The 70,057-nt window shown below is 48.6% G+C and overlaps 2 protein-coding genes across 11 annotated transcripts in view; both read right to left on the bottom strand.

Moving 5' to 3' along the window:
* The window catches only part of Sgk2 (serum/glucocorticoid regulated kinase 2), a 32,678-nt gene extending 20,711 nt beyond the window's left edge, over positions 1-11,967 (bottom strand). For 2 of the 7 annotated variants that reach the window (XM_045156648.1, XM_004669289.2), the window contains exons 1-4: positions 11,186-11,298; positions 3,901-4,138; positions 2,216-2,277; positions 1,463-1,512 (exon numbers count right to left, since the gene is read on the bottom strand). In XM_045156648.1, coding sequence (XP_045012583.1) covers positions 1,463-1,512; positions 2,216-2,251 — 86 coding nt within the window. In that variant the 5' untranslated portion in view covers positions 2,252-2,277; positions 3,901-4,138; positions 11,186-11,298. Of the gene's footprint in view, positions 1-1,462; positions 1,513-2,215; positions 2,278-3,900; positions 4,139-11,185; positions 11,301-11,661; positions 11,799-11,909 lie in introns of those variants that run through there. The other 5 variants (XM_045156651.1, XM_045156654.1, XM_045156653.1 and 2 more) reach the window with 5 other exon arrangements.
* An 11,912-nt stretch (positions 11,968-23,879) lies between these two features.
* L3mbtl1 (L3MBTL histone methyl-lysine binding protein 1) lies at positions 23,880-64,168 on the bottom strand. Of its 4 annotated transcripts, XM_045156941.1 has the most exons (24): positions 64,113-64,142; positions 63,242-63,294; positions 61,549-61,789; positions 60,651-60,796; positions 60,316-60,536; positions 59,794-59,935; positions 59,460-59,598; positions 59,171-59,288; positions 58,232-58,316; positions 43,588-43,676; positions 42,989-43,093; positions 42,075-42,210; positions 41,673-41,764; positions 39,215-39,366; positions 38,565-38,641; positions 37,150-37,235; positions 36,845-36,955; positions 36,325-36,439; positions 35,652-35,751; positions 35,286-35,483; positions 35,124-35,173; positions 31,302-31,459; positions 30,599-30,661; positions 23,880-25,252 (listed from the first exon to the last, which is right to left on the bottom strand). In XM_045156941.1, the coding sequence occupies exons 4-24, from the start codon at positions 60,784-60,786 to the stop codon at positions 25,112-25,114; spliced, it is 2,514 nt and encodes an 837-aa protein (XP_045012876.1). In that variant the 5' UTR covers positions 60,787-60,796; positions 61,549-61,789; positions 63,242-63,294; positions 64,113-64,142; the 3' UTR covers positions 23,880-25,111. The 4 variants fall into 4 exon arrangements, with proteins under 4 accessions (XP_045012876.1, XP_045012879.1, XP_045012877.1 ...); XM_045156942.1 differs by lacking the exon at positions 63,242-63,294 and having other exon boundaries at positions 25,110-26,545; positions 64,113-64,168; XM_045156943.1 differs by lacking the exon at positions 63,242-63,294 and having other exon boundaries at positions 25,110-26,509; positions 64,113-64,168.
* Between the last annotated feature and the right edge of the window lie 5,889 nt (positions 64,169-70,057).

Genomic DNA, 70,057 nt, shown 5'->3' with positions numbered 1-70,057 from the left:
AAAGGGGCTAGGGAAATGGCTTAGCAGTTAAGGTGTTTGCCTACAAAGCCAACAGATCCTGGTTCGATTCTTTTTTTTTTAAATTTTTTTTTAAATTTATTTATTTGAGAGCGACAGACACAGAGAGAAAGACAGATAGAGGGAGAGAGAGAGAATGGGCGAGCCAGGGCTTCCAGCCTCTGCAAACGAACTCCAGACACGTGCGCCCCCTTGTGCATCTGGCTAACGTGGGACCTGGGGAACCGAGCCTCGAACCGGGGTCCTTAGGCTTCACAGGCAAGCGCTTAACTGCTAAGCCATCTCTCCAGCCCTGGTTCGATTCTTTAGGACCCACATAAGCCAGATGCAAAAGGGGGCACTTGCATCTGGAGTTTGTTTGCAGTGGCTGGAAGCCCTGGTGCACCCATTCTCTCTCTCTCTCTTTCTCTCTCTGCCTCTTTCTTTCTCAAATAAATAAGTAAATAAATAAAATATATTTTTAAAAAAGACTAGAGAGATGGCTTAGCAGTTAAGGTGCTTGCCTGTGAAGCCTAGGGACTTATGTTTCACTCTCCACGTCCCCCATAAGCCAGATGCACAAGGTGATGCAAGCGCACAAGGTTGTATATGCGCACAAGGTGGTGCATGCATCTGGAGTTCGACTGCAGTGGCTGGAGGCCCTGGCGCACCAATTGTCTCCCTCCCTCTCTCTCACTTGCTCTTGCTCTCACTCTGTTGCATAAAAAAAAGCTAGTCTGTTGGGCTTACCTCAATAAAATAAAACAAAATTCAAGCCAGGTGTGGTGGCACATGCCTTTAATCCCAGCACTTGGGAGGCAGAGGTAGAAGGATCGCTGTGAGTTCGAGGCCACCCTAAGACTCCCTAGTGAATTTGAGGTCAGCCTGCGCTAGAGTGAGACCCTACCTTGAAAAAACAAAAACAAACAAACAAAAAAAAAAGAAGAAGAAGAAAGAAAGAAAGAAAAGAAACAGCATTTGCAAGAGTAAGCCAGGCCTCTGTTTAACTTTGGAACTGGGAAGTGTAGCCCGCCTTCTAGGGGTTTTGTCTTCTTGCCTCCTCACCCCTCAGGAACATCGTATCTCCCAGCCCAGAGAGGCTTGGAAGTCTCACTCTTCACAATTCACTTAAAACCAGGCGGGAAGGACACACAACCAGGTACACGGTTTAGAAGGCATGATATAGCATGCCACCACCCCCCACCCATGCCATCAGCAAGCCTTAAGAAGCGCCTAAGAGTGGGAAGTTCTGATGGGGCCCATGTTAGGGTGCATTCCAGGCAGAAGGCTCATCATGGGCCAAGGTTGGGGAGTAAATGCGAGAGGAAGCTGAAGGAAGATCATGGCCCAGATCGTGATGGTCTTGAACACAGGACCAGAGACTCTGGGGATTTATTCCCAAGGAGAGATGAGCCAGTCCTGAAGGGATCCAAATAGGAACGTTGCCTTGGAGACCAGAACTCACTTTGGGTTGGCTGATGGCCCCAGATTGATGTTCCCATTGGCTCTGGAAGGCTGAAGACATTTAAAGAAAGAAGCAATTAAGATAAGCAAACCCTTCTCCCTCTTCTTTAGCCCAGGCCAGTCCTGCTAACACCTCTCCCAGCTTGCCTGCCTCCCTCCTTTCCTTCTTCCCTTCGGCCCTCTTACCCACCCGTCCCTTTAACAACCTTCTCTTTCACCTGCTTCTCCCAGCAACCTTGAGAAGCTGTTGGCCTTTGTGCCAATTTTAAGGGCAGAAAAATGAGGTGAGAGGGGAGTAATCCCAGGCCTTAACAGGAAGCCAGGCTTGGACTTGAACCCATGTATCTTCACAACCAATCCCTTAATTTTTCTACTCTCATCGACTTTTTGTCTTTTGGGGGTAGGTTGGATGGGCAGGGTTTCGCTCCAACTCAGACTGACCTGAAACTCGCTATGTAGCCCAGGCAGGCCTCAAACTCATGGTGATCCTCCTACCTCAGCCTCCTAAATGGTGAAATTAAAAAGTGTGTGCCACAACACCCATCCAGCTTCCCATCTACTTTTTGAAGCCTTTACCCAAATGCCTCCTTAATTTTCCCTGCAAATAGCCCATCTCCAAGACCTCACACTGAGCCAGCCAGCTCCAAGTCTCTACTTGTCTAGACCATGCTATGGACCAACCAGTGTCTCTACAGATTTCCTTAGCATTGGGAGTCCCAGGTGCTGCGTGCTAGGTGGGACCAGAGCCACTTACCTGTGGGCTAGGGACCCCCGCCGGGCCAGAGGCCATTCTGTAGCTGTAACTGGGCTTTGGGGCTACGGGGAAGAACAAGTATGAGGGAATCCAGGCCTTGAGGCGTGGCAGCCCTCTCCCCGACCCTGGACCTCTGCCACAACTTGAAGGGTCCCACCCTGGAGGCCAGTGACTCATGAGCTCGGGGGATGAGAAGTGATATCTGCCTCCTTTCTGGTCAGACACCTCAGGAGGGTTGGGGAGGGACATCTAGACTGGCTCTTTGTAAAGGTCAGGGACAGCCGGGGTAGTAAGACCTTTGTGAGCCACAGCGTCTCTAAGCTGGCCAGGCCAGAAAGGTCCCTTCAGACCTAAAGCTGAAAGCTTTCACACATTGTTCACTAAGGCCCCGGAGGCCTGGAAAAGACTTTTTCTTCCTTCCTTCCTTCCTTCCTTCCTTCCTTCCTTCCTTCCTTCCTTCCTTCCTTCCTTCCTTCCTTCCTTCCTTTCTTGACTTCCTTCCTTCTTTTTCTTTTTTCAGACAAGGTTTTGCTATGTAGTCCAAGTTGGCCTTTAATTCAAGATACTCTGCCTTAGCCTCCCAAGTGCTGGGATTGCAGGAATGTGCCACAACACCTGGTTTCAGAAAAGGACTCTTTTGGGATCTTGGGAGATAGCTCAATGGGTAAGGCGCTTGGCAAACATGAGGACTTGAGTTTGGACTCCCAGCACCCACGTGACTGTTAAGTGGATATGGCGACCTGCCTGTAATCCCAGTGTGAGGGGCAGAGACAGGATCCCTGGGGGCAAGCTGGCTAGCAAGTACAGCTGAATCCACAGGCTCTGGGGTCAAACGAGAGACTCATGTCTCAACAACTAAGAGGAAAATGATCGAGGACGACACCCAGTGCCAACCTCCAGCTTCCACATGCGTGTGCACACTTGCACACATACACATGCCCATGACACGTTAACACGCATACACACATGCATGCCACATACAGATGCACATGAGACAAAAAGGAAAGGACATTCTGCAGTGCTTCAGTGTGTGAGGGGTAGGCTGGACTCCCATATAGGCATGTTGACAACCCCAAATCATTGTGGACAGCCTCCAGCTTGGCTCTGTGCTGACTAATAATCTCCTTGCCACAAGGACCACCTCAACTCTCTGAGGGCCTTGGACCAGAGCCGTGGAAGCCCCCAACTAGCCACCATCTATTTGAGGTCAGGTGGTGGAGGGGAGAGAGCAGCTGGTCTCCTGGTCAAGAGCACAGTGGAAGAAGTCAGGATGTCCATCCGGGTTCAGTGGGCTCAGAATCCTACAGCTCCTGTGTCTCCCACCGGGACCACTGGATGCTTCTGCTTTGGCCATCCCTAGGGTCTGAATTTACAGCCTGGCCTCACTGAGCAGAGACCCCCCCCCTTTTTTGTTTTCCTCAGGGAAGGTCCTGGGGCACTACCCTGTGGCCTTCTTTGGCTGGGAAAATAGCTATAAGGGAAGGGAGGGGTCCCCCCAGCGAGGCTGAGCTGAGAGACCCAGCCCCACCGAGACCCAGCGCAGCAGGCTGCAGTGGGAGCGCAGACAGCCCTTGCCACAGCCCTTCGTGCCATGCTCCCACAGCCAGCCGGGAACACCCGCACCCCTCTCTGGGCCATCCCCCACGGGTTGCAGTCCAGGCCCCGACTACCCTGGTCCCTCATACCTGTGCGGGCTTAGCTGAGGCCTCCGGGAGAAGCAGCAGTTGGAGTTGAGCAGAGGCGGTGGACAAGAGAGCCTCTCTCTGTTCTGCCAACAAGGACCAAGTGTCAGTGCCTGGCGCCCCCAGCACAAGCTCCCGGCAGTGGCGGCAGCGATGGGGGCTGGTGATGCCACACAGGATCCAGCGGCGCTTAAGATGGGACGATGTGAGCCTTCTGCTCCCTTGGGGACACCATCTTCCCCTGAGGGGTGGAGGAGGGTAGGCAGCAGCCCTCCAGGAGCCTGCAGACTCCTTGGGGCCACGTAGCATGAGTGTGCTGTGTGCAGGTGTTTTGTGCAGAGATGTAGTCCACATCATGTGTCAGTGTGGCTTTGGAATTCAGGTGTGTGTGTGTGTGTGTGTGTGTGTGTGTGTGTATGCATGTAAGCAACCCCTTTTGAGACCCCTTCCCATTGCAGGGAACTTTTTTTGGGGGGGTGGGGTTGAGGTAGGGTATCACTCTGTGCCAGGCTGGCCTCAAACTCACAGGGGTCCTCCTCCTGCTGCTTCCCAAGTGCTGAGATCAAAGGCATGCCGCACCACACCTGGCCTGCAGGGCAGTTTTTACTTTGCTTTCTCAATAAAACTCTACTTGCTTGCCCTTAAAAAAAAATAATGTGGCCGGGTGTAGTGGCGCACGCCTTTAATCCCAGCACTCGGGAGGTAGAGATAGGAGGATTGCTGTGAGTTTGAGACCATCCTGAGACTACATAGTGAATTCCAGGCCAGCCTGAGCTAGAGTGAGACCCTACCTTGAAAAACCAAATAATAATAATGTGTGTGTATCAGTGTAATAGCATTGGCACATGTGTCTATGCATCCAGGTGATTATGCCAAGATGATGCTTCTCAATGTGTATAGAGGGTGCAAAGTGCTTCAGCGTGTCGCTGTGCAGTAAAATGTGCCAGTGTGTATTTTCATATGTGTTCACATCCTTGGGTCCGTGTTTGTGTGTGATTCCATGTGAGGGCATCTGCATGGTTGTCTGCAGATGAACTTGAGTCAGGTTAGGGTTGGGGTTGGGGTTAGTAGCGTGGGTGTGGCTATGTAAGTGCACATCCTATGTGGGTACATCACGGTGAGTATCTGTCCATATTGGGGCATATCAGTACATTTCTCTCCATGTGTGTATGAGCATGTGCACATGTGTGTAGGGAGTCTGTCTGTGAGAACACATGATCCCCGTGGCTTTTCCAGCCACTATACAGACCACCTCGTCCAGAGAAGAGGCTCTGGGGACCCGGACCATGGCTACGGAGATCATTACACCAAATGCCTGAGAAGTGAAGCCAGCTCTCAGCCCAGCTGGCCTTTCACTGCTAAGCACTTTGGGTTCTTCCCTGTCAGCTCTTCGAGAGCTCTGTCCCTCTGTCCCCAGGGCAGGTCTGGTGGAACCCCAGCTGTCCTGCTATGTAAACAAACAAACAAAAAACCCGAGGGTCCCCGGAGCACCTTGGCTTATGAAGGCCTTGCTGCTTGGCACAACCTTTTTAGTTTCTCACCACGTCCTTTCCTTTATTAGGGGATCATGGGGATCAGTAGGTGTTCTGGGAAAGGAAGGAGTTGATGGGATCAACATAGCCCCCCCTGACTTTCTGTGTGAGTACACAGTCCATGATGGGGGAAGGACTCACGGGGGGTTGAGGCAGAGGCAGTGGGTCAGGGAGGGAAATGAGCCAGTGGCTCCAGCACCTTCTGCAGGCTCTGAGATGCAGGGAGCTGGAGGTGCTGACGCAAGAACGCTGGGGTAAACAGTATCAGAGCCCTTCATCTTCCCACAAAATAGAAATGTTGAGGCAATATACAGGTCTGCGGGATGCCATGTTGACAAAACACACACCCTGAACAAGGACGTTCCTTTTCAATGACAAGACCATGAGGGGGCCTTCATTCGGCAGCACGATGTAGAAAAGCAAGATAACTGATGATAATAACCCAAGTGTCCCCGACCGGGCACGCACTTCAGAACCACGGGCTGTGATGGCTCTCGCTGTGAACCTCGCACCCTGACCACGCCTCTCTCTTTCCTTTTCAGTTAAGTGCCTCGGAAGAGCTCCTTGGAATCATCGCCTCTGCTCTTTTCATAATTTAATTAATAAATTTATTTGAAAGAGAGAGGGGCAGATACAGGGAGAGAGAATGGCCATGCCAGGGCCTCCAGCCATCACAAATGGACTTCAGTCACATGTGCCACCTTGTACATCTGGCTTACGTGAGTCCTGGGGAATCGAACCCTGGTCCCTCAGCTTTGCAGGCAAGCACCTTAACTGCTAAGCCATTTCTCAAGCCCTCACCTCCACCTTTTTTCCTTTTCTCCCCTGAAATCCAAAATTTCATTTTTATTAATCAGTGGACAATGACCTTGTGTGCCAAAGCCAGAGAGGACTCTTACTCAGATGTGGGGTGGCATTGGTACCCTCCCTGGTGCCCTCTCTTTGCCCACTTGGCTTTGGGAGCTTCTGGGTTTTTTCCTGCCTCAGTCACATTACTGATCCTCTGACTCTGCTCATCCTTCAGCTCTGGCCCAGTCTTTGGTCTCTGTCTACATGTAAGCTAGTCCAGCGGCTTAACTAACTATGTTTGGTAATACAAGTTTTCCCCTCTAGTTCTGGTTCTCTCCTGAACTCTGGATCTACATATCTAACTGCTTCTTCGCAACTCACCCGTTAGGTGTCTACAGGTATCTCCAGTCCTAACATCCCAAATGAAGGTCTGAACTTCCATAACTTCCACCTTGTCCTGGTCTTCCCCTCCCTCAGTCTTCTCCCTCAACGATAGCACCATCATCTACTCAAAAGCTCGACGTAACAATTTGGAATTCATTCTAGGACTTAAACCATCACCCCACCTCCACTCTGTCATGAAATTCTATTCAAAAGATCTCCATGGGCTGGAGAGATGGCTTAGTGGTTAAGGCACTTACCTGTAAAGCCAAAAGACCCAGGTTCAATTCCCCAGGACCCATGTAAGCCACATGCACATGGTGGCACATGTGTCTGGAGTTCCTTTGCAGTAGCTGGAGGCCCTAGCAATCCATTTTCTCTCTCTTTTTCTCTCTCTCTTTTTCTGCCTCTTTGTTTCTCTCTCAAATAAATAAAAAAAACTTAAATTTTAAAAAAGATACCCATAAAAGCTGGAGAAATGGCTTAGCAGTTAAGGTGCTTGCCTGTGAAACCTAAGGAACCATGTTTGATCTCTTTCCAGATCCCACTTAACAAGGTGAGGCAAGCGCAAGGTTGCACATGCCCACTAGGTGGCAAAAGCATCTGGAGTTTGATTGCAGTGGCGGAGCATAAAGGTACTGTTGGATAGCAGAAATAAGTCCTGGTGTTCTATTGCACGTAAGGTGATGATGTTTACCAATTTTGCATTATACACTTCCAAATCACTAGAAGAGACAGAATATTCACTAGGAAGAACTGACAAATGCTTAAGATAATAGATATGTAAAATATCCTGCTTCTGGGCTTCTGTGTGAGAATGAAAATACTTAGTAGCAGAGGCCAGTAAGTTGAAAAGGAGACATGAAGGGAAGAGAAAGGAAGGGAGGAGGATACTTAATAGGTTGATATTGTATATATGTAAGTGCAATGATTGTAATGGGGAGGTAATATGATGGAGAATGGAATTTCAAATGGGAAAGTGTGGGGGTGGGGAGGGAGGGAATTACCATGGGATATATTTTGTAATCATGGAAAATGTTAATAAAAATTAAAAAAAAATATCCTGCTTCTATTTGAGGTAAGCCCAACAGAGTGGCCTCATGAAAGAAAGCGAGAGAGAGAGAGAGGGAGAATTGGCATGCCAGGGCACTAGCCACTGTAGTCAGACTCCAGATGCTTGAGCCACCTTGTGCACACGTGTCACCTGTGTGTCCAGGTTACGTGGAATCTGGCGGGTTGAACATGGGTCTTTAGGCTTGGCTTAACCATTAAGCCATCTCCCCAGCCCAAAATATCCTGCTTTGATCATCACACAATAAATTCAAAAAATACATACCACTATCCTCAGTCAAAACAAAGTAAAACAGAGAGCCGGGCATGGTGGCGCACGCCTTTAATCCCAGCACTCAGGAAGCAGAGGTAGGAGGATCACTTAGAGTTCAAGGCCACCCTGAGACTCCATAGTGAATTCCAGGTCAGCCTGGGCTAGAGTGAGACCCTACCTTGAATTAAACATGTATGCAGTCCCTATATCCCATTCTTGCTCACCAGCATTGCTGTGGCCTCCTGCCTGAGCCACTTTGTCCCTTCCGTGTGTCACTGCGGTAGTTTCTCTACTCACTCCCTTAAGCCACTGCAGTCTCTCTCCACGGAAAGCCAGGGCGAGTCTTTCACACGGTACATGGAACATGGACTTTCCTTACTCAGCGCTCCAGTGGTAAGCTGATGTGGTGGCGCACGCCTTTTATCTCAGCACTTGGGAGGCAGAGGTAGGAGGATCGCTGTGAGTTTGAAACCAGCCTGGGCTGCCGAGTAGGTCCCAGGTCAGTCTGGGGCTAGAGTGAGACCCTACCTCAAAACAAACAAACAAACACCAACCCCCCCCCAAAAAAAAATAAACCTGCCACCAGCTTCCTGCCACACCTAGAATTAAAGTCTGAATCGATCACAGTCCACAGATACCATTACTAGCTCCATCTCCACTCTCCCTGACGATCTCCAGGGCATCCACTCCGCTCCGCCAACCCACCCAACCCCTGTGAATTGCTGTTCATCCACTACAGAGTGCTCTCTGCCTGCTGGCCCCTTGTACTCCCTTCCCTTCTGCCAAAAAAGCTCTTCCAAGGCTGGAGAGATGGCTTGGCTGTTAAGCGCTTGCCTGTGAAGCCTAAGGACCCCAGTTTGAGGCTCGATTCCCCAGGACCCACGTTAGCCAGATGCACAAGGGGGCGCACGCATCTGGAGCTCCTTTGCAGTGGCTGGAGGCCCAGGTGTGCCCATTCTCTATCTATCTATCTGCCTCTTTCTCTTTCTGTCTGTCGCTCTCAAATAAATAAATGAAAAACAAAAAGAATTTTTTTTTTAAGTTCTTCTATCCACATGGCTGGTTTCCACTAGCAAGGCAGAAGCCTCTTTCTGTGAGCCCCCCCCCCCCAGAGAGGCCTGTGTTGATTACAGGTGACAGGTTGTCCTTTTTTGTTTTGGACTTAGGGCTGTCAGGAATAAGGTAGGGTGGCTGATCCTTCTATGACAGCTGTCCCCTCAGCCTCCGGTGCCTTTTCTGCTTTGCACTGTGGCACCTCTCACTCGCTGCCACCTTATCATGCCGCTATTCAACTGTTTTCATCTTCTGTCTCAAACTAGAACATCGTTCTGTGAGGGTCAAGATCTTTCTTGGTTACTGCAGAATCCTCAGCCTCTAGAATGGGCCTGGACTATATAGTAGGTGCCCACGACATAGCTGACTCACGAACTCAAAGAATGGATTGATAAATTATGGTACATACACAAAAAAGGAAAATTATACAACCCGAACCTCCTCTACCTCTAGAAGTCTGCATAAATCAAACTAGGGCCGGGCGTGGCGGCGCACACCTTTAGTCCCAGCACTCGGGAGGCAGAGATAGGAGGATCACTGTGAGTTGGAAGCCAGCCTGAGACTATAGAGTGCATTCCAGATAACCTGGGCTAGGGCTAGAGCAAGACCCTACCTCCAAAAACCAAAAGCCAAAAGCAGCAAAAAAAAAAAAAAAAAAATCAAACTAGGAATATAAATCTGATGTACTACCAAGCAAAAAGCAAGTTTTAAAATGGGCCGGGCGTGGTGGCACACGCCTTTAATCCCAGCACTTGGGAGGCAGAGGTAGGAGGATTGCCATGAGTTCGAGTTTGAGGCCACCCTGAGACTCCATAGTGAATTCCAGGTCAGTCTGGGCTAGAGTGAGACCCTACCTCGAAAAACCAAAAAAAAAAAATAATAATAATAATAATAATAATAATAAATAAAAATGGTAGGTGCACCAGGGGCACCACTTTTGTGAAAGTGGAAAAAGAATACAATGTACATTTGAGTGGATAGTCATGGCAAAAGGCAGGAGGCTATGAAAGTAGATTCTTACATTGTTTTGTGTTTTATTTATTTATTTTTACCTATCGTGTAAAGTTTCGCGGTGTTACTGTTTCATTCATGGTTTCATCCCCAAGCACCAGTGAGAACAGTAACGTAATCATTGCCCACTCTCCCCTCGCCTCGCCTGGATGCCCCCCACCACTCTCAGTGCCCCTCCCGTTTTGCTACGATGCGACTTTCCGGCCCTCTTTGACCCATAGCGACCCCCTCACTCCAGCCCGCCCATGAGCCCTCGGCCTGTCCTGGCCCTGGCTTGCTCTCACTCAGACTTGCCTTCCCCTGGCTCCCCACCACGTGGACCTGCAGGCTGGGGTAGTGCAAGGTAGGGGCTTCACAGGGCTCTCTTTCTGGGAATGCACCCTTCCCGGCAACCTGGCCTGCTGGCTTAACCCCTTTTATGCGTTTTCATTTGCCATCGCAGAAGCCACGCTCCCTGCTTTGTACCCGCTTCTGACATTGCACCTGGCTTCACCTCTCTGTAATGTCTCCTTGACCTGCCTGCCCAGCTCAAGCACCGGCTTGCTCTTATTTTGTTCCCACAATGCCATGGGTTAGAAACTGTCATCATCCCCACACACGTGTGTGTGTGTGTGTGTGTGTGTGTCTGTATGGTACTGGAGATTGAACCAGTGCCTCAAGCATGCAAGCTAAACACTTTTCGTGTGAGCTACACCCCCAAGTCCCTTCATTCCTGTTTTTAGTAAGGAGGAAACTGAGGCATGGAGAGGAGAAGATGACTTGAGAAAGATACAGTAAACATCAATAAATGATGTGACAAGGATGTGAACCTAAGCAGGCTGTGAAGAGGTTAGAAAGTTAAAAAAAAAAAAAAAAGGAAGGAAGGAAGGAAGGAAGGAAGGAAGGAAGGAAGGAAGGAAGGGAAGGAGTGAGTTAGACCAGGAAGAAGAAATGTAAGCAGTAAAGAGAAATTAGGTAGCCAAAAAGAAATTAGACACGGGAAGCAAAGAAAGGGAGGAGAGAGAGAGAAAAGGGGAAAACATTAGGGAAGAAGGTGAGGAAGAAAGAGGAAAGATAGGAAGAAAAGGAGGGAGGAGAGAAGTTAGGAAGGAAGGACATGGAAAAGAAAGAAAACGAGTAGTTAGGAAGGAAGTGGCCTAAGTTATGAGCTCCACAGCTTGCCAGCAGGCAGGCACCCCAGTCTCAAGAAGCCCCTCACCTGGAGATCCTGGGTCCCCACGCAGGTGCAGGGCAGCTGTGCCCTCTTCCTCGGAATGCCTCACTGACCTGACACCTAATCCTGACTCAGCCAGCAGGAGCGACCTGTTACCCACTCGCCTAGCTCTTAAACCAGCTCAAGTTCAGCCTCCCAGTTCTGCCAGCTCACAGCCGGCTTCGGTGCTTTCCAGTTACTAATTAACCGCTGGACTAAATCAACATGGTGGCTGTACCCACAAGGCCCCTGGCTAGCCATGCCCCGGGGACCCTCTTGAACTGTTAAAAGCTACTGCTTGACTTAAGTTATACGACCTTAGGCAAGTGACTTCAGGTCCACAAGCCCCATGCGAACTGGCGATGGGAAGTGTCCTGCCTTTATGCAGGTTCCTCTGAAGTCCCTTTCAACGCTGTCACATTTCCATTCCTGAAACTGCTCCTTTCCCAAGGTCTGGCTGAGAAATAGACTCATCCACATACCCTTTCCCGATGCCACCAGCTGAACCTCCTTCCCTTTCCCCGGGCATATCACGGATAATCACGGCAATGGAAAGACTGGTCTCCCTCAGTTTTCTCTTGCTGCTTCCCCGGTAAGAGCTGCCAGCCTCCATCAGCCCTTCCACAGCACTTCCAGAGGTGGGCAGCTCATTCCTCCTGGGTCCCGCGTCATTGCTGGGCACCTCTGGCACTCACGTGTGCTGAGCCAATGCCTGCTCCCCAGAGCTTACCTGCCCTGGCACAGTCCTTGGAGAAGAGTGAGAGCAAGGCGGACGCCTGTGAACACTCTGCCCTTTGGAGACCCAAGGACCAGGATCCAAGGCTCTGCTGACTCCAGCTCACGTGGAGGGAAAGTTTTCTTGTGAATGACCCAGAGCTACCGGACCAAGGGTCCTGACTCAGGCGAGGGTAGGCCTGAGCCACTGGACCATTGCGAGAAGCTGTGTCCAGCGACCTTTCCGCCTAGCCATCCAGAGGTTGACTTGAACTCCGCTTCTACTCTTATTTGTCATGAACATGTCAACAACTTACTCTTCAGGTCTGGTGCCTTAAGAACTGACTGCTCTGATGCTCTGCTCAGCCCCAGAGGGCCTCACTCCCCACCTCCCCCAGCACACACCAGCACGTGTCTGGCCTCAGGCCAGAAAGGGGAGGCAGCTGACCCAAGGGCACAGAGCACATCAGGACAGTGGCCAGGGTCCCGCCCTTCACCACTGCTCTGCCAAGCTCCTCCTCCCCTGGTTAAAGAAGGAAAAAAGAAAGAAAGAAAGACAGGAAGAAAGAAAGAAAGAGAGAGAGAGAGAGAGAGAGAGAGAGAGAGAGAGAGAGAGAGAGAGAAAGAAAGAAAGAAAGAAAGAAAGAAAGAAAGAAAGAAAGAAAGAAAGAAAGAAAGAAAGAAACACATACACTATGGTATCAATTGCACAAAGTACATTGAAGAATTTCAACACAGAAGAATGTCAGATAAAAAGTAAAAGCTTTGGGCTGGAGGGATGGTTTAGCGGTTAAGGCGCTTGCCTGCAAAGCCAAAGGACCCAGGTTCGATTCCTCAGACCCATGTTAGCCAGATGCACAAGGGGGCACACACATCTGGAGCTCGTTTGCAGTGGCTGGAGGCCCTGGTGCGCCCATTCTCTCACTCTCTCTCCCTCTTTCTCTGTCAAATAAATAAATAAATTATATATTTCTTTTAAAAAATGAAAGTTTTGGCCAGGTGTGGTGGTGCACACCTTCAATCCCAGCACTTGGGAGGCAGAGGTAGGAGGATCGCCATGAGTATGAGGCCACCTTGAGACTACATAGTGAATTCCAGGTCAGCCTAGCTAGAGTGAGACCCTACCTTGAAAAAAAAAAAAAGGTGAAAGCTTTGTCACACCCACCTTCAGTTGCAATTTCAGAGGAAAGTGCTACTAACTAAAGGGTTGATAATCACTTCAGACTCCTTCCTTCCTTCCTTCTTGTTTTGGAGCTAAGGTCTCACTCTAGTAGCTCAGGCTGACCTGGAACTCACTCTGTAACCCCAACAGGCCTCAAACTCACAGTGATCCTGCCACCTCTGTCTCCCTAGTGCCCAGGCTCTCAACTTTATTTTTCTTTGTTTTTAATTTAAAAAAAAACAAACATTTTATTTATTTATGAGAGAAAGAATGGGTGATCCAGGGCCTCCAACTACTGCAACCAAACTCTAGACACATGTGCCACCTTGTGCATTTGGCTTACGTGGGTACTAAGAAATTGAACCTGGGTCCTTAGGCTTCACAGGCAAGCGCCTTAACTACTAAGCCATCTCTCCAGCCCTCAATTTTATTTTTCAAACAGGAGCATTACAGTGCATAGTGTGGGGTTAACTGAATGATCCTTATTTCCTGTTCTTTTGCTGCTGGACATTTGGGCTGTTACAGTTCAGGACACTTTGAAGGAAGCTGTAAGAAGCATCCTTACATCTATATCCTGAGGCCTTGTGCTAACATTTCTGTCTGATACAAGCTCCTATAAGTGGGAGTGCTGGGGGATTTCTAACCTTTTTACCAAATTACTGTTAAAAAAAAAAAAAAAAGTACCATGGCTCCCAGCAATGCCGGCCCTTGCCCTTCCTTCTCAGGTAATAGCCAAGGCCTCTCCTGTGATGGCATACCAATCTTCTCTTTCTTCTTTTCCTTTCCATCCTCCCTGCAGGGACTCTGTTATTTAGGTGCAAAGGTCAAAGACATGTTTTCAGGGAAGAGAAGGGAGACACAAGAGACTGAGTCAGCGGGAGCCATCTCCATGAACAGTTCCCCTCTGCCTTACATTCCTCCGCCCACTTTTTTGTCCTTGGTCTGTCACCAGTTCTGCCCTCCTCCCCACTACCTCCACGGGAATAGGACCTTTAAGCCAACAGACATATAGAAAGAAACAATGAGAGACCCTAGTTTTCTTTTTGGGGGAAAAAAAAGAAAATTCACAAAATTAAAAATAAAATAGGAGGCTGGGGAGGTGGCTCAGAAGTTAAAGGTGGTTGCTTGCTTGCAAAGCCTGCTGGCCCAGGGCTCAAAACCCCAGTATCCACATAAAACCAGATGCACAAAGCGCCACATGCACCTGGAGACCTTGGTATACCTTGCTCTCTCTCACTTGCTCTCTTTCCCTCTCCACTCTTCCCTTTCACGTTCTCTCTCTCTCTTAGCAAATAAATTAATTAAGTTAAAAAATCAAATAGGCTGGGCATGGTGGTGCACACCTTTAATCCCAGCACTTGGGAAGCAGAGGTAGGAGAATCACCGTGAGTTCGAGGCTACCCTGAGACTACATAGTGAATTCCAGGTCAGCCTGGGCTAGAGTCAGACCCTACCTTCAAAAACAAAACAAAACAAAAAAAACCAAAACCCCCCAAACCAAAAAACCATACAGGACTAGGTAGACAATGGAAAAGATCAGTTCCTTGTCGTACGCCTCACCTTTTCTTGATACTCCTTTTGGTGTTGAGCTGCTGTGTGTAAAACATGGTGACATTGCTTTTCTCTGATGTCTTTTTTTATTAAATATTTTATTTATTTGAGAGAAAGAGAGACAGAGGAAGAGGCAGAGAGAGAGAATGGGCACACCAGGGCCTCCAGCCACTGCAAACGAATTCCAGACACATACGCCACCTTGTGCATCTGGCTTATGTGGGTACTAGGGAATAGAATCTGGGTCTTTAGGCTTCTCAGGCAAACGCCTTAACCACTAAGCCATCTCTCCAGCCCCCAATGTCTTTTACAGGTTAATACATTGTCCAGGGCCTCCTTCTCACTTTGCAGCATGGATATTTACATTTTGCCTATCCTCATGCACATTCTGTTTTTCCCAAGGTTAATTTATAATTGCCTCATTTGATGGCTTGAAAAACTGCCTATGTCTATAGGATGCACATTCAGTATATTGAGAGTATGCATGTCACATATTGCTTGGGGATGGGGAAATGGTCTGAGAAATGTGTCATTGGGTGATTTCATCCTATGAATGTCATAAAGTGTGGCCACCCAAACTCAGATGGCTGTGATGTCAGTAGGTGATTTCATCTTATGGGACCAATTATCCTCCATGCAGTCCATTCTTGGCCATAAAGTCATTATGTGGCATATGAGTGTATGTTGAAGATTCTTATGGAGAATTATGCATTATTATATATAATTATGATAGAACATAGCATATCCTCTTAATTCATCAGTTTGCACCTTTTTAGTTTTTTTTTTAATCCATCCTTTGTAACCTTCTTTTATTTTCCTGTTCATGCCAAATTAGCTGTCCAGTGTCACCCTAGCTCTTCCTTTCGCATTGCTTTGTAAATCCCCCTTGTGTCTCATGTTGCTGGAAATCCTGCTTTGGGGGTCCTATGCAATCCTCTTTTAAAAAACTATTTTAGCTGGGCACAGTGGCGCACACCTTTAATTCCAGCACTTGGGAGGCAGAGGTAGGAGGATTGCTGTGAGTTTGAGGCCACCCTGAGACTCCCTCCTGAATTCCAGGTCAGCCTGGGCTGGAGTGAGATCCTACCTCGAAAAACCAAAATCATCATCATCATCATCTACTTTAAGGGCTAGGAGATAGCTCAGAGATTAAAGGAACTTGCTGGCAAGCCCACTGGCTTGAGTTAGATCCCTCAGCATCCACATAAAGCCAGACATCTGTAATCCCAACATACCCATGACATTGGGAGGTAGACTCAGGAAAATCCGGAAATTTGTAAGCCAGCTAGATGAAGCAGCCAGGGTGGGTGGGTGGGTGGGTGGGGGAAACACCATCAAAAACAACAAGAACAGGACTGGAGAGATGGCTTAGCAGTTATGGCACATGCCTGCAAAGCCTAAGAACCCAGGTTCAATTCCAGTACCCACATCAGCCAGATTCACAAGGTGGCACATGTGTCTGGGGTTTGTTTGCAGTGGCTAGAGACCCTGGTGTGTCCATCTTCCCTCTCTCTCTCTTTCTCTCTCCCTCTCAAATAAATAAAATATTTTTAAAAAGCAACAACAAAAACAAACAAAAAAAACCCCATGACAACAAGCAGGACCCTGTCTCAAACAAAGTAGAAGGAGAGAATAAACACCACAAGGCTTTCCTTTGACCTCCACATGCGCACCATGGCAAGGGCATGCACACACATGCACATGCACACACACACACACACCATATACACATTCATACATACACATAATAAAAAACAAAATAAATATTTTAGGGTCTGAGAAGAAGGCTCAGTGGATACGGTGCTTATTGTTTAAGCAAGAAGACCTTAGTTCAGATCCCAAACATAAAAAACGTTGTGGTGGGGGCTGGAGAGATGGTTTAGCAGTTAAGGCATTTGCCTGTGAAGCTTAAGGACCTATGTTAGACTTTCAGATCCCACGTAAACCACAAGGTTGTACATGTCCACTAGATGGCACAAGCATCTGGAGTTTGATTACAGTGGCTGAGGCCCCTGGTGCACCAACTCTCTCTCAATCTCTCTCAAATTAAAAATAAATAAATAAATAAAGTTGTGGTGGGTCTCTTTAACCCCAGCATATCTATGATAAGATTGGCAGAGACAAGAGAATTCCTCTGAAGCTCATAGACCAGCTATCCTGGCAAACGGAATGATGGACAAGTGATCCTGCTTCAAAACAAGGTAGAAGGTAAAAGCTCCTCTGATCTTCACACATATAAGTGTGCACACACATATCATACACCTCAAAGAAACAAAAGAAAATTGTAAAAAAAATACATACTTTAATCCTCTGTGTGTGTGTGTATATATATATATATATATTATTTACTACTTGAGCCATTTCACACTTGATCTTAGCCAAAAGTCTAAGAAGCATTCATTTTAACCATTTTTAAAGATTTTTTTTTTTTTTTTTTCGAGATAGGGTCTCACTCTAGCCCAAGCTGACCTGGAATTCACTATGTAGTCTCAGAATGGCCTTGAACTCACTGTAATTTTCCTATCTCTGTCTCCCAAGTGCTGGAATTAAAGGTGTGTGCCACCACACCCGGCTTCCACTTTTAAAGATTTAAAAAAATTATTTATTTCAGAGAGAGAGAAAGAGGGAGAGAGAGCAAGAGTGAAAGCCAGGGCCTCCAGCTGCTGCAAACAAACTCCAGATGCATATTCCACTTTGTGCATCTGTCTTTACATGGGCACTGGGGAAACAAAACCAGGTCATTAGGCTTTGTAGGCAAGTGCCTTAACTGCTGAGCTATCTCTCCAGCTTCCCCTTTTAAAATGATTTTTAAGATATTTTATTTATTTGCTTGAGAGAGAAAGAAACAGATAGAGCATTTTAACTATTTTTTAACATGCAGCTTAGTGGCATTAAGTTCATTCATGACATTGGACAGCAACCACTGCTAACTTTATAAAGAAACTCTTTGGGGCTGGAGAGACGGCTAAGCAGTTAAGGCACTTGCCTGTGAAGCCTAAGGACACATGTTTGACCCTCCAGGTTCCACGTAAACCAGATGCACAGTGATGCAAGCGCACAATGTCGCACATGCACACAAGGGGGTGCACGTGTCTAGAGCTCAATTGCAGTAACGGGAGGCCCTGGCATGCCAATTCTCCCCCCCTTTCCCCTCCTCCCCCATGTCTCTCAAATGAATAAATTAAATTTTTTAAAAAGCAAAAAAAGAAGAGGAGGAGGAGGAAGAAGAAGAAGTAGAAGGAGAAGAAGAAAGAAATGTCTTTGAGCTGGAGAGATGGCTCAGCAGTTTAGGTGCTTGCCTTCAAAGCTTAACAACCTGGGTTTGATTCCCAAGTACCCATGTAAAGCCAGATGCACAGTGGCGAATGTGTCTGGAGTTCACTTGCAGCAGCTGGAGGCCCTGGTGTGCCAATTCTCTTTCTCTCTCTTCTGTCTCTCTCTGCTTGCAAATAAATAAATATATTAAAAAAGAAGTATCTTCCTTGCACTTTATTATGGCATCATTACTACAGTAACAGAAAGCTCACACAAGGGGCTGGAGAGATGGCTTAACTGTTAAGGCAGTTGTCTGCAAAACCAAAGGACCTTGGTTCCATTCCCCAGGTCCCATGTAAGCCAGATGCACAACGTGGTGCATTCGTCTGGAGTTCGTTTGTAGTAGCTGGAGGCCCTGGTATTCTCTCTCTCTCTCTCTCTCTCTGCCTCCTCCTGTGTCTTTCTTTCTCAAATAAATAAATAAAAATATATTTTTTTTAAAAAAAAGAAAGCTCACACAAGGGCTGAAGAGATGGTTTAGAGGTTAAGACATTTGCCTGCAAAGCCAAAGGACCCAGTTTTGATTCCCCAGGACTCATATAATCCAGTTGCATAATATGGTGTATATGTCTGGAGTTCATTTGCAATGGCTGAAGGACCTGACACGCTCATTTTCTCCCTCTTTCTTTCTTTCTCTCTCTCTCTCTCTGCCCATTTCTTTCTCCCTCTCTCTCAAATAAAAATAACTACATATATATATATAAAAGAAAGCTGACACAATTTCCTTTCTGACACAATTTCCTTTCTGAACTGGTCATTGCTGGTGTATAAAAACACAACTGACTTTTCATGTTGACTTTCAACTTAACTGACCAGCTTAATAGTCTTCAGAGTTTATTGGTTCTTGTTGATTCTTTGAGATTTCTCTAGAGATATGATACTATCTCTCAACATAGTCTTACTTCTTCCCTTCCAATTTAGATGTCTTTTATTTATTTTTCTTACCTAAGCTGGGCATGATGGTGCACTGCCTTTAATCCCAGCACTTGGAAGACAGAGGTAGGAGGATCGCTGTGAGTTCAAGGCTAACCTGAGACTGCCTCGTGAATTCCAGGTTAGCGTGGGCTAGAGTGAGACCCCCCACCTCAAAAAATCCAGAAGAAAAAAGAATAAAAATGTATATTTTCTTATCTAGTTGTTGTAGCTGGAACACCCAGTGCAAGATCTCACCAGTGGTGAACATGAGCACCCAGTGTCTTGCTCCTGAATTCTGGGAGAAATGTTCAGCTGTTCACCTTTAAGGATGATATTGACCATGGGTCTTTTTTGTTCGTTTTAGGATTTTGCTTTGTGTGTGAGTGCAAGAGCGCACAGGGCAGAGTGGGCATGTAGAGGTCAGAGGACATCACCTTCTCACTTCGTTTGAGGCGTGGTTTGTTTCCCTCTCTGGAATCTTTTTTTTGGGGGGGTGGGAGAGGGGGAGGGTTCAAGGCAGGGTTTTGCTCTAGCCCAGGCTAACCTGGAATTAGTCTCAGGGTGGCTTCAAACTTATGGCAATCCTCCTACCTCTGCCTCTCAAGTGCTGAGATTAAAGGTGTGTGCCACTACACCTGTCTCCTGGAATCAGTTTTTTAAAAAATATTTTATTTATTTATTTTAGAGAGCGAGAGAGAGAGAGAGAAAATGGATATGCCAGAGTCTCCATCCACTGCATATGAGCTCCAGATGCATGCACCACTTTGTTCATCTGGCTTACATGGGAACTAGAGAATCAAGTCTGGGTCCTTAGGCTTCACAGGCAACTGCCTTAACCACTAAGCAATCTCTACAGCGCTGGAATCCTTTTGTTTTTTAAACTTTTTTATTGACAACTCTCATAATTTTAGACAATAAACCATGACAATTCCTTCCCCTTCCCCACTTTCTCCTTCACAAATCTACTCTCCATCATGCTTACAAGGCAATCATTCAGACACAAATTGGCCTCAGTATCCATGACCTCTCAGTGCCTAGCACTACCTTCACAAGACCCTCATAGTAGGAAGAAAAGATGATGATATCAAAATTAAAAAGGGGGCTGGAGAGATGGCTTAGCGGTTAAAGTGCTTGGTTGTGAAGCCTAAGGACTTACGTTCAATTCCCCAGTACCCACTTAAGCCAGTTGTACAAGGGGGCGCATGCCTCTGGCGTTCATTTGCAATGGTTGAAGGACCTGTCTTGCCTATTCTCTCTCTCTCTCTGCCTCTGTTTCTCATTTTCCCAAATAAACAAATAAAATATAAAAAAATCATGTGTATTTAAATTTGAGATGATTGGGATGTGGTGGTGTTCTCTCCTTCTTAAAAAAATGTGGCTCAAGCCGGGCATGGTGGTGCATGCCTTTAACCCCAGCACTCAGGAGGCAGAGGTAGGAGGATTGCCATAAATTTGAGGCCACCCTGGGACTAATTCCAGGTCAGCATGGGCTAGAGCAAAACCCTACTTTGAACCCTGCCCCCTGCAAAAATAAAAAAAACAAAAGAGGGCTGGAGAGATGGCTTAGCGGTTAAGCGCTTGCCTGTGAAGCCTAAGGACCCTGGATCAAGGCTCGGTTTCCCAGGTCCCACGTTAGCCAGATGCACAAGGAGGCGCACGCGTCTGGAGTTCGTTTGCAGAGGCTGGAAGCCCTGGCGCGCCCATTCTCTCTCTCTCCCTCTACCTGTCTTTCTCTCTGTGTCTGTCGCTCTCAAATAAAATAAATAAATAAATAAATAAATAAAGAGATTCCAGACAGGGAATCACCATGAGTTTGAGGCCACCCTGAGACTACATAGTGAATTCCAGATCAGCCTGAGCCAGAGTGAGACCCTACCTCGAAAAAAACCACCAAAAGAAAAGTCTTCCTTGGGCTTGTTCATGAAGGACGCTGACAGATCCGGTGGGTCAGTCACTCCTGCCTCTTTCTCTTTACTCATCAGAGGCTGGGCAGTCCTGGTTTTTGGTGTTTTCTGCAGGTAGAGTTTCAGTTTCCTGGTTAATCCCTGTGGCCTCTCCTCATCGCCTCTGTCTGTTTTGCACTTTTTGTCAGAAGGTGTACCCTTTCCTGCCTCCACTCTGCTCGCTCCACTTTTGCAGGAGCCCGTTTGGCCGACAGCCTGGCCTGGTAGGTGCTTCTCTGCGCTGACCTTCCCTCGGGCATCTTGGATCGGTTGAAGGTGCATGGGGACGCTGTGGCCCTTCGGCGGCTGTCTGACCACCACCTTGAACTGTTGGGACCTGAGGTGGGGGCGGGATGGAAGAACCGGTGGTCCTCTTTTTATGCAGGGTCTAGGGATAAAACTAGGGTGCTGCAAGCTTTTTGTCTGCTGAGCCATCTTTCCAGCACCCTTAGGATCTGCTCTAGGTTCTCACTACTCTGACATTTTACAGTTGTGTAGCTCAGTACCACTTCTCTAATACCCTTTGTCCTGAATATGCAGGGTGACCTCTCAATCTGAAGGCCAGTACGTTTCAGGTCTATGAAAGTTCTTTTCTCTTAGTTCACTGTTGGTGGATATAATTTGTTTTCTCTAGTATCTCTTACCGGAAGGCTTTATTAGCTGAGTATTTGAGCTCTGGCCAGCTTTCTGATTTTAAATGCTTTTCCTGTTTTTCATTTCTTTGTCTTTTGTTTTCAGACAAGGTCTCACTATGTAGTCTAGGCTGGCCTCAACTCACAATCCTCCTGCCTCAGCCCCTAGAGTACCGGGGTTATAACATATATCTCCATGCTCAGCTCTTTTTATTTTTATTTTTATTTTTTTAGAGTTTTAAGGCAGGGCCTTGCTATATAGCCCTGGCTGGCATTGAACTTGCTGTAATCGTGCCCCTGCTTCTTGAGTGATGGGATCACTGGAGTTTGTCACCACACTTGGCTTGTTATTTCTACTTTCTGGGAAGTGTCCTTCCCTTTACCTTTTGGACCTTGTTCTGACTTTTTATTTCTACAATCACACTTCAAATTTCCAACACTTTTTAAAAATATTTGAGAGAGAGAGAGAGAGAGAAGGGGCAGGCCATGGCCTCTAGCCAATGCAAATGAACTCTAGATGCACGTGCCACCTTGTGCATCTGGTCTTACGTGGGTGCTGAGTAATCAAACTTGGTTCCTTTGGATTTGCAGGCAAGTGCCTTAACCACTAAGCCATCTCTCCAGCCCCTCCACACCCTTTTTGTTTCAATGTTTCTCTTCTTTGTATTTTTTGTTTGTTTGTTTGACTGATTTTAGAAAGGGTGAGAGAAAGAGAGAGATTGGTGGACCAGGGCCTTAGCCACTGCAATCGGACTCCAGATGCTCATGTCACCTTTGTGCATCTGGCTTACATGGGATCTGGAGAGAGATCAAACCTGGGTCCTTAGGCTTTGCAGGCAAGCGCCTCAACTGCTAAGCCATCTCTCCAGCCCTGTTTTTTGGTTTTCAGGGTAATAGGGTCTTGCTGTATGCCAGGCTGACCTCCTGAAAATTACTATGTAGTCCAGATCTAGCCTTGAATTCATGATGACCGCCCAGTGCTGGGATTAAAGGAATGCACCACCATGCCTGGCTTTTTTCTTTTTTTTTTTTCTTTTTCTTTTCAAGGTAGGGTTTCACTCTAGTCTAGGCTGACCTGGAATTCACTCTGTGTTCTCAGGGTGGTCTCAAACTCTTGGCGATCCTACTACCTCTGCCTCCTGAGTTCTGGGATTAAAGGCATTTTCTTTTTATTACAGCTATGACCTGGCAGAGGGTTAGCTTCCAACAGATGGGAGGGCTGGATTCTACCTTGAAAGGAGAGCAAGAAGGAAGGGTAGATGTGGGTGGACGGGGTCATGCGCATGAAGGGGGCAGGGAGGCGGGGATTTCGTTTACTGTGACATAGATGGTATGGTGGCCTGAATCAGCTGTTCTCCATAAACTCACGTGTTTTGAATTGCTTGATTCCCCCAGCTGGTGGCAATTTGGGAGGCGGAGCCTTGCTGGAGGAGATGCATACCTGTACCTGTGGGTGGGCTGTGGGACGTTATAGCCAGCTCCCTTTTGTCAAGAGTTTGGATCACTCTCTTTCTCTCTCTCTCTCTCTCTTTTGGTGTTTTTCAGGGTGGGGCTTCACTCTAGTCCAGGCTGACCTGGAGGTCATTATGTAGTCTCAGGGTGGCCTTGAACTCATGGTGATCCTCCCTCCTATCTCTGCCTCCTGAGTGCTGAGATTAAATCATGTGCCACTACACCTCGCCCTCTCCTTTTAAGTATTTTATCTACTTATTTAAGAGTGAGAGAGAAAAAGAGGCAGAGAGATAGAGAGAGACAGAGAGAGAATGGGTGCATCAGGGCTGCCAGCCACTGTAAACCAACTCCAGATACGTGATCTGCTTTATGCATCTGGCTTTACGTGGATCCTGGGGAATCGAACCCCAGCAGGCAAGCTTTTCAAGTAAGAGCTTTAACCACTGAGCAATCTTTGTAGGGCCTGTTTCTTATCTTTTTTTTTTTTTTTTTTTTTAGTTTTTAGAGGTAGGGTCTCACTAATTCACTATGTAGTCTCAGGGTGGCCTTGAATTCACGGTGACCCTCCTACCTCTGCCTCCCACCCAAGTGCTGGGATTAAAGGCCTGTGCCACCACGCCCAGCCCGTTTCTTATATTTTAAAGCTCTGTAAAAACCAGTCTCTAGAACCTCTACCAAACTGCAGGGAGAATGCATTGGTCTCCTCAGAAATGGCAACGCTGGTGTTTCTGTGGGTTCTGGGCACAGCACCATAAAAAGAGAAACAGACTGGATGCATAATATCCAACTGTTTAACTTTATTTATGTTGTTTTAATACACCAATGAACCACACTGTGTTTTGTTTGTAATGTTTCCTCCCTCATGAGTCACTTCAGTTTGAACCAGAAGATTCTCAATTAAAGAACACAGGAGTGTATGTACATGCATATGTACACACACACACACACACACACACACACACACACACACACACGTACACACGTACAAAATGCAATTTCACCAAAGTGCGTATGAATGAAAGTGCAAACAGGCTTCGTTTATTTTCAAGCTGTGGGATCATCCTCTCTGCCTTAGAAGTTAAACAGAAAGGTCATCCCTGTCCTTGGCCAAAGCTGGGCAGGGGCTGGGCAGCCGCTGGGGACAAAGTGTAAGTGGTGCCTGTTGCTAGACAACAAGGCCAGGGTGCCAGGGATAGCTGCCCACTCCCTCCCTCCTGTGCCCCCAGGTCAAGGTGCGGTGATCTCGCTTGGGGACACAGTGGGGTGAAGAGGCGGCGGGATGGTCAGAAGGTAGGTTTCTTTTTGACTTTTTTTTTAAGAGGTAGCGTCTCACTCTGGTCCAGGCTGACCTGGAATTCACTATGTAGTCTCAAGGTGGCCTCGAACTCTCAGCGATCCTCCTACCTCTGCCTCCCAAGTGCTGGGATTAAAGGCGTGCGCCACCACGCCCGGCTTCTTTTGACTTCTTGATGATTTTGTTTCTTTCTGAAAAGTCTCATGTTCTTGGACCAAGTGCTGAGGCTTCCAAGGCCTTTGGCCTCCCTGGCAGTTCCGGCAGGCTTGCAAGCATCACTGGCTGACCTTCGCAAAAGGCCGCCCCAGCCTTCTTGGGCTTCCCTGCCCCTCTCCCTGGAGCTGTGTGGCCCCAGACAGTCAGCTGTGAGCACTTGCTGCCTTCTCAGAATAATCAGTGAGCTCCAGGGCGCACTGCAGCCAAGCAGCCAATGGGCTCCACCGCCACTCAGATGGCCAAGATGGAAGAATGTAGACAGGGTCCCCTTTACTCCTAGCCAAGGAGCGGTGATGTCACCTCTCAGTCCAGTCCCCCTGCCCCTCCCAGCTTTGTCCCATGTCCTCTCAGGAAGGCTTTGCCGAGTCACCTCTGAGGCGGAGGGGAAAGGGAACCTGAGGCTGGCAGTGTAAGACTGATGGAGGCTGAATGGCTGTCCCCCAAAAGCTGTCTGGTCTAGGGAAGGGGCGTGGCCCCAGTAGGACTGTGGTAGGAAATCTACAGAGCTTTGGGTTCCCACTTCAGAGGGGGGAAAAAAAATAGTAAAGCTTTGTATTTTAACAATAGCCCTTACATATTCACAACACTACACATCACATCTACACCCCGACGCTGCTGAGGGACACACACACACACACACACACACACACACACACACACACACACCACGTGACTGATGGGGAGTCTGAGGAGGGACCCCAGCTCCACGTCCCGCAGACCCACTTCAGCACTGGGAGCTCAGCACTCCTGGGGCAGCTCCCGCTGGGCTCTGGTGCTCCCCACACAGGCTGGGAGGCAGGGTTGGCAGTGACAGGAGTGCAGGCTGAACCCCAGTGTGTGTAGAGAAGTCCAAGTTCCAAAAAGGCAACAGGAACCCAGCTGGCAATGCAAGCAGATAAGAGAGAGGCAAGAAGTGTGTACAAGATCAGAGAAGTCAAGGGCAGAAGAGTGAGTCTGCTCAACGCCCACCCGTAAGTGGACTTTGTAAGGCTCCTCAAGGGCCAATGGCAAGTGTTTAAGGGACAACGTGGATGTGGTATCATGGGTGTGGGCTAGACAGTGCTCCATTCTCCTGGACAGGAGACCTGGCTGGCAGGGGGCCGTCACCCACGGGCAGTGACCTTGGCTGAAATCCACAGCTACAGAGAGAGGCTGTCTCAGCGCTTGCTGCTACCATACCTGCTGGAGCGGAGCCCCCAGAGCATCCAACACACGCCTAGATTGTCTTGACATTCTGGCCTGGGCTACCTACCAGACCACACTTCCTCCTCCCCAGACCTAACACAGGGAATCTCAGTGAACCTCGGCGTCCACCAGTTGTAAACCAGGCTCCCTCTGCTGGAGCTGGGCCCCAGCGTGGGCTGCGTCGTTGGCAAGCGGTCCCAAGCTGGACACGTTCAAGCTGGGCTCTGAATAGCCTTGGGCAAACGGGAGAAAGGCAGCCGGAAGCTCCCAAGTTTCTGAGACTCACACATGTAAGAGGAAAGAGCCATGACGTCTGGCTGGACCACAGCTGAGGCTGCCAGGAACCAGACTGCGGAGCTGGGGGAGGGGGAGCGGGGAGGTGGACACAATCAGAAGTAGAAAGGGAGGAGGTGTTTTAAGGGCAAATGTGTGTGGCAGGGCCACAGTTACTTCTGGGTAGGAGGACAGGGTCTCAGGAGAGATAAGGACATGAGATGTCAAGAAGGACAGGGGTCTCACAGTGCAGGGTATGAGACTCCTCCTCACTACTAAGACAAAAACCCTTTGCTGATGAGCAAGTGAGCTGGAGCTGCGGGACTGCCCTGCCCGGCACCTGCCCCGTCACAATTCCACTGGGGCACCCGAAGGCAAATGAACTCCAGCACTGGGGGCCAGGAGCTCCCCCCCTTTTCCAGGCCCCTCTGCTCCCGTGCACCTTCTGGGACAGACCAGCCCTAATCAGGTAACGAGGGTGAGGGTACGGGTGGGGATATGAGGAACTCAAGTTGGAAAGGACATGGCATCTGGAGAGAGCAGCCCAGCAGGGGCTGGAGGAGAGCCCGCACAGACCAGTCACTTTAAGGTGTCATCGGCAGTTCTGAACATGAGAATAGCGTTATAGATCTTCAAGGCTGGGCCCAGCTTGACGCTCATGATCTTCACAATGTCCGCCTGTGTCAGCAAAAGGAAGGCCTCGCCGTCAATCATCTGAGGGGTCAGGAGAGGGAGGTGGACAGCGGAGAAGGAGGAAAGGGTCATGGGGAGGAGGATGGATGGTGTGGGTATGCACGGGGTGTGGGAAGGGGAGAGAGGACATGTCATATGTGGGGAGGAAAGAAGGAGGGAGGAGGAAGAGGACAGACAAGGAGAAGGGAGGAAAAAAGGAGAAAAGGAAGACAGCAATGGGGATGGAGAAGGAAAGAGAGACAGCCACTGGTTCCCCATGTCATATACAGGCACTTTCTCTTTCTACTGAATAGTCTCAGTTTCAGCACCTGTATTTTGCACAATGTCCTTGAAGTTTTGGTAGACAAAAAAAAACCTCCCCAGAAACTAGCACTTGCTATTTAACTATGGGGCGAAGTACAAAATGAGAATGCGCGGGATGGAGAGATGGCTTAGTGGTTAAGGCATTTGCCTGCAAAGCTAGGGACCCCGATTTGATTTCCCAGGCTCCACATAAGCCAGATGCACAAGGTAGCGCATGCATCTGGAGCTCATTTACAGTGGCTGGGTCCTGGTGTGCCCATTCTCTCTCTCTCAAGTAGATGAAAATAAAGCTAAAAAAAATTTCAAGATGGGAGTGCAGAGTACCTTGTTGGAAAGTCATTAAGAATTTCAAAATAGTGACAGCTGAGTGTTAAGCCAGGTTCAGAGTGCTTCTGAGCACAGGGCACTGGGGAGGCTGTCCTGGGTCACATGCCAGGAAGCAAGTCTGGCCCACATCCTAAGCAGTTTTATTCATTGGTTATCTACTTTATAAAGGTTTTCTGGACTCATTATGCAATCTGTTTAACAACCTTCAAATCAACGAGTGGGCTTTAACATTTTTAAAATGCCAGAAGTAAAAACAAAGCAAGCAAAAGACATTTTGAAAATGCTGCTGTTCCCTGTGAATGCATTGGGCATCCTTAGTGTTGTTAATGGCAGGACTGAGTGGCTCTGTGTACATCCTGAGGGATACTGTGTAAGGCACAACATATTACTTCTGACCTATTCCTGCCAAAAAACCCAGAGGAGAGAGAGAAGTAAGAGGGAGAGACCTGAATCTAACCAAGCCTTTGGATCTGATTTCCAGCTTACAGGGTCCACAGGAATTGTAAAGGATTAGAGAATAAATCACATGACACACAAGAAAGCAAGACAAATCCAGAAGTCTGGTAAAGACTTAAAATGTCATGAGAACCAGGCATGGTGGTGCACGCCTTGAATCCCAGCACTCACGAGACAGAGGTAGGAGGATCACCACGAGTTCGAGGCTGCCCTGAATACACATAGTGAATTCCAGGTCAGCCTGAGCTAGAGTGAGACCCTACCTCGAAACCCCCCCCCAAAAAAAAAATTAATGAGAAAAGAATAAAAATAAAGTGGTGAGGGAATGGTCCTAAAGTACAAGACAAACATATAACAACCAAAATCAATTTTGTGGACCTTATTTGGCTGAAAAAACTACCAAACTTTAAAAAGAAAAGTTCTGAGAGAACTGGAGGAATTTGAATACAGGCTGGGTATGGGATGATCCCAACTTGATAATATGATAACAATACTGGAGTTACATAGAAAACAAGTCCCCAGCTCAGGTCTCGGGAGCGAAACCTCATGATGTGTAAGGAACTGCGCCTTCTATGGCATGTAGAGGGCACTTGGGGAAGAAAGAAGCCAGCGGTGGCAGAAGGAGAGAGGTGAAAGGAGCAAGACACAGGCTGTGTGGGCTAGGGCGCCAGGAAGTTTGGAAAAGTTCCCAAATGTCCATTACAAGGGAACCGTGGGATGTTCATAAAAGGGATCCAAACTGAAAGTGGCAAGAGCAATATATTTAAAAAAAAAAAAACTCAAAAAACATTTCATTGAGCAAAAAAAAAGGGACCCAAAGGGTACCTGCTGTCAGTATATTTTGAGTGAAGCGCTGGTACATTTTATAAAATTTGGGGCACTGCCAGGTGTGGTGGCGCACGCCTTTAATCCCAGCACTCAGGAGATAGAGGTAGGAGGATCCCTGTGAGTTCAAGGCCAGCCTGAGACTACAGAGTGAGCTCCAGGTCAGATTGCGCTGACTGAGACCCTACCTTGAAAAAGTAAAGTAAAATAAAGTAACAGTTTGTGGCCCTGGATGCTGGAGATGAGTGTTCTCCACTCCATGTATATTTCACCTCCATTAAAGACCATCCAGGGGGTGTGGGTCACAGCTCAGTGGGAGTAGCATGTTCAAGACTCTGGGTTCAATCCTCAGCACCAAAAATAAACCAAAACAAACAAAACCCAAAACAACAGACTATCTTGGAGTAGCCGCAGCTCCGGGCCCTTCAGGTCGGTCAGAGGACTCTGAGGATGAGATCAGCCACATGGGAGGCAAGAGGAGCCCCCAAATGGGGAGGAGTTAAGGAGCTCCACCGCACAGGATCAGGTGTTCTGGGCCTACACAAAGACATTGTTCCTCCTTACAGAGCGGGCAGGACTGGTGACCTGGAGTGGGCAGCTCTGTCCGCTGAGACCACACTGTCCTGAGTGGAGGGGGACACTCAGTAGGGATGCATATATTCTTTGGAAGGAGACCTTAAATAAGGATCCCTTTAAGTTTTAAGCTCTACAAATTAGGAAAGTCATGAATAAAGGTTTTGTTTATTGTTTTTCGAGGTAGGGTCTCTCTCTGGTCCAGGCTGACCTGGAACTAACTATGTAGTTTCAGGGTATCCTCGAACTCATGGAGATCCTCCTACCTCTGCCTCCCGAGTGCTGGGATTAAAGGTGTGTGCCACCATGCCTGGCAAATAAAGGTTTTTATTTAAGGGTAATTGTACATAAAGTCAGAGCTACCATTTACGGTGCTCCCACTGTAAATAACTCTATAATATTGCTACACATATGTGTGTACATATGTGATATGATACTAGACATTCTGGTAGAATGACTCACTCCTTATTTCTAGTGATCACAAGGACCGTGCAAGGAGGTAGTCCTCATAACACACGTGCTCTGTCTCCATTTTAAAGACGGTGACATGCAAACTCAGAGACAAACAGCTCAGTAGGGAAGACCTAGGATGCCACTCCAGACTATCTCCAAGGCTGCCATTCCTTTTCTTAAATTTATTTATTTTTTTGTTTATTTTTATTTATTTATTTGAGAGCAACAGACAGAGAGAGAAAGAGGCAGATATATATATAGAGAGAATGGGCGCGCCAGGGCCTCCAACCACTGCAAACGAACTCCAGACGCATGCGGCCCCTTGTGCATCTGGCTAATGTTGGTCCTGGGGAACCAAGCCTCAAACCAGGGTCCTTAGGCTTCACAGGCAAGCGCTTAACCGCTAAGCCATCTCTCCAGCCCCTTAAATTTATTTTTATTTATTTATTTATTCGAGACTGAGAGAGAGAGGGGGGGGGCACCAGAGCTTCTAGCCAGTGCAAACAAACTCCAGACACATGTGCCACCATGTGCATGTGGCTTAGCTGGGACCTGGAGAAATCGAACCTGGGTCCTTAGGCTTTGCAGACATGCGCCTTAACCACTAAGCCATCTCTCCAGCCCTAAAGCTGCCATTCTTTTTACTCACTGCTTCTAAGCTCTCGGGTCTTGGTTTCAGTGTTAGCATCCCTTGTAGTGCATCCACTTTAAAGGATGCTTCGGGCCAGGGATGAAGCTTAGTGGTGGAGCACCAGCTTAGCCTGTGTGAAGCCCCGAGTTTCCTTTCTGGTCCTCTCCCCAGGCCCCGGAGCCCAAAAGCGCTTCAGCTCACTGACCATCATCGGCCAAGCTACATTTTACAAACAAGACTGGGCAGCAAGCAGAGGGCCGAACGGAATCTTTTCTCCAGGATGCGCTTTCCTTCCTGAGGACAATCAGAGCAGCGTCCCCGTGCTGGGCCGCAGTCTGCACTGGAATCCTCCCAGTCCCCACATGGCGCCGCTGCTATGGCTGGTTTTGCCCAGAGGACAACAGACTCTTCTCTGTCTGCACGAGTGCTATTGAGGCACCTGCTTCCTGCCACCCCAGTGACATGGTGACCTTGCCTCTGTCCCTCGCTCTGCACTCGCACCTTACCTCATCTCTGAAGAGGCGGGCTTGGTCCTCACAGCCTGTCAGGGTCTGCACGAAGCCGAAGACCTTGAAAAGCAAAGGAGGTAGCTGACCGGGGGATGGGCTTAGGAGAACAGGGGAGGGGCTGGCCCGTGTGGCCTTGCTGCTTTCTGGGCAGTGCCAACACTGACTTTTCTCACTAGCCTCAGAGGATTCTTCTCATGTTTTTTTGTTTTTTTTTTTTTTTTTTTTTTTTTTTTTTTTTTTTGAGGAAGGGTTTCACTCTGGCCCAGGCTGACCTGGAATTAACTATGTAGTCTCAGGGTGCCCTCGAACTCACGGTGATCCTCCTACCTCTGCCTCCTGAGTGCTGGGATTAAAGGTGTGCGCCACCACGCCTGGCCTTCTCATGACTTTTGTATGGTGGCTGTGTGAGCGGTAGCCCTTTTGCTCCAGAGGCCCAGGCCTCAAACCCATCTTTCCTGGTGCATTCCCAGCTAGGCTGAGGGCTCAGCCCCCTCGATCTGCCATGAGAGCCTTACATGACAGTGTCTTGGTTAGCCCTACTGGGCGCTTGAGGGGCCTATGGGCAGGAGGTCTGAGCATGGAGTGCCGTCAGGAGTTATACCGGCCTGGCCAGGGCTTTGTTTGAGTCCTCTCGTAGGGTGTGGTGAGGAGACACAAGGCACGAGGATGAGCAAAAGGAGACTGAAGAGACCTTACTTACCTCCTCGATAGTCCACTTGGACACTGTGGAGGCCGAGATGCCCGCCACTCCTGGCAGGAGCTTGCAGTGTTGTTCCCAGCACATGGACAGTGAGCGGTCAGGGTGGGTGGTCAAGGCGGACATGAAGAGGGACTGGTGCACGACGTGAGGCGGGAGGCCTGCAAGGCGCAGGGAGAGGCTGGTGGGCCAGCACGGGGGGGCGGCTCACACCAGTGCCACACGGGATGCTGGCTGGCGAAGGCGGACAGGACCGGGGCCCCTTCCAAGAGCCTGCAGAGCCACGCCAGGCACCCGTGTTTCCTGAGTCCACGCCTAGGGGGTCAAGCGGGCTGCTTGCTCTCAGGCCCGCTGTTGGGAATGACCCCAGCCCACCTCTCGGAGGCTCTGCAGCACCCCGGGGCCCTGCAAGGATGCTCTCTTGATGCTGCTGAGTCCGGCATCAAAGTCAAGCGCTCCTCTACATCCAAACAAGCTTATCCCTGACATCACAGGTGAGTTGTGTGTGCCCTTTGTTCCTAAGTCCTTGTGGACCCTGACCAACTCTCTCAGAGCCAGAGTGATTCTGGTCCTACAGGATGAGCCACGACAGGCTCCCCAAACCTAGGCTGTCTGTCACTTGCTTCTTGATTCGCTTAGAAATCACTGGCTCCATGGGTCAGGTGACTGGTGCCACTCTGTTTGGCTTCCTCTTTGGCAGGCCTGGCACTTGGCCCTTGGACTCCACCCATTTCAGCAACTTCAAGCAGCTTGTCTTGCTCTGCCTAGGCCCGTGGTTTAGGGAGCTGCTCTGGCTGCCTTGCTTGGTGCTAATTCTGCATGTTGACCGCAGCTGCACCTCTGGCATACCCTTCCCGTAGCACCCCACGGAGCACCCGGCCATCTCTCCCTCCTGAGCCTCAGTGTCTTGGCTTCTTTACATACTCCCAGGCCTTGGGGATTCTGTCACTAGTCCCTCTGACCACTCTATAGACCCCTCAGTCCACACAAATGGCCCCTAGGCATCACTGAGAGACCCCTTGTTCCCCATGACCACTGACCAGCTCCTCCTGTGGCTCAATGGCTGTGCCTGGTTCTCCCCTCAATCCACTGGCATTTCCCCCACCCGGCCACACTTGGGCCTCTTGTCCATCCAAGCTCTCCCTTCTTGAAACCATGGATTTGGTTCCCTTTATGTCCAGGGGCAGGCTTGGGGGACAACACTAAGATGTTGGGAGTGTCCCTCTTGTCTTTCTCCCCAGAGCAAAGCCAGGTTCTCACAGGTGTTACCTAACTGTCTGGCCACAGATAAGAAATGGCCGATGGCTCTTTCAAAGAGCAAAACTCCTGGGAATGAGACAGTAAACACAAATCCTAACCGCCCAAAGGTCCCTTCTCCATGGACTGGTCACTCGCATGCCCTCAGCCTATATGGACAAGGCCTCTGCAGTGGATTCAAGGAGTCTCCTTCAGAACGGTTAGCAGTGACCACTGTCCTTTCTTCTTTTTTGGTGTTTTGAGGCAGGGTCTCACTCTAGCTCAGGCTGACCTGGAATTCACTATGTACTCTGGCCTCAAACTCACGGCAATTCTCCTACCTCTGCCTCCCCAGTGCTGGGATTAAAGACATGTGCCACCACGCCAGGGGTCCTAGTGTTGGGCTAGGTGAGATCCCAGTCCATACAACAGGGAAGCTCTGGCCCTGCTCTTTCCCTGAAGTGCCTGGGGGTGTGACTTCCTAAGAATTCTTCACAGTCCGTGCAGCGTCGCCCTCTGGTGGTCAAATGTGGTTCTGCACTAGGAGCTGACATGGTACACTATGGTGGGCAGAAAAGGAGCCCACTATAGTCTTGATTCTAGGATGCCTTCCTAGAAAGGCTTAGAAGCCAGCCAAGGCCCTGGTCACACAAGCCTGAGACTAAAGGAGGCATCTTGTGTTTTCACCAAGGGGCAATGGTATGAAGCAGCCGTGAGATAAAGCCCTTTAGGCATGAGATTCAGGCTAACACCACCTGTGGTGGTTAACCGTGGGGAGTACTGTACGTGGCTTGCCTCAGCCTCCCACCACAGCATGAGGTGAGCACTGTCATGTGCCTCTGACTAATGATGACTCCGGGCTCAGGAGTATGGACACACAGTGAGACCATGGCTCACACACAAGACAGACCAAGTGCGATGACCAGCAAGGAGGCAGCTAGCTGTCTACAAGCCAGGGAGAGACCTGAGGAGACAGGAGTTTTCCTGTCACCTCTGGGGTGGCTTGAATGACATGTCCCTCATCCACTCATGTGTTTTACAAGGGAACCTTTAACCACTGAGCCACCTTCTCCTGTGTTTTGAGTACTTGGTCTCCAGCTGGTAGCAATTTGGAAGGTGGAGGCTTGCTGAAGAAGGTGTGTCACTGGGGGTGGACCTTGAGGTTTATTAGTCCAACTGGCCAGTGTTAGACAGCTCAGCTCACAGACACCACTTCCTGCCAGAGAGGTGAGCTGAACTCACTCCTTTTTCAAAAAAACAAAAAAAATCTGTTTACTTATTTATTTACTAGAGAGAAAGAATATGAATGAATGGGTGTACCAGGGCAACAAGAGAACTCTTTGTGCACTTGGCTTTATGTGAGTACTGGCAAACTGACCCTGGATCAACATGCTCTGCAAGCAAACACCTTTAACCACTGGGCAATCGCTCCAGCCCTGAATTCGCTCTTGTGGGTGTTTTCTGCCAGCTTCTGTGGCCAGACTTGCTGCCCGGCCTCTGCTCTACCATCCTTTCCTCGCTGTAATGACGCTTTAACTGTAAGCCTGAAATAAACCCTCTCCTCCCATGCGATTTTTTTTTTCCATGAGATTTATTAACTTTTTCACGTTTCATTAAGCTCAGAACAAGTTACAGTAAATTTTAATTAAGTCTTATAAAATCACTTCAGCACTGTATTGTTGCCGTTGTGAGGGGCTGTCCTTAAGACTCACAAAACGGCATCACTATTATTAGCTGTTTCTAACTCTCTGCAGATAAGCGGACTGGCTGGCTGGTTTCATTGGCTACTTTTAGCCAGGTGTATTGTCCCAACAGTGCAAAGCCTCCATCTTCAGAACCATGGGAAGTGAATGCCTGTTGTTTAGGGGACCCCCACCTATGGTATTTTCTTATGGAATCCCGTGCAAATGGGGGAGGGGAGGCTGGGAAGTGAAGTGACATTTGGGCTCAGTGCTTTACATGCGGCAGAAGGTCAAGTTCACATTTGAATCCCCAGGTCGGTCCCCACACACGGTTGATGATTTTGGAACCTGACGGGTTTTCTCTCTTGGACACACCATGGGAGGGTGTGGGTTAGGGTGGGCACATGTAAAGCTCCCATCTCCACCCGCCTCAGTCAACGGCACTAGTGACCATGGTTGCCACAGCCATCGGCTCTTGGGAGGCAGGATTTTTATCCGTGTCCTTAAGGGAGGAAACTGAAGCTCACTCAGTAATATTAAGTGACTTGCAGAAGTTGACACTCATCTAGAAGTTGACAGCCAGAGTCTCCCCAGGAAGCCTAAAATCACACACCAGCAGAACCAGCCTCACAGTGGAGAATCAGAGGACCCCCCCCCCCCAAGGGGCTCTCTGCCTTTTCCAAAGACTCCCAGCAAAGTCATGTGGCTGGAAGCCATGGTCTCTCAAGGCCCCATTCTGCTCTCTTGCTACTGCTCTGTGCCTTGAAAGATTCGCCAACCAAGAGGCACCCTCCCTTCCAGCTTCCCCCACTCCAGCCCCCTGGTGTCTCGTCCCTCCAGCCACAGAGCACTGCCTGGCTAACTCCACTTGGCAGAGGGCACGGAACAGAGGACCCGGCACACTCACTCTGGTAATCTCCCGGTGGACTCTTGCGGTACTTTGGAGGGCGTCCGATCCTGGAGAGAGAGGGGCCGGGGCCGCAGCAGGGGCATCAGTGGTCAACCCAAGAGGACCACGAGGAGGCCCCGCACCCGGGGAGCCCAGGCCCTGACTCCCTGGCCACCGCACCGGCCGTGATGGCGAGGCTTCTTCCTTGGGGACAAGTTTGAGAGGCTCTTTTTCCGAGCTGATGCCTCGGAGTCAGACAGCTCTGCTTTCAGCCGGCTCTGGTTTCTCTCAGCCAGCGGGCAGCCGGAGAGGCAGTGGTGAGCTGTGAACTTGCCTGTGACGTGGCCAGAGCCATCACAGCCAGGAGTGGGGCACTTCCTGGAGGGAAGAAGGATGCATTTGGATGGCTCTTACTTGTCCTCACGAAGCCTCCCCCAACCTTAGTTCTAGTCAGGTCTTGGGTAACTCTGAACCCTGTGCAGGTACTCAGACCTTCCCTGAATAGACAAAAACCCAGGGGTCTCTGGGCAGGAAGCCTTCACTCACCGGTGGTGAGAGCTGTATTTGGAGGTCCTTGTGTGAGACAGGCTCCTGTAGCCAAGAGGGGGACAGCTCCCGGGTGAGACAGAACTAGGTTCTCTGGGTCCTGGGGGGGAAGGATGACAAGTTACCATCATGCCCTGGGGTTGGGAGGTAGAGGGCGGGGAACGGACAGTTTCCATGTAGGAGGTTTGCACTAGGATCTAGCTCTATGGAGACAGGGCCGCTAGCCAAGTGATGCTACCCTTCTAGCTTGTCACCGAGGAAGGAATACTTAGTTCTTTTTAAATTTTTTTTAAAAGTTATTTTATTTATTTATTTGCAAGCAGAAAGAGACAGACAGAGAAACAGAGACAGGATGGGCCCACCAGGGCCTGTAGCTGCCTGCAAACTGACTCTAGGTGCATGCGCCACTTTGGGCACCTGGCTTTACGTGGGCCCTGAGGAACTGAACTTAGATGCTTGGGATGCTGAGCCATATCTCTATCTGGGAAGACTTGGTGCTTTTTTTTTTGGACCTTCAGCCATGTCCTGACTCTAAGGCAGAAACACAGCAGGCTGTCCTGAGCGAGAAGGATGGGGGTCCTGAGCTCACACGAGGCATAGGCACCCTGTGAGGGTTGTAAGGTTGTCAGACATACAGGGAGGGACAGGGCAGGGAAGTCCTGGGGGCACGCACGGAGAGGAGGCTCCAGGGGATGTCCTGTCTTGGAGCACCAGCCTGCGGGATGGATATCTGGGTGGTCAGCATCGATCCAGAAGTCACAGCTATGACTCCAGCCGTCAAAGTGCAGCTGTGGAGGAAAGGTTTCCGGAAGGTCAGGGGGGTCGTTCTTGGAGCCCAGCTCAGCTGAAAGGTCTCTCCCCGTCCCTGGGGCCGGGACAAGATCCTGGACTAGAATTCAGGCGCCACCTCCACAGGAACGGGGCCCAACCTACATTTTCTAGGGGCTCAGTTGTTTCAATCACCACAATCTCCATTCAGTCCTTTGGTCAGAGAGGACCAGGGGTATTAAGCCCATTTTATAAATGACACGATTAAGGTTCTGGGAGGAGGAGCAGTGACTTGTCCACGCCCACAAAAATGAATCACAGCTGAGAGAACGAGGTTCATTTTCAGCTTCCCATCTCATGCCTGTGACCGAGCTCCTGCCCCACTGACCTGTCGACTCCCCCCAGCCCTAGGGTCCCGAAGCCACCTTTAACCGATGGTCCTCCACATCTTCCACGCTGGCCACCCGAATCAGGGCTGGGTTCCTGCGGTCCACAGCCTCCAGCTTCATGTTGATCAGGAAGCTGTGAGGGGGTCGCTGTGGGGTGGGGGGGCAGACAATTGCTTTCATGCCCAGCTCTGCAGAACTGAGGCTTCAAGAAAGGGAGCCCAAGTGCAGTGCCTAGGGAAACTGGGTCCTGCCCATGGGCGGGGCCAAGGCCCCCCTTGTTTCTGGCCGAGCACTCCCCACCCTCCTGAACTCAGTGCTGGGGAGAACAAATGAAAACCCACCACTTTGAAGGCCCATGTGGGCACAGCAGAGGTTCCGGTTTCTTCTAGGTATTTCTCCCAGCAGAAGCTATCAGGGTCTGGGTAGTCTGGAAAAAGAGGGTGAGAATGACATCTGAGCCATCCAGGTGAGTCAGGGAACTAGATGTCCCCAGGCAGGATCAGGGACATGGAAGGGGCAGAGACCCTGGAATAGAACCTTCCTCCCATGAGACCACAGCCAGCCCCAACACCAGCCTCCTGGTCAGCATCAATCATGTAGACCCCCCCCCCCCCGACAGTTCAGAGGGCTCTCTGAACCCCAGCTCCCCTCACCCACCGCCCTACTGCTTCTGCTTAAGTTCAGTGGTCTATCTGAAGAGCATAGTAAGCCCTTGGCCTTACAAGGATCCTGGATCTTCAATATAATCATTTGTGTGTGCGTGTGGCTGGGCAGAGACTGTGGATCTAATCCAATACCTCACACAGGCGAAGCAGGCATTCTACCACTGAGCTATATGCCCAGCCTCTAGTACAGTGGTATTTTTAAATTATATTTTATCTATATATATACCATATTATATTGATTTATTTGAGAGAGAGAAAGTGGGAGAGGGAGAGGGGTAGAAACAGAGAGGGAGAGAGGGAGGGAGAGAATGGGTGTGCCATGGCCTCCAGACACTGCAAACGAACTCCAGATGCATGCACCCTCTTGTGCATCTGGCTTATGTGGGTTCTAGAGAATTGAGCCAGAATCCTTTGGCTTTGCAGGCAAATGCCTTAAATGCTAAGTCATCTCTCCAGACCCATAGTACAGTAGTACTTTAAATGGTGGCTCCCTATTTCTCAGACACTTTGCTTGGCATTATGTGATGTCACCTTACTGCCTCTGCTCTTCCTGGGCACTTCAGAGAGGAAGAAGGCATTTCCCTTGCTTTGGACCTCTGTTTGTTTGCTGATGTGGTCATCTAACTTTCTTTTCCTAAACCTCAGCACAGGTGAGGTTTGGCAGGATACCTCCAAGATCAGAAGGCTCTCAACTCCTTGGCCAATTAGCTGAGGCTAAAATATATTTTAAAAGGGGACAGGGTTCAGGAGAGATAGATGGCTTAGCTGTTAAAGCACTTGCCTGCGTAGCCTGAGGACCCAGATTTGATTCCCCAGTACCCACGTAAGCCAGATACACAAGGCAGCACATGTGTCTGGAGTCCATTTGCAGTGGCTGGAGGTCTTGGTGTACCCAATCCTCTCTTTCTCTCTCCCTGTCTACATACCTCTTTCTGTTTCTCAAATAACTAACTCACTAAATAAATAAATAAAATAAAAAGAATCTGAGGCTCTGGTCCTTATCAGTCCTAAAAGGCATGCTAACGAGGGATCCGGATACAAGGGCACGGAGACTGGACTGGGAAGGACACATGCCCAGGCAGTGCAGTCACCTTGTGGAGGAGTGAGGGGCTTTCCTTGCTTCTGGCACCAGCCCACCGGGTGGATGTAGGGGCTGCTGGGATCACACCTGAAATGCGAGAGTATGTCACTGTTCCAGGGAAATGGAGAATCTGAACCCACTAGGTCCACAGCAGGGCCTTGGGGTCCTCCCTGCCCTCCTTGCTGGTGAGAGAGAGAGACAGATGGCCTACACAGGGTCAGAAAACAGCCACGTTAACTAAAACCTCCAGCACAACATGACATCTAAGAGAGCCGTAAGTCAGGGCACTGCTCATTTGAATAGGGACATTTTTTTTTTTTAAATGAGAGAATGAGAGAGAATTGGCACGCCAGGGCCTCCAGCCACTGCAGTTGGACTCCAGACACATGAGCCACCTCGTGCGTCTGGCTTATGTGGGATCTGGAGAGTCGAACGTGGGTCCTTAGGCTTCACAGGAGAGCGGAATAGGGGCATTTTTAAATGAAGACGTAAAACTGAGCTATGTTTCTAATGACATAGCTCAAATCCACAGAGCAGTCCCCTGTCCCCAGCATCAGGTGTGGACTGGACAGACGCCCATGGTGTCTGAGACCCTAGAGGAGATGCCTCCTGTCCCTGATGCCCCTCCCCCAGCAGGCCAGGCCCGAGGACCCCAAGTACCAGTAGTCGTAAGTGTCATCCCAGTTGTCAAAGTGCACCAGGAAGCGGCCGTCCACCACATCGGTCACGCTGGCCACGCAGACGAGGGATGGGTTCATGCGGTCCACGGCCTCCAGCTTCATGCCCACCTGGAAGCCCAGCGGTGGGGGACTCTGCGGATAAGAAGAAGGCTGCCACCACCAGAGCCAGGGTGGCTGGAGCTAGCCCAGAGCCACCGCCTGTCCCCCCCGCCCCGCCCTTGGCAAATGGAAGAGCAGGTTCGCTAAGAGGTCTGCCTGCAGGGGAAACAAGGGAGAGACAGGCTGGGAACAAGGGTCACTCTCAGGCAGAACCAAAACCCTAAACCCCGGGCCACTTAGGAACTTCTGGCCCCCAGGGGCACTGACCATCACAAGCTGACTCGTGGTAGAAGGTGACTGGCAGCAAGCTATGCATTTACCCCAAAACTCTAGCAGGCTGTCCCCGACTGGGGTAAGCCCGGCTAGACTTGGCCTGAGGCAGCAGGGGCAATAGTGGGGTGATGGGGAAGTGAGGACTAACGTGTCCCTTCCCTGGGGAGGGAACTGGTATTAGCTGGGTAACTGCCACATGCCAGGCAAAAGCGTCAAGAGACATCACCACCTCCCACATCTTCACAGGACTCTCTAAGATTAAACAGGACCACCACCCTTTCAGAAATGACAGAGTTGGACCCACAGCACGATGCTAGTCAACGGCAAGACCAGAATTCAGACAGCTGGGCTTAAAAATACGCATTTCCTGTCTCAACAGCAAGTGAGACTATTGTTCCAGTCACCTGTGAACTTGAATATGGTTTTCCGGGGCTCCAGGGGTGTCCCCAGCCCACAGGGACCCTGGGCCTTCAATATGGCAATTGTGTGTGCGCATTGGTAAGGGCTGCGGAACCTTCACTAACGCCGAGCAGGCTTCTGCCCTGAGCTACACCTCCAGCCCCCAGTATGGCCAAATAGTTTTAATGGGGGTTTTCTGTCTCTCAGGCCCTCTGCTTGGAATTACGGGAGCTACTTTAACTGTTAAATAAAGCTGCCAGCTCCTTTGAACTTATCGAAACTACAAAGTGGGCTGGAGAGATGGCTTAGAGGTTAGGTGCTTGCCTGTGAAGCCTAAGGACCTCAGTTCGAGGCTCGATTCCCCAGGACCCACGTTAGCCAGATGTACAAAGTGGCACATGTATCTGGAGTTCATTAGCAGTGGCTGGAGGCCCTGGCGCACCCATTCTCTATCTACTTGCCTCTTTCTCTCTCTGTCTGTTGCTCTCAAATGACTAAAAATAAACAACGACAAAAAAAGAAGTAAACTGCTGGGAATGACTAGGAGAACCTCAATGTTAATAGAAAAGAAGGGGGAAACTCTTTGAATAGATGTTGACCTCACTTCAAAGAATTACAGAGAAAAACAACAAAAAAATTATCTGAGCAATGACGTGTCAGTGTGTAAGCTGAGGAGGTACTGGGCCAGGGCCTCTGGTATAATAGGGAAGTGCTAAGGTTTAAGTGTGCTCCCCCGGAAGTGTGGTCACTGGTGACCCAGCAAGAGAGAATTAGGTCACTGGGGTCTCTTCTAATCACCATTAGAAGAGATGAACGTAGACTTTGAAGGACCCTAGCTAGTTACTGACACAGTGAACCCTTATTAAAAGAACAGTAAGCCGGGTGTGGTGGTGTATGCTTTTAATCCCAGTACTTGGGAGGCAGAGGTAGGAAGATCGCTGTGAATTTGAGGCCACCCTGAGACTACACAGTGAATTACAGGTCAGCCTGGGCTACAGCAAGACCCTATCTCAAAAAAAAAAAAAAACAAGAAAAAGAGCTGGGGGTGATGGTGCATGCCTTTAATCCCAGCACTTGCCTGCAAAGGCAAAGGACCTAGGTTTGATTCCCTGACACTCATGCAAGCCAGATGTACAAGGTGAGGTATGCTTTTGGAGTTTGTTTGCAGTGGCTGGAGGCTCTGATGCACCCATTCTCTCTCTCTCTCTCTCTTTTTCTTTCTCATAAATAAATAAGTAATTAAAAATAAATTTAGGGGTTGAAGCCGGGCGTGGTGGTACATGCCTTTAATCCCAGCACTCAGGAGGCAGAGGTAGGAGGATCGCCGTGAATTCAAGGCCACCCTGAGACTCCATAGTGAATTCCAGGTCAGCCTGGGCTAGAGTGAGACCTTACCAAAAAAAAAGAAAAAAAAAAAAAAAAAGGACAGAGGGAGGGAAAGGGAACTTGGTGAAATCTATAACCAGTTCCCACTCCCCACCCCACCCCACCCCACCCGGTCTTTGGGTGTGGGCCCTGCTCAGGCATGCTCCTTGCACCGGACAGGAGGGCAGCAGGACAAAGCTGAGAGCGACTGCGGATGAGCTCCGCCCCGACGAATCAGATTCCGCGGCCCACTGCAGACTCTGGCCCGAGGCGTGATGTCCACTCTCACTGGGGGCACTCACGTGGCTTTGGCTCACAAACAGGTGCTTGGGGGCTGCCTGGGCTCTTGTGTTGCGTAGGTACTGGCTCCAGCTGAACTCCTCCTCCTTGTAACCTAGGCCCCTCGGGGGGAAGGAACAGAGCACTGTGCAGAGGCTGCAGTGGGGTGAGGGGTTCCCCCACCATGAAGCAGCAGAATCAGACAGATCTGAGGAACCCCCTCCCCCCACTGCCAAAGCAGGATGCGAATGTAGTAAACCCTCCTCCACGGGAACAGTGTGGACCCCGGGGCAGAGTCCCACCAGAATGGAACGGAGAGGCTGGCGAAGGGCCAGAGTTCAGGGCTGGGGAACGTGGGGCCTGCGGCCGGGGCTCGAGAGTCCGAGGACTCGCTGTCTCCCGGGACTGACTTAGAGAGGTCTTACCTTTGGGCAGCTGTAGCTTGTGTCCAGTTTTCTCAAACCAGCCAGTGGGGTGAATGTCTGGGGAGTTGGCATTGACCCAGAAGTCATGGCACTCGGAATACCCATCCAGGTGGAGACGCAGGCGGTAGCCACACACCTGGCCAAGATGAGAACCGCAGGGATGCCAGTGTCAGCAGAGGCCACGCTCTGCATGCCTCACCTCTCCTGGCCTAGGCTGTGGTCTCCGGGTGCCGGTGCCAGATGGGCAGACGCGAATGGCATCCCAATATGGTCCCAACTCAGCTAAGAGCAAACCTTTGTTTTGTTTTTTTTTGTTGTTGTTTTTTTCGAGGTAGGGTTTCACTCTAGTCCAGGCTGACCTGGAATTCACTCTGGAGCCTCAGGGTGGCCTCAAACTCTTGGTGATCCTCCTACCTCTGCCTTCAGAGTGCTGGGATTAAAGGCGTACGCCACCACGACCCGGCTTCAAGAGCAAGTCTTTGAACATGGCGGCGGGTTCCATGCCCCGGAGCCACTGGCTTTGCTGCGTCCCCTTGGACGTTCCCATTCAATCACAGCTCCTCTCAGCACCCAGCAAGCAGGCCTTGTTGTAGGCTTCGCCTGCCCCCTCAGGCACACCATCGCACTCATTCTATGGCACAGCTAGGAGGCTCTACAGCACAGGAGCCCTGTCTGATTCCAGCCAGCCAGCATCCTCACTTTGTGATCACCCAAGGTCCCCCAGCACAGACAGCACACGCTATGCAGTAATATTGCCATCACACTGTCCCTCCTCTGCTTTCCATTCTTTGGTTGAGCTTTCTATATCCCAAGAGAACCCTGGGCTTTCTAAGGCAGTGCCTTCCTCCCGCCACCCGCCACCCTGGGGCTCTACACTGGGAGACATCAGGAGTATATTCCCAGCCCCGGCTCACCTCAGCCACGGTGAGGATGAAGTACATGGATGGGTGTTGCGGGTCAATGCCTTCCAGCTTCATGCCCAGTTTGAAGCCATTCTTGTTATGAGCGACTGCCTGGGACTGTCAACACACAGAGTGGAGAGGACCTAGCTTCCATCCAGCCTTATCCTTGCCTAGTGGGCTTGGGGTGAAGGAGCTGCCTTTAGGCCTCACCCGCCTGCTGTTCTCAAAGGGGCAACGAGTTGAGGATCTGTCCTGCAGGGGCCCTGAGAGGGTCAGAGAGCTTAGGAGCTATTCTGAGGGGCTGAGTCAGGGTTGAACGTAAGGGCTCTCTTTCTGGCTCAAATCATGGCAAGGTTGGTGCCAAACTGGGCAAAAGACACCAGCATCCACAACTCTGCAAGTGGTGGGTGAGTCTAGGGGCCACTTTCCAATTTCTTTCCACCCTGGAAGTCCCTTAGGGTGGGCCCTTTCCTACACTGGCCCTTTTCCTTCTGTCAGTCCACTGAGGATCAGAACAACAATCATGAGAAAACACTAGAAGGTCTTAGTTTGGTGGTGAGTCACTGGACTGAGAAGACGAACTCTTCCAAGGTTGAAATTGTCCAACTCACGTCCTGGAAGAGGCTGGTCGGGGCAGTGATGGCCTTCTGCTCCTCCAGGTAGGACTCCCAGGTCCAGCCCTCTTTCCTTTCACTGGACACTGTGGAGAAAAGACAGGCAGGCTGGCTCCCGGGCTGCTCCCAACACATGCCCAGCTTTCCTCAGTTTCCCTAACTGAGACCTATCTTCATCTCTGCAGCAAACCTATCTGTAGCCATATGTACACTCAACTACGTGATGTCAGGCCATGGGGCTTAGACTTAAGGGGAGGCTACAGGGTCTTTTTAAATTTAAATTTATTTGAGAGAGAGCAGGAGAGAGAGAGAGAGAGAGAGTGGGCACACCAGGGTCTTCAGCCACTGCAAATGAACTCCAGAAGCATGTGCTCCCTTGTGCACATGTGTGACTTTGTGCGCTTGCATCACTGTGTGCCTGGTTTACATGGGACCTGGCGATTCGAACATGGGCCTTTAGGCTTCACAAGGAAGAGCCTTCACTGCTAAGTCATCTCTCCAGCCCAAGGCTACAGGATTTTGTCTGTCTCTCCCCTAGCCCCAGACCACTGTCAGCAGAAGCCCTTGGATTACACAGTAACTAAGGCCACAAAGTGACAGCCACAGAGGCACCATAACTAGCCCTGAGCCAGAGGATATAACCATAGTACTACCTAAGCTCAAAAGGAAAGAAGAGGGAAATGGCGAAGACACACAGAAATAAGAAACCTTTATAAACATGACTCTTCCTAAACTCTGCAGAAGAGGGGGGCAGGAAGAGGGGGAGGAGAACTTTGGGATACTATCCTCTGGACATGAAGGAGCTGGCACATGCATGACCTCATGGTGGAGGTCATTGCCTCCATAAGATCTGCACAATACTGAGGCCGTCAACCTTAAAAAAGGCGAGACATTGAAATAGAAGAGGGTCTAGTTGCTGGGCGTGGTGGCCCCCGCCTTGAATCCCAGCACTCAGGAGACAGAAGTAGGAGGATCGCTGTGAGTCTGAGGTCACTCCGAGACTACATGGTGAATTCCAGGTCAACTTGGGCTAGAGTGAGACTTAAAAGATGGCTTAGTGATTAAGTGCCTGCCTGTGAAGCCTAAGGATTCTGTTTCAAGGCTTGATTCCCCAAGACCCAGGTAAGCCAGATGCACAAGGTAGCACATGCAACTGGAGTTTGTTTGCAGTGGCTGGAGGCCTTGGTGCACCCATTTTCTATCTATCTGCCTCTTTCTCTCTCTGACTGTTGCTCTCAAATAAATAAAAAAAATAAAATGAACATACTTTTTTTTTTTTTTTAAAAAAAAGAGGGTCTCATGGAAAAAGGAGGAGGTTCAGTGTGACTGGGGTGGGAAAGGGGGTGATCAAGATTATCTTCATGTTTTAAAATTCTCTCTCTTAAGCTGGGTGTGGTGGCACATGCCTTTAATCCTAGCACTTGGGAGGCAGAGGTGGAAGGGTCACCATGAGTTCAAGGCCACCCTGAGACTATGTAGTAAGTTCCAGGTTAGCTTGGGCTAGAGTGAGACCCTACCTTGAAAAAACAAAAACCAAACCAAACCAAAACAAAACCAACAAAACAAAAACACCTCTCTCTCTATTTTTTTTTTTTTTTTTAATAAGTTAGGGTCTCACTCTAAGCCAAGCTGACCTGGCACTCACACAGTACTCCAAGGCTGGCCTCAAACTCACAACCCCTGTTTCCCAAGTACAGGTATTAAAGGTGTGCACCACCACACCTGGCCCTTAAAATTCCATATATATATATATATATGTTTATTTATTTATTTAACAGAGAAATAGGGAGAGAGAGAGACAGAGAGCGAGCACGCACCAGGGCCTCCAGCCACTGCAAATGAACTCCAGACGTGTGCGCCCCCTTGTGCATCTGGCTAACGTGGGTCCTGGGGAATCGAACCTGGCTCCTTTAGCTTTGCAGGCAATCGCCTTAACTGGTAAGCCATCCCTCCAGCCCCTTAACATTCTTTTGAAAAATATTTTATTTATTTATTTATCTGCAAGGAGAGAGAGAGAACGAATGAAACTGAACTTGCCAGGGCCTAGTACCACTGCCAGTGAACTTCAGATGCATGTGTCACTTTGTGCATCTGACTTTACATGGGCATCGGGGACTCAATCTCAGGCCAACAGGCTTTGCAGCAGGCTTTGACCACTAAGCCATGTACTAGTCCCTTAAATTTTTTAATAAAAAGGAGAGGGGAAAAAATCAATATAAATTTAAACAGAAAACAACAATTATCCTTTATCCAATTACTTACAGGCCTATAGGGATGCACAAATATATGTGTGAGCTTAGTGTGCCCCAGACAGACACAACCCTCCCAGACATACACCTGTTGAATGTGAGTGCACATGAATATTTACTCTTGTTTTCTTTTCCTTTTGGTTTTTCGAGGTAGGGTCCAGGCTGACCTGGACTTCACTATGCAGTCTCAGGCTGGCCTTGAACTCACAGCGATCCTCCTACATCTGCTTCCTGAGTGCTGGGATTAAAGGTGTGCTTCACCACACCCAGCTTCCTCTCATTTTCTGCCTCTGTCTTTCTCACACTCAGGCACATACACACATATGTGCAGACATGCATGTATGGTCATAATCTACAGCTCAGGTCCTGTTTACACCATGGAATCTCAGGGTCCTGGAGAGGAGGGGTGAGCTCCCCTGCAGGGGAAGTCCTGGCCGCAGCACACTAGACAAATGCTGTTTAGAGGCTACAAAAAGCCACTTCCCTGGAAGGCAGGCTGACTGGTTCAGCTGAGCTGCCTTTCACTAAAGACCAGAGACAATCTAAGAAGGAACAACTTTCAAGAATCTCTTTAGGGAAATAGCTTCAGTTCCTTCTGGAAACTTCTGTGCCTCAATTTTACCATCTATCAAGTGCAGATAACTGCATCTACCATTTAGAATGTTGGGTGTCCTTTTCTGTTCCTTGTGGTCTGGGATTTTAGACATGTGTGGCTACCCCCCCCCCCACCTTTTATTAAAAGTTTTTTTGGGCTGAAGAGATGGCTTAGCAGTTAAACACTTGTCTGTGAAGCCTAAGGACCCTGGTTCAAGGCTCCATTCCCCAGGACCCATGTAAGCCAGATGCACAAAGTGGTGGTACTTGAGACTCTGGCATGTCCATTCTTTATCTATTTGCTTCTTTCTCACTCTGTCTGCTGCTCTCAAATAAATAAATAAACAAAAAAAAAAGATTTAAAAAGTTTTTATTATTTGTGAACACAGAGAGAGAATATGAATATGAACAAGTACCACAGGGCCTCTTGCCTCCGCAAATGAACTCCAGACACATGTGCCACCTTGTGCATCTGGCTTTCCCAGCCCTATGTCACCTTTTTTGTTTGTTTGTTTGTTTTTGTTTTTTTTGAGGTAGGGTTTCACTCTAGCCCAGGCTGACCTGGAATTCACGACGTAATCCCAGGGTGGCCTCGAACTCATGGTGATCCTCCTACCTCTGCCTCCCGAATGTGGGATTAAAAGGTATGCGCCACCATGCCAGGCTTTTTTTTTTTTTTTTATTATTTTTACAATATCACACTTTATTCAGACATCACAAGGAAAAGGGCTGAAGATGGGAGGGACAGATGAGATGAAGGAAGATCATGGAGCCCAGAGGCCCCTGCATGCCATGTGGAGCCCAGGAGCTCATGTATGAACAAGGATCTTAGGGAAAAACAAAAACAAAAACAAAAAAACATGCAAAGGGGTTTTTTAAATGTGTGCGTCCAAAAAGATTAAAAGTGAAGACAGTAATAAAAAGTTCTCTTCCCATGCTGGCATGGCTGGGAGAAAGAGAGAGAGGACTTACTAGTGAGAGGGCCCAACAACTCTGCTGCTTGAGTCCCGGAGACACCGTGAATGCGAGCCTGTCTCGGAGTGTAAGGACCCAAGAACCATGGTTACCATTTTTTTTTTTTTCCAAGGTAGGGTTTCACTCTAGCTCAGGCTGACCTGGAATTCACTATGTAGTCTCAGGGTGGCCTCGAACTCACGGCAATCCTCCTACCTCTGCCTCCCAAGTGCTGGGATTAAAGGTGTGTGCCACCACGCCCTGCTTTATGTGGGTTCTGGGAAGTCCGACTTGCCAGTCCCTGGCCTGAGACACCCTCGAACTTCAGCAGCAAGAGCTCCTTTTTTTGTCTTTGGTTTTTCGAGGTAGGGTCTCACTTTGGCCCAGACTGACCTGGAATTCACTATAGAGTCTCAAGGTGGCCTTGAACTCATGGCGATCCTCCTACCTCTGCCTCCTGAGTGCTGGGATGAAAGGCGTGCGTCACCATGCCTGGCTCTGGCAAGACCTCGTAACCTCAGTCATTGCTCCCACCCCTGTCTTTCCTCTTTAACTCACCCTCCAGCAGAGCCAAGCTCTGAGCCCCAATGCCACAGCAGGCACTTCTCGCCAGCACTCTCTCTACCTGCCAGCTCTTATACCACCACCCCTCTCTCTTGGCACTCGTCTCCCTCATTACTGTGACCCTGATGCTCTCATTACACACATAACAAGCCTCAGTCTTCGCTGTCTGCTATCACATGCCACTCTGTTTTCCTTTACCATGCAGTGAAGCCACCAGTGTTCTGTGTGACATGGGCTGTAAAAGATCCTTACGAAATACTAAGTGCGGGACTCTTGTCACTAGTCCTTCCTGGTTGGTCTTAAGTCTGTCAGACCTGGATCTTAGCTCTGCTGTAGAAACTGGGAGAAGTGCCTCAGAATTTCGCATGCGTTCTCTCCATTAGGCCTGCCAATGGCTTGAGGTGACAGACAGGAAGGGCTGTCTTCCTCAGATGACCAAAGAGGTGACATGTATTCCACTGCAATATGTAGGATTTTCCCTAGATAAACCCTGACTTCCTCCAGTTTCTTACACCCTTCTCCCCTGATGAGGAATGGGCTGAACCTTTGGTCTCTGTCCCAAGCTCAAAGGAGTCCCAAAGCTTCTGTGTGCTATAGGGCAACATGCACACTGTACGCCCATGCCCAGCACAGGGGTGAATGGGGCTGTCCATCCTGTGCGTCCAGCCTGTGCTCCTTGCCAAGCCGTGTGGCTATGTGTACAGCAGCAAACGGGGCCATTTCCAATTGGTCTGCTCCAAAAAAAGGTGTATAGAGCAGCTATGAGACAGATCCTCTGAGCTAGAAATGTTCCTTTGCTTATTCCTGCTTCCTTAGACCCAATGCCCTTGGCAAGCCAGTCCTGGCAAGGTCATCCTATAGCTACTCTGTCAAAGCCTGTGGCACTTTTGCTATTGCTCCTCCTGTCTTAGTCAATGGCACCACCTGCCATTTATCCAGGCAGGAATTTGGAAGTGATTTTTTTTTCTTTCTAGGATCGTTCAGGCTTGCTGGTTCTGACGCCTGGGGCTCTCTTGACTCTGTCTCTACCTCTCCATATTTACTGTCCTTGTTCTTTCCTAGTCTAAGATAATTTCCCAGTGAATTCCTCTGTTTTGAACCTAATATACCACCAGGATATTTCACAATGGAAGACTTGTTCACTTTCTTTGAGTTTCACAATATCTTCTCATTTCCAAGTAACCTCTCCCCCCCAAATCACACATCTTTCCACAGCCCACAAGGCCCTGACGGACGATCTAGTCCCTACTTCCCCATTTTTTTTTTTTTTAAGTTTTTCAAGGTAGGGTTTCACTCCAGCCCCAGGCTGACCTGGAATTCACTGTGTAGTCTCAGGGTGGCCTTGAACTCATGGCGATCCTTTCTAAGTCTGTCTCCCAAACCTACTGCTCCAATTTTATTACAGGTCTCCATACCCTTGTGTTCCTGTGCCCTTTCACAGGCTGATTCTTCTGGTTCAAAGATCCTCTTCCCACCTTGTCCCATCACCCCACGTTTTACTCACCCTCCCACACCCAGACACAGCTGCAGTACCTAGAAAGGGCTTCGCAAAGCATAGATGCTCGCTCAACAAATGTCTCTTAAGCGACCTAGATGGTTAAGTGGGTGGGTGGATGGATGGGTAGACAGATGAGTTAAGTCAAGGAACTGAGTGTGGCTCTATGAGGCAATTTGTTCGGTGAAAATTGTTTATATTTTACATACATTATTTTAAAAGTGCTTTCATTGATTTACTTGTGGGCAGAAAAAGAGAAATAAATGGGCACAGCAGGGCCTCATACTGCTGCAGAGGAACTCTAGATGCATGCAGTACTTTGTGCATCTGGCTTTACATGGCTCCTAGGGAATTGAAACGGAGCCAACCCAAACTGGCAGGTTTTGCAAACAAGAACCTATAACTGCTGTTCCATTGCCCAGCCTTATATTTACAGACTTTAAACACATTGAACATTCCATTATATAGCTATCTGCATATACACCTCCGCAACTACACCATGAGTCTTTTAAGTGATAGCATGGTGTCTTGCCCACTCTGAACTCTCAGCCTCTAATCAGTGCCTAATGCATGGCAGTAATGTTGAGAGGAGGAGGCAGGAAATGTAGAGAACAGGATGCCAAAGTTCAAAAGCTATAAGCAGCCGTCAGAGTACCTGTCATAGTGTTACATCTACTACAGACACATCTTTCTGTTTACATACCTTTTATAGAAGACAGTGGACCAGGGCTGGAGAGATGGCTCTGCTATTAAGGCGCTTGCCTGCAATGCCTAATGACCCAGGTTTGATTTCCTAGTACCCACATAAGCCAGGTGCACAAGCTGGCGCATATGTCTGGAGTTTGTTTGCAGTGGATAGAGGCCCTGGCATGCCCATTCTCTCTCTCTTTTTCTCTTTATCTACCTCTTTCTCTAACTCTTAAATAAATAAATAGTCCATACACACAAACACACACATATCTATAAAGAAAACAGTTCAGCCAGGCATGGTGGCACACGCCTTTAATCCCAGCTCTCAGGAGGCAGAGGTAGGAGGATCTCCATGAGCTCAAGGCCACCCTGAGACTACATAGTGAATTCCAGGTCAGGCTGGACCAGAGTGAGACCCTACTTCAAAAACAAAACAAAGAAAACAGTTCATTCATAATCAATTCATTTAAAGACACTGAATGTAGGCTAAGGGTGTGGCTCAGTGGTATACACATACTTAGCATATGTATGTGAGAACCTGGGTTCAAACCCCAGAACTAAAGAAGAAATGGACAATGCCTCATCAAGAGGCTAGTATTAGTGCCCAATATATGCTCCTTAGGGTCTTGCCTAGGAACACCAAGCTGAAGAGACAGGGCTTCATTATGTTAAGGTTTATGGTTTGCCCAGATACAGCCATGAAAGTTGCCTTCTGCTTCTAAGAGACATAAGTAGACCCTGCTATGGTTTCACTGTTTCCACCAACATGCACAGTGAAACGTAATTGCATAGTGATAGTCTTCGGAAGAGGAACTCTATGAAGTGAGGCAGGACCCTCATGAACGGATGCGTACCGTCATCACAGGTATGCGTTAGTCATCGTGGGAATGGGCTTCTATCAAAGGGATGAAACTGGCCTCGATATCTGTTTCACATGCGCTCACCTGTCCTTTGAACATGGGATGAAATGCACAATCATGCTTTTGAACCTCTTGGATTTCCAGCCTTCAGAACCATGAGTCAAATAAACTTTTACTGCTTAGGAATTACTCAGTCTGTGGTATTCTGTAGTATTAGAGAATAGAACAAGACAAGCATTTTGTGGCACAACAGTAGCATGTCTCACTCCAGAAAATGGACTAAGACAGAACATTGCTGTCAAGAAATGGGGATAGGGGCTGGAGGGTTGGCTTAGCGGTTAAGGCGCATGCCTGCAAAGCCTAAGGACCCAGGTTCGATTCTCTAGGTCCCACATAAGCCAGATGCACATGGTGGCACATGCATCAGGAGTTCATTTGCAGTGGCTAGAGGCCCTGGCATGCCCATTCTCTCTCTCTCTCTTTGTCCCCCTCTGTCTCTAATAAATAAATAAAAATAAATAAATCTTAAGAAAAAAAAAGAAATGGGGTTTGGGCTGGAGAGATGGCTTAGTGGTTAAGGCACTTGTCTGCAAAGCTTAAGGACTCAGGTTAGATTCTCCACTACCCACATAAGCCAGATGCACAAGGTGGCATATGCATCTGGAGTTCCTCTGCAGTGACTAGAAGCCCTGATGTGCCCATTCTCTCTCTCTGTCTGCTTCTTGCTCTTTTTTATTCTCTCTCTCTCTCTCTCAAATAGATAAATAAATGAAATATTTTAAAAGAAATAAAAAAGAAACGAGGTTGTTTCTGTAACACATGCCTGAAAACATGGAAGTGGCTTTGGAGCTGGGAGCTGGGAATCTATAGGAACAGACTAGGAAAATTCTAGCCTACCATGGGCAGAGCGTTAAGTGAAACTTTGGTGAGGATGAGCAGAGCTGTAGGGAAGACCTGAACCTTATCAGCTACTAAGTGGTTGTCACCAGGTTCTTGGTAGAAATATGGACAATAAATGCCATTCTGTGGAGGTCTCAGATGGAGAGTGGGAATATTCTTCTATTGGCACAAACATAATCCTTGTCACGCAGTTGCGAAGAACTTGGTGGAATTGTATTTATGCCCTAAGACTTCATGGGATACAAATTAAAAGATCGAGTGGGAAAAACAGTAGCAAAGCATACACACTGCATCATGACCACTTTAATTGTACACAGTAAGATGTTAGAGCAAAGAAAGGGCTAATTATGGAATTGGAAGCTAAAGGAAATTAGAGTGGGAAGATTCAGAAGATTTGCATTGTAATCATTGAAAGAGAAAAGGTATATGCACCTACAGTTTTTTTGTTTGTTTGTTTTGTTTCTTTGAGGTAGTCTCACTGTAGCCCAGGCTGACTTGGAATTCACTATGTAGTCTCAGGGTGGTCTTGAACTCACGGTGATCCTCCCACCTCTGCCTCCCAAGTGCTGAGATTAAGGGCATGCACCACCACAACTGGCTAAGTTAAAAAAAATTTATTTCTGTGCACACATGTGTGTGTGTACACAAGGGTCTACTGCCACTGCAAACAAACACCAGATGCTTGTGCTACTTCAAGCCTCTGGTTTATGTAGGGACTGGGGGATTAAAGTGCAGCCCAGCAGGCTTTGCAAGCAAGCACCTTTAACCTCTGAGCCATCTCCCCAGCCCTGTATATGTGTTCAGAAGAGCCAAGCAGGGGTGTGGACAAGGGACTGAATGCTGAAAGATTAACAAGGATAGGCGGAATTCAGGCTCTACTCATAAGGACAACCCTAAAGTCATCCCAGAGAATGTGGAGGGCGCCCCTTCCATCCAGCGCTCGAAGACAGAGGTCATTTGGGTCACAGACTTGGGACACCTTCCTCATGCTTACTACCCAGGAATGCCTCAGGTCCCTGCTTCAAACGTTCTCATTCAGTACTGACAACTGCCCCAGCCAGAGTTAAGGGGGCCCAGGCGATGTTCAACGAGCTACTTCTCACAATACAAGCTGAAAGCCTTAGTGGCTCCAGACGGAACGAATGCTGCAGATGTGAATATAAGATCTGTGGGGCATGACTTCTTCCGCCTAGATTTCAAAGGGTATTCCGGGCAGTTTGAGGGTACAGGCAGAGACTTGTCGGAAGGACAAAGTCACTTGCTGCAGAGAGTTCCTAGTAGGTCAATGCCTCGGGGGTGGGGGCGCTGTGACAGTGGGCCACTCAGAAGAGCGCTGAGCTGCAGAGCTACCAGAATGCAACACTAGCTTGGAGGAACTGTAGGCAAAGATTCCAGCCTATAATACCTGCTAACTCTAAGGTGCGTGTCCAAGTGACAGGACACGGAGTGAGAGATCATTCTGGAACTGTAAGGTTTAATGACTTTTATTTATTTGTTTTCATGAGAGAGCAAGAGAAAGAGAGAGGGAGAGGGAGGACTGGCACACCAAGGCCTCCAGCCATGCAACTGAACTCCAGACATGTGTGCCACCTCGTGTGCATGTGCAACCTTGCACACTTGTATCACATTGGGTGTCTGGCTAACATGGGTTCTGGAGAGTCAAACATGGGTCCTTAGGCTTCATAGGCAAGAGCTTTAAACACTAAGCCATCTCTCCAGCCCATGTTTTCTTTCTTTTTATTTTCTTAATATTTTTACTTACTGATTTATTTATTTGCAAGCAGAGAGAGACGAGAGAGGTTACTGCCATCATGAGTAGATAAAGGCTATTATCCAGGGATCATTTTGAAAAGCTAATGAAAGTCAGGGACCACCTTCCTATAAAAATGAACAATCCACAGAATTTTGCATGGAAACTTAGATTAAGGACTTCAGTCAAGAAAATATTTTTAGGGCTGAAGAGATGGCTTAGTAGTTAAGGCACTTGCCTGTGAAACCCAAGGACCAAGGTTTGAGTCCCTAGAACCCATGTAAGCCAGATGCACAAGGTGGTACATGCATCTGGAGTTCGTTTGTAGTGGCTGGAGGCCCTGGCACACCATTCTCTCTATCTGCGACTCTCTCTAATAAATAAGTAAATAAAATATTTTTAAAAAGGAATAGTTCTAGAGCAAAACTGGGCTTGTTGGCCCATGTCTGTAATCCCAGCACTAGTGAGGCAGATGAAGGAGGATCACAAGTTCAAAGTCAGCCTAAAGTACATACTGAATCTAAGCATGGACTACAGAGTGAAATACTGTCTCAAAAAAGAAATAAAGGGGCTAGAAAGATGATTCAGTGGTTAAAGATGCTTGCTTACAAAGCCTGCTGGCCTGGGTTTAATTCCCTAGTATGCACATAAAGCTAAATGTCTGGAGTTCATTTGTAGCAGCAAGAGGTCTTGGCCCACCTAGCTCACTAACTCATTTTTTCCTTCTGCTTGCAAAAAAAAAAAAAAAAAGACAGAAAAAAAAGAGGGGCTGGAGAGATGACACAGCGGTTAAGGCACTTGCCTGTAAAGCCTAGTGACCCAGGTTTGGTTCCTCAGTACCCATATAAAATCATATGCACAAAGTGGCACATACATCTGGAGTTCATTTGTAGTAGCTAGAGGTCCTGGTGTGCCCATTCACTCCACTCTCTCTCCCTCTCCTTGCAAATAAATAAATAAATAGAAACATTTTTTATTTCTTTATTTATTTGAGAGAGGAAGAGACAGAGAGAGACAGAGAGAGAGAGAGGAAGAGGCAAAAAGAAAGAGAATGGGCACACCAGGGCCTCCAGCCACTGCAAACAAACTCCAGATGCACGCGCCCCCTTGTGCATCTGGCTTACGTGGGTCCCGGAGAATTTAACCAGGGTCCTCAGGCTTTGCAGGCAAGTACCTTAACCACTAAGCCATTTCCCCAACCCCAGAAAATAAATAAGTAGAAATGTTAAAAAAAAAAAAAAAAAGAGCTGGGCGTGGTGGTGCATACCACCCAGTACTCGGGAGGCAGAGGTAGGAGGATCACCGTGAATTTGAAGACAACCTGAGACTAGTGAATTCTAGGTCAGCCTGGACTAGAGTAAAACCTTACCAAAAGAGAGGAAGAGAAAGACTTGTCTGCAAAGCCAAAGGACCCAGGTTCGATTCCCCAGGACTCAAGTAAGTCAGATGCACAAAGTGGTATATGGGTCTGGAGTTCGTTTGCAGCAGATGGAGGCCCTGGCATACCCATTCTCTCTTTCTCTCTCTCTCAAATAAATAAAAATAAATAAAATATTTAAAGAGAGAGAGAAAGGAAGAAAATGCTCTTGGTGTGGTAGCTCATGTCTGTAAACTCAGCACTTGCAATGTTAAGACAGGAGGATGGTGAGTTTGAGGCCAGCCTGGGCTACATAGTGAGATACTGTCTAAAAAAAAACAAAACTAATTTTGAAAGAAGAAAGTAAATAGACACACACACACACAGAGAGAAAGAGAGAGAGCACAGAGTCAAAGTTTCTATAAGTAGTATACTGATTGATATCTTGTATGAATCACAAATTCATATTCTCAACTTGCTCCACAACCCCGTATGTCACTCTTGCATTTTAATATAACATGTTACTTATACCAATTTTTAAACAAGCAAGAGTCTAAATAGATACTTCTCCAAAGAAGATATATGAAAAGCCAATAGCACATGAGATGCTCAACGCCTCATTAGTCACCAAAAAAAAAAAAAAAAAAAGCAAAGCACAATCACAATGACGTGCTACTTCACACCCCCTAGGGTGGCCGAGATTTTAAAAACAGACAGTTAATAACAAGTGTTGTTGGGGATGGGAATAAATTGGATTCCTCATATATCACTGATGAGGAAGTAAAATAGTGTGGCCATTTTTCAAACAGCCTGGCAATTTGTCAAAAGGCTAAATAGAGTTACTATATGAAAGAACAATTCCACTCCTACGTAAAATGCCTCTTCACAGAATGAGGAGATGTCCACATAAAAACTTGTACACAAGCTGGGCGTGGTGGTGCACGTCTCTAATCCCAGCACTCAAGAGGCAGAGACAGGAGGATCATCATGAGTTCAAGGCCACCCTAAGAATACATAGTGAATTCCAGATCAGCCTGGACTAGAGTGAGACCCTACCTCGAAAAACCAAAACCAAACAAACAAAAAAACCCTTGTACACAAGTGTTCATTTGAGCAAACATGATTCATAAGAGCCCCAGAGCTGGAGAGACTGCTCAGTAGTTAAGGTACTTGTCTGCAAAGCCTACCATCCAGGTTTAATTTCCCAGTACCCACATGGCCAGATGTACAAAGTGGTGCATGCATCTGGAGTTTGTATGCAGTGGCTGGAGGCCCTGGCATGCCCATTCTCTCTGTCTGTCTGTTTGTGCAAATAAATAAATACAATATTAAAAGAAAATAATTTTAGCCAGGCATGGTGGTGCACGCCTTTAATCCCAGCACTTGGGAGGCAGAGGTAGAAGGATTACGGACAGTTTGAGGCCACCCTGAGACTACATAGTGAATTCTAGGTCAACCTGGGCTATAGTGAGACACTACCTCAGTAAAACACAAAATAAGAAAGAAAATAATTTAAAAGAAAGAAAGAAAAAAAGAAAGGGGCTGGAGTGCTTAAGACCCAGTTTTGATTCCCCAGTACCCATGTAAAGCCAGATGCACCAAGTGGTATATGTATCTGGAGTCTACCTGCAGTGGCTAGAGGCCCTGGCACATCCATTCTTTAAGTCTCCCTCCTTGCAAATAAATAAAATATTTTTTAAAAAAGTGCCCTAGCTGGGCATGGTGGCACACACCTTTAATCCCAGCACTTGGGAGGCAGAGGTAGGAGGATCACCATGAGTTCGAGGCTACCCTGAGACTACATAGGGAATTCCATCCAGGTCAGCCTGAGCTAAAGTGAGAACCTACCTCGAAAAAAACAAAACAAAACAAAACAAAACAAAACAAAACAAAACAAAACAAAACAAAAAAGTGCTCTAAAGGAGAGGCTGATGAATAAACGAAGTGTGGTGTGTTCATCCATTACAATTATTTATTTGAAAGTAAAAGAGGCCAGGTGTAGTGGCACACACCTTTAATCCTAGCACTCAGGAGGCAGAGGTAGGAGGATTGCCGTGAGTTCAAGGACACCCTGAGACTACATAGTGCATTCCAGGTCAGCCTGAGCTAGAGTGAGACCCTACCTCGGGAAGAGGGGAGCGGGGGTGGGGGGGGAAGAAATCAAATAAAAATAAAAGGGTATAGAGTCTTGACACATACTGAAACATGGCTAGACCTTGAGAATACTATGCTAAAATGAATGCAACCAGCTACAAAGAAGCATATATATGATTACATTTGATTGCAATGTATTTTCCCCCTCCCAGGAAAAAATGAGAATACATTTCACTCATAATTTAAAAAATTTCTATGTGTGTGTGTGTGTGTGTGTGTGTGTACATATACAGGCATACACCTGCCATGGTGTGCATGTGGAGATCAGCAGAAAACTTTGGGACCAAGCCTCTCCTTCCATTCAATGAGTTTCTCTTCTTAAAAAAATACTAACAAGCCAGATGTGGTGGCGCACGCCTTTAATCCCAGCACTCGGGAGGCAGAGGTAGGAGGACTGCTGTGAGTTCAAGGCCAGCCTGGGACTACAGTGAATCTCTGGCCAGCCTGGGCTAGAGTGAGACCTTACCTCAAACAAAGGGGAGGGCTGAAGAGATGGCTTAGCAGTTAAGGCGCTTGCCTGCAAAGCCAAAGGACCTCGGTTCGACTCCCCAGGACCCACATAACCAGATGCACAAGGAGGCGCATGCATCTGGAGTTCGTTTGCAGTGGCTGGAGGCCCTGGTGTGCCTATTTTTTCTCTCTGTCTGCCTCTTTCTCGCACTATCTCAAATAAATAAATATATGTTAAAAAAAAAAAAAACAGAGGAAGATTGGAGGCTATAGCTATGAATGACTTCTTAGTATCTAAAGGCCAGTACAGAGGCCCAAACAGGACGGTTAGACTAGTGACCAGTCTGGGTCTGCTCACACAGCCAAAGGGAAGCAATGCCATTGGATGCTCCAGTCTTCAGATACTGAGCCAGGGAGTGGGGCCTCCTCAGAACTGAATAACATGTACATGGGGCAAACAAACAAATGTGCCATAGCGCCTAAGAACACACACTATACCCATGGAAAACCTAGAGATGGTCTCTCACTGTTTCTTCCATACGCTAATCTGCGCTCGTATGTACAACACACTACCTCAGCCATGACCCGCATGCCCAGCCTCGGGGGTCCGAACGTCGCTCATACCAGGCTGGCTGCTGCTCCACTCCTCACTCTCTGGGGTTCCTGCAGTGGATTGTCCCTCGGGATCTTTTCCTTCTTCTTGCTTCTCCTGTAGAAAGAAAGCCCGATCCCTGCTTCCCTGTCCTCATGGGTTCAGATACAGGCCTCTTGCAGGCTCTATGTTCTGACCATACAGCCAAAAATTTCCTTTAGGACACCAGCAAGAACATAGCTCTAACAGAAATCTGCTATCACTTGAGGGTACAGCCTCAAGTGAGTATAAACACACCCCAATAACACAGTCTGAGTACAATCTTCATTTTGGGTGGTTAGGAGGGCAGTGGGTGGCAGTTACATAGCCTGACCACAATTCTCATTCTCTGTGGGAGGGAGGTATGGAAACTGGGAACACAAACCCATTCTGTGCTGATTTTATCTGCCCAGGACACTCTCCACGCTCCACTGCTGCTCATGCGCAGCTAGAGACCCGTATTTTCTGCCCCCTAAATCAGGTTACCTGACCCTGGTGAAGGTTCCCTCCTCCCACACATCCACCTTGGGTGCCAGTTAACATGTGTGTGCTTTTACCCTGATACTAGACTGCGATGGAAACTCTAGAAAATCCAGAGACAGATTTGATAGGCCAGGTGTGATGGCGCATCTCTGGGATGGAGAGGCAGAAAGATTATATCAGGACCTAGTACAAGGCCAGTCTTGGTTACAATAGCAAGTTTGAGACCAATCTTGGCTACATAGTGAGACCCTGTCTTAAAAAAAGACAAAACCAAGTGATTTCTTTATTTCCCACCATCCAGGCACAAGATGGCCTCCAAAAACAGGACGAGTCGGTCACAATGGGTGTCTTCTCCACCCAGCCCCACGTCTTGGATTGACAAGAAGACAATGGAACTGAGGCCTGGGTTCTAACTCCCCGCTCCCCCCTCCAGGGCACCCTCTTCCTACCATGGCCTCTGGCTCGGATTCCTCCGATGGGGTGTGGAATTCTCTGTGCTTTCTCTTTTTCATGGGTTTGAGGAGATCAGACGGGCTGGCACAGCCTGAGTTCTCCACTATGACTGACCTAGGGAAGAGTAACGTTAGAGACAGCACCTCGCATCCTGTGCCACCCAGCCCCCCCTCCTAAGCAGGAACAGGGAAAGGTCTTTGAGGGCTGGAAACAGAGCCAATTATTTTTTATTTATTTATTATTATTATTTTTTTAATTTTAAAGCTGTGTTCCCCTGGCTCTTACCGCTCCTGGAACAGCTGAGGACAGCCGTCACTGGAGGAACCAATTTCTTGCTTAGGCCCGCATGTCTGGCACCGACAGGTGCTACTGTCCTCTGGGGGGTCCTGAGAGGGCACTTCTGGAGGGTCCTGGGGTATGTCTTCTGTGGGGGCCAACTAGGCCTCAGGTTTCCCACCCCTTCCACCAGCCTTCTTCACTCAGGATCGCCCCAGGCCACGCCCCCAGCCGAGGTTCCCCAGGGTGCCCAGTCCACCCACACACACACACAGACACGCTTACGCACACGCGCACGCGCGCGCGCATGCTCCAGCTCAGGGCCCCGGCAGTGGGGTCCTACCGGAGTACTGCGTGCCCGCATCGCCACCTCCCACCGGTGCCCGGCCATCACTGTCTCGTTCCACCACGCCTTCTTGCTGCAGCTCCGGGCTTGGTTTCCCTAGGCCCACCATGTTCATCGGCGCGAACTCGCTTATCCGGAACTGGGGGGTGGGGGGGGGTGGGGGAAGGACATTTTGAGGATAGTGACTCATGTACCAGTTCTCCACCCACCTAAGGTCGCCCATTCTTTTCCTCATGCCAGCTCATACTCCAGTAAGCCTCAAGTCTCTCTGCCCATGCCCACCAAATCACGCCCCCCCACACCAGCACCTGCAGACCAAGTCCCATGGTGCCTCACTCTAAGCCACTCCCCCCCTAGAAGCCCGACTGTAGACCAGACAACCAGGATCCATCGCCTCCCCCAGCCTCTGGTCTTTCTGCCTCTGGCCCCGCCTTCAGGTCCACAGCCTCGTTGTCGTCCCCCCAGCCTCCCCTTATAGCTGCCACTCAACGGTCTAAACCAATTCCGAAGGGCACTGACCCGCAGGCCACTCCCCGGCGGTGGGGCCGAAACCTCCGTCCATTCCAGGAGTCTCACAGTACTGGTGTTACTCCCTGGAACTGTGCTTAGCTGGGGTACGACAGTAGCCGTCACAGGGTCACCGCTTGCCACCCGTTCCAGGGGGCTCACGTGGATTGATTCCCCGGGGAAGCAGGACACATCAAGGGCGCTGGTGGGCAAGCCTAGAGTGGCTGAGCTGGCTGCGAACAGATACACATTTCAACCTGCCCCTCGTGTGAAAAATGTCAACCCCTCCCCAGGACCCATACCTGCTGGAGCAAGTACGGGGCTCCCGGATCCCTGCGCTAACTTACTGGGAATGATGAAGGCAGTGGCAGGCAGGTGAGGACCAGACACTGGGCTGTCTGTGGCCACCAGGGGCACACTGACCTCCCCCGTGGAAGGCCCCTTCAGTGTCCTCAGCAACTCCATGTCAGCATGGCCCTCCATCCCGACAGGCCTACAAGCCAAAATGCAGCCCACAGGGTAAACAGGAGGCCTTCGCTACAAAGGCAATGTAGATGGCAGACAAACGGGGGCTTCATGGAGGAGCTAACCATCCTTAGACCAGCATCCTGCCTCAGCCCCAAGAGGAGCAGGGTATCCTAGAAGACCAGCATTAGGTCGGCTCCTGGCTCCACCCAGGCCACTGGGAGAACTCTGGCCAGCGTGTGCAGCTCTCTTGTGAGGATGTGCACGACGCCATGGTGGAGGGGACACTGTGTATAGAACTGATTCTAGGAGGCATGACAGATAAGGTTCTGTTTGACCAGGATCCTAATGATACAGGGCAGGCTAAGCCCACATTCACCTCTTTCATGAGCCTGCGCTTTCATGCCAGTCAGCAGAAGGTCTTAGTTGGGGAGGGAGAGAAGGGGAAAGAGATAGGGAAGACAGAGTAGGGAGACCTCAGACTCCATAAGTAGAACAGGCTGACCTCAAAGTTGTGGTCCTCTTGCCTCTGTCTCCTAAGCGCTGGGGTTACGGGCACCAGCCACCACACCAAACTTACCAGCTGCTTCTTAGCAGTAGTTGGCAATGACTTCTGGCACACATGGTTCAAGGGAGAACATGGGGGCTTGGCCCAAGACAGATTGGAGGTAGAATCTCGGCTTCCCCATTTTCACTTAATACCATGACTCCAGACTAGTAGCTGTGCTTACTGGGCCTCAGTTTCCCCACGTGTAACAGGAAGGTAGTGGTGATACCTACCTCACAGGGCTTTGGTGAAGGCTGAATATGATGTATTGACACCAGCAGCAGCTGCCCTTCAACAAATGCCAGTCCACTCCCTTGTGACAGAAATCCCGGGGAGCTTATGGCCAGGAACATGGACGCTGCCCGCTTGCCATGGCTGCCATCTCCTGTCCATTCTCTCTTCTTCCCTCTTGCCACCCTTGTGCTTTCATTTCCCAGTTTTCTCCTCCTCTCTAAAGCACAGTCCATTCCATATCTTTTGAAAAAATATTTATTTATGTGCAAGAGAGAGAGAGAGAGAGAGAGAGAGAGAGAGAGAGAGAGAGAGGGAGAAAGAAAGAAAAGAGAATGGGCATGCCAGGGCCTTCTGCCACTGCAAATAAACTCCAGACTTATGCACCACACAGACACCACTTTATACGGATGACTTTAGATGGGCACTGGATATGAACCCAGGCAGTCAGTCTTTAAAAGCAAGCTCCTTTAACCACTGAGCCATTACTCTAGCCTCTCCCCCCAAATCTGGTATCTTGTAGGTATCCATAATCCTAGAGGCATAAAGTAGACATGTAAACAGCTAGGCAAAACCAAGATATCCCAATTAATTGGAGCAACATTCAAACCAAACAAGATGAGTTTTTACATTTTAAAAATTATAATCCAGTATCCTCTAATTGGAAATTTGAATTGGAAAATAATGCCAATTGTTTTCCTTTGCACAGCTGAAAGACATGTGCCACTTTAAATCATTTTAAATAGAATTAAACTTTCAGTTCAAAATACTGGAGATCATGAAGAGTGAATGTGATGGCTTGAAGAATTCTAGGCTGCAGAGATGGCTTTGTGGTTAAGGCACTTGCCTGTGAAGCCTAAGGACCTAGGTTCAATTCCCCAGGACCCACATAACCCAGATACACAAGGTGGTGCATGCATCTGGAGTTCTTTTGCAGTGGCTGGAGGCCCTGGTGCACACATTCTTTCTCTCTCTTTCTCTATCTGCCTCTTTCTCTCTCTCAAATAAATAAAAATAAAATACTATTTTAAAATATTTTTTAAAAATTTGAAAAAAAGAATTTCTGTTTCAAAACTGGTCCCATATTGTAGGTATTTGAAAGAGGCTGTGCGCTGGAGAAATGGCTCAGTGGTTACAGGAGCTTGCTTGAAAGAAGAGGCTGAGCGTAGCCTTTCTGATCGGGTTTGCTGCCTGGTTTCAGCAAGGACTGGAAGACCAACAAATGCCATCAATTCCATTCTGTGCTGTGGGGACATAGTCATCACCAGGACAAAGGGCTCTCGTGAAGCTTAGATTCCAGAGATAACATATTAAGGTTGGAGCTGGGAACACAGGTGGCATTTGAGACCTTGAAGGCAGAAAAGTCTAGAACCTTGGAGAGAGTCAATCCTTAGAGATAAGGGGAAGTCTAAGTCTGAAGTAGGTTGGGAGGGAACTATTGGAGAAAGTTTTCAGCTCTCAGCTTCAGTCTCTGCGAAGTGGCCAGGGGAACTCTCACCCAATTTCTCTCTCTTTCCACAGACGCTCAGTTGATAGGGGGTATCAAGAGCCCCATTCCCTTGCCTGCATGTGGGGCACCCCTGTAGGGCCATCTAAGGTCCAGCACTTCCCTCTCCACAGCCCGGAGGCCTCTGTGAGACTACATCATCAGCATTTCACCTCCTCTGCCCGTTCTTGCTGTCTTCACAAACTTACCTTCAAATGTCGCTTTCAGAGTCTGTTTCTAGAGAACCAGACTTAAGCCACCTCTACATCGTCCAGGACAGAGCAGTGCACGTAGGAGATGAGCATTCATTATTATATATGTCCTTGTTACTACTGTCTCTGGCAGCCTGCCGAGCTTTCCACCACCCCCATCCTCCCTGCCCTTCAAGGCGTTGTATACAGCAGACACCCAATAAATGTTCTGGCTTTAGGTGCTGGAGACATATACCGTGCATGCAATATGGCAAACTTGGGGCCTCCCACTCGCCCCCCCCCCCAACCCAGGCGCAGCTGGGCCCGGGACGCGGGAAGCAGCCCTGCGCGCAGGTTCGAGCATCCACACCCGCCGCCAGCCTCCCAGGACCAAGCTAGACAGTGGCGGGAGGGGCGGCCACTGATCTGCAGCACGGTTACTTTTTTAAACGCCAAAATGGCGGAATTCTTTTATTCTTTCTCTTTATACCCTCCTACCACCAATTTTAAAAAATAAACCACATTTCCATTAAAATACTGAAAAAAATCAATGACAATAATGAGAAAGTTTGCCAAATGGCTCACGGAAACCAAAACCTTGCCCTCCACTCCCTCTTTTCCGTTAATGAAAAACTCTTAATTGATTGCACGTCTCTTAAGCCCAAGCCTCCGCCCTCCACGCCCCTCCCGATGCCGGCGGCGGCGGCAGCCCCGCGGGACCCGCTCGCCCGGGAGCCCCGTCGCCGCCCGGCCGGCTCCGCTCCCGCCCTGCCGCCTCGCACTCGGCTCTGCGGAGCCACCAGCCCGGCCCGCGCCCGGGCCGCCAGTGGCCTTGCGGGCCGGGCCCCAGAGCCGCGGCGTCCCGGGACGGTCGCCGGACCGAGCTTACCTGCAAGGCCGGCGGGTGCCGCGGGACTCGGAGCTCGGGCTAGCCGGGCGCGGCGGCGCCTGCGCGCACAGGGGGGCGGGTCGGCTCGGCTCGCCGCAGGACGCTGCGTGGAGCTCGCGCGCTGGCAGCTCCGCGCGGCTGGGGCAGGGGGCTGCACCGCTTCGCCTCCTCGTGCTTTCCTTCGGGGCCCTGGCCAACCTCCCCCCCACCCCCAACCGCTGGCTGCACAGGCGAGGTGACGCCAGATTTTTCTGTCTGCCACTCCACTGCAGAGAGGACCATTTATTCAGAAGAGCCAGTGGGGCTGATGACCCTCCGGCTTGGTGGTTGGTACCAGTCAAGACTGCACCCCTGCAAGCACCCTGGTCGGGTGGCAGCTCTGTCCAGTGCCTTCCCTGTACGTCTGTCCCTCACTTGTATGAATGAAGAGCGTCGTTGGAAAACGACATAGATTCTAGTCCTGGGCCTGCCTGTCCCAAAGGGCCATCTGCCCCACTGCCACCTGGCTGATGGTCCTGTGAACATCACTTTACCCTACTCAGTATTGTCAAGACTATCACTTATTTCATGTCATAGGGTTCTTTTCAGAAATGGCTCTCCGTGGTATTGACTTAAGCAAATCACTGCTCCTCTGTGCTTCTGTTTTCTTAACTTATATGTCTCCACCTTACATCTTCAAATTTTATTAGTTCATGTAATAGAAATGCTATATGTCCCACAGCTACAACTTCACGCAGAGTAAGTCAAGAGTTTTGGGCTGGAGAAATGGCTTAGCGGTTAAGCGCTTACCTGTGAAGCGTAAGGACCCACGTTAGCCAGATGCACAAGGGGGCACACGTGTCTGGAGTTCGTTTGCAGTGGCTGGAGGCCCTGGTGCGCCTGTTCTCTCTTTCTCTCCTGCTCTTAAATAAATAAATAAATAAATAAATAAATAAATAAATAAATGAACAAAAATTAAAAAAAAAAGAGTTTTAAGAGCTCTAAGAGGGAAGGAAACACCATGCCTTTAAAAAAAAGGGGGGGGTTGGAGGGCTGGAGAGATGGCTTAGTGGTTCAGGTGTTTGCCTGTGAAGCCTAAAGACTCATGCTTTCACTTTTTACTGCAGTTCCCATGTAAGCCAGGAGCACAGTGATGCAAGAGCACAGTTGCACGTGTCTGGAGTTCGACTGCATTGGCTGGAGGCCCTGTCGCGCCAACACTGTCTCTCATTTAAAAAAAAAAAAAGCCAATCTGGTGGACTTGCTTCAAGGTGTGTGTGTGTGTGTGCCTGCTAGCAAAGCCTGACTGCCTGAGTTTGATTCCCAAGCACCCACCTTCAGCCAGATGCACAAAGTGGCACATGTCTGGAGTTCGTTTGCAGCAGCAAGAGGCCCTGGTGCACCCGAATTTCCTCTCCCTCTCTTTCCTTGCAAATAAAAAATATATATATTTTTTTATTTGAAGGAGTGCATGGGCACGCCACGGCCTCCTGCCACTGCAAAAGAACTTCACAGGAGTGGGTTCTTGGGGAATCAAACCCAGGTCAGACAGGCTTTGCAACCAAGTGCCTTGAACTGCTGAGCCATCTCCCCAGCCCCAAAACATACATATCTTTTAATGAATTGAGGTGAAAGAAGTCAGCTTTCCAGAGCCCCAGCTCAGTCTCTCACACATTGATTAATTTTGAACTCTTATTTTACAGAAAAGAAACTAAGGTAAATTTGGCTTTGGGACATGTCACCAGCCTGATCTTCAGGCTCCTAAGTCAGATGAAAAGGGGTTGCTACTCACTCAACTGTGGGCAACATTTTCAACAGCTGTGACCACCATGTTCAAATGTATGCAGAATCTAACTATTGTGATTGCCATGGAACATGCTACACATGTTCTGCTTTGTTGTAATGTCAATTTTTTTTAAAAAATATTTTTTATCTATTTATTTGAGAGACTGAGATTGGGAAAGAGGCAGAGAGAGAGAATGGGCTCACCAGGGCTTCCAGTCAGTACAAATGAACTCCAGACATGTGCACCCTCTTGTGTATCTGGCTTACATGGGTCCTTGGGAATTGAACCAAGGTCCTTTGGCTTTGCAGGCAAATGCCTCAACTGCTAAGCCACCTCTCGAGCCCTGTAACGTCAACTTTTAGTCACATCTTGTATTATTAGCAACAAGATTGCATCCATAAAGAACGCTGGTTGTTACAACAATGGAAGCCTCCACACACACAACCACCACTCAGTTTTCTCTCACCCATATTCTGTGGGTTTAGGATTGCGAAGGGTTTATTTTAGGTATGAATTTTAAAAAGTAAGAGCAGGGCATGGTGGCTCACGCCTTTAATCCCAGCACTCTGAAGGCAGAGGTAGGGGGACTGCTGTGAGTTCAAGGCAAGCCTGGAGCTACAGAGTAAAGTCCAGGTCAGCTTGGGCTAGAGTGAGACTCTACCTCAAAAACAGTAAGGATTTTTTTAAAAAGTGGCAAACCTACAAAAACATATGACTTCTCAACTACAAATTCATCTTTTAAGTAGTAATTTAGATAAACCAGTGGGATTTGGGCAAGAGGGCCTCGGGAACAAACAGCTAACATGGGTTTGAGTTGCTATTTCCTGTCCAGTTATAGTATTGGTTGGTCTTAATACCTGCTTTGCTTGCTTGCTTCAACACTTCCAGGAATGGAGAAGCCCCACCCAAGTTCATACGATTTGGAGAAGGTCAAGTTGCCCGTAGGCCCAGCCTGCCTTCAGAAGCTAGTAAGCAAATCTAAACCTTCAAGTAACAACCTCTTTTTCCACAACTTGACTACAACCAGTGTCTTCTCCAAGAGTGAACCCACATGTGTTAGAAACTGAGAAAACTTGTGTCAGCAGTCCACACCTTCCTGTTTCTTTGGAAGAGTTGAAGTTAATAGTTGTGGTACTCCAGGGATCTTAGAGAAATGGTCAGGGTTTGCCCTTTATGTGTGAAAACATGTCTGCTTCCAAAATCTGTTCGATTGTTACTAGGAAACAACTTTCAAACACATCTAAAAATTCTGCATGAAATTATTCCAAGCAAGCAAGCGTACAAGGATGGAAAGGAAATTCACCACACCCAGGGAAGCAGCAACCTAGGGATGTCCTGGCACCTCTCTTGTCCGGGAGGTCATTTTGAGGAGAGCCAGAGTCCAGATGCCAGTCTTGGGTTTTATAATACAGTGACAAGATGGGACCTTGGGTCCACGTGCTATTTGGGACTCAAAACTGAAACTCTCTGTATAGACTGGACACCTTGTAATGGAGGCCTCCTCTGAACTGATCTCAGCATCCCATGAAAGAGAAACCAGTCCTGACTGTCCAGTTTGCTCTTTTGGCCTCTGACAAAGGGGCCTAGGATGCTGGGTCCTTGTTCTTCCCATCCTGGCCATACTAAATCCCTTTGTTTTACCACTCTCACTCCAGCCACTGCTTCCTGACTGGGAACTGAACCTAGGACTCCATGTATACACTACCATCATTACTGAGCCTCCTTTAAAAAATGTTTTGGGGGACTGGAGAGATATCTCAGTAGTTAAGGTGCTTGCCTGCAAACCCCAAGGGCTTGATTTGATTCCAGTACCCACATAAGGCCAGATGCACAAAGTGGCACATGAGTCTGGAGTTTGTTTGCTGCAGCTGAAGGCCGTGGCATGCCCATTCTGTCTTTTTTTTTCCTCTCTCTCTCTCTGCTAGCAAATAACTAAATAAATGTTTTTTTAAAATGTTTTTTTTTTTTTTTTTGAGTCAGTTTCAACTGAGTTGTCTAGGTAATCCTTGAACTTGTAATCCTCCTCTCTCAGATGCCCAAGTATCTGGGATTACAGGTATGTGCTACCAGACCCAACCTACCACTCTATCTGGACTCTTGGGGATGGAAGAATGTGGTCTTTTGGGATCTCAAGGGTTAGACTTTGGCCTCTGGCAACAACTTCATTAGACTATATTCAGAGAAGAGAGTTCTAGAAAAACTTAGTATGTCAGTCCTGCTGTTGGGCTGGAGGGAACAACTCAGTAAGAAAGCTTTTCTTCATCTGGGATATGCAGTGGCTAGAAGAGGTAACAGAGGCAAGCCAACCATGCAAAGGCAAATCTCTACCTGTACTAAGGAGACCATGTTTCTAAACTTGTCCTACCATCCTCTTACAGACATACTACAGCTAGCACAACAATGCAAAAACTGGTCCTAGACACGTGATTCACCTGCACAAGTGCCTGAGAGACCCTGTCACGATTCACGGTAAACTGGATGCTCACTATTGAAAAAAACAAGCTAGTCATGCAAACAGACTCCCATAACCTTCAGCGGGCCTAATAAGTAGGAAGATTTGTATCTACAATGACTCAAGATTCTAGTATGGCTTGAAAGGTAATACAAAATGTAAGTACATTGCAGGGACAGATGCATGAAGTCCCAGTGGCTGAAGAAGCTGCAGCAGGATATTTAGGCCAGCCTGGGGAACACATTAAGATACTAGCTAAAAAACAAAAAGCCCACACACAAGTTAATTCAGCCTGGGGAGATGGCTCAGTGGTTAAAGGTGCTTGCTTGAAAAGCCTGTTGGCTTTCCTTGTGAAGTTTAAAGTAGAAGGGACTTCCTTATCATGCTTATACTGTTTGTGAATTTGGCTGACAGCTCTCTTGCCTTATTTCTTTTTATTTTAAATTTTTTATTTTTATTTATTTATTTGAAAGTGACAGAGAGAAAGAGGCAGAGAGAGAGAGAGGGAGGGAGGGAGGGAGGGAAAATGGGCGCGCCAGGGCCTCCAGCCACTACAAACAAACTCCAGATGTGTGTGCCCCTTGTACATCTGGCTAATGTGGGTCCTGGGGAACTGAGCCTTGAACCGGGGTCCTTAGGCTTCACAGGCAAATGCTTAACTGCTAAGCTATCTCTCCAGCCCTGCCTTATTTCTTAAAAAATTTTTTTTTTCATGGTTCTGGGAAGAAGTGACAGAGGAGTGCTCAGCACTGCAGTATCTCTACCACACCTTCTAAGGCTCAGGGTCCATTGCAAAAGAGGTGGCGGAAAGAACGTAAGAGCCAAAGGAAGGGTATCAACTCCTTACAATGTGCTCCTCCAGACACAAAATGGCCTGGATATCCATGATCTCACAGTGCCTGACACTACCTACACAAGACCAGCATAATAGGAGGAAAAGATCATGACATCAAAATGAAAGACTGATTGAGAGGGGGAGGTGATATGATGGAGAATGGAGTTTCAAAGGGGAAAGTGGGGGGAGGGAGGGCATTACCATGGGGTATTGTTTACAATCATAGAAGTTGTTAACAAAAAAAAAATATTCAGCCTGGAGAGAAGGCTTAGCAGTTAAGCGCTTGCCTGTGAGGCCTAAGGACCATGGTTCAAGGCTTGATTCCCCAGGACCCACGTTAGCCAGATGCACAAGGGGGCACATGCATCTGGAGTTCGTTTACGGTGGCTCAAGGCCCTGGTGCACTCATTCTCTATCTGCCTCTTTCTCTCTCTGTCGCTCTCTAATAAATAAGTAAAAAACAAAACAAATTAAAAATGTATTCATTTAGTTGCATGCACAGCACATGCATGTGTGTCAGACACACAAGATGCATGCCCCACTTAACAAAGTGACTGACTTTATGTGGGTACCGAGGAAATGAACCTGGCCAAAAGGCTTTGTGCCTTTAACCACTGAGCCATCTCTACTTGCCTTATTTCTTGGAAAATAAGCTAGCCAGTTTAGTTTTGGTTAGTAATGGAACTTTCCTAGGCTCAATCCTGCTTTGGTCTATTCTTCTGGGGTTGAGTGCAGGACCTCAGTCCAAAATAGCAGCCTTCTATAAACTTCAATTTATCCTGCGATAAAGACACCTCATAATGAAGGCCAGAACTTTAAATCCTGAACTCACCTTCAGTTCATGGTGCTGCTATTCCTTGTTTAAACAATACAGGCAGCTTAAGCTTGGGATT

Source organism: Jaculus jaculus, chromosome 8, assembly GCF_020740685.1.
Source record: "Jaculus jaculus isolate mJacJac1 chromosome 8, mJacJac1.mat.Y.cur, whole genome shotgun sequence".
Classification (NCBI taxonomy): Eukaryota; Metazoa; Chordata; class Mammalia; order Rodentia; family Dipodidae; genus Jaculus; species Jaculus jaculus.
The sequence above is the reverse complement of the archived record's forward strand: the minus strand, read 5'-3'. Positions and strand labels throughout refer to the sequence as shown.

Coding starts and splice junctions, on each gene's coding strand:
- L3mbtl1 (XM_045156941.1), bottom strand. CDS start 60,786: ATGGAGGGCCATGCTGACATGGAGTTGCTGAGGACACTGAAGGGGCCT. Junction 43,094..43,587: donor CGACCAGCCTCTTCCAGGAC/GTGAGTTGGACA, acceptor GTGTGTTGACAG/TCCCAGGCAGTCGCTCATAA. Junction 39,367..41,672: donor TGTTTGTGAGCCAAAGCCAC/GTGAGTGCCCCC, acceptor TCTTATCCGCAG/AGTCCCCCACCGCTGGGCTT.